Below are 72,089 nucleotides of genomic sequence, written 5' to 3' on the forward strand. Positions count from 1 at the left end.
TGTTAATGTTTCTACACTCCATTTCAGTGCTGCTCATGGGTCCTTCACCACTCTGCCGGACAGTGGGCGGCCCTGTGGCAGGATTCAATTGCACAGGGCTGGGTTGAGACCCAGTGCCTCAAGCTTAATGATGAGCTTGGAGGGTACTATGGTGTTGAATACTGAGCTGTATTCAATGAACAGCATTACAGGAGGAACAGAGGAACAGTATTCCTCTTGTCCATAGGGGATAGAGCAGTGTGATGGCGATTGAATTGTCTGTAGACCTATTGGGGCTGTCTGCAAATTGAAGTGGGTCTAGGGTGGCAGGTAAGGTGGAGGTGATATGATCCTTGACTAGTCTCTCAAAGCACTTCATGATGACTGAAGTTAGTGCTACAGGGCGATAATCATTTAGTTCAGTTACCTTTGTCTTCTTGGGTACAGGAACAATAATGGTGGCCATCTTGAAGCATGTGGGGACAGCAGACTGGGAAAGGGAGAGATTGAATATGTCCATAAACACACAAGCCAGCTGTTCTGCGCATGCTCTGAGGATGTGGTTATGGATGCCGTCTGGGCCTGCAGCATTGCGAGGGTTAATCACGTCAGCTGCAGTGAAGGAGAGTCTGCAGGTTTTGGTAGCAGGCCATGTCAGTGGCACTGTATTGTCCTCAAAGCGAGCAAAGAAGTTGATTAGTCTGTCTGGGAGCAAGACATCCTGGTCCTCGACGGGGCTGGTTTTCTTTTTGTAATCCGTGATTGACTGTAGACCCTGCCACATACCTCTTGTGTCTGAGCCGTTGAATTGCGACTACTTTGTCTCTATACTGACGCTTAGCTTGTTTGATTTCTCTTGTGAAGGGAATAGCTACACTGTTTGTATTTGGTCATGTTTCCGGTCACCTTGCCCTGGTTAAAAGCAGTGGTTCGCACTTTCAGTTTTGCCCAAATGCTGCCATCAATCCACGGTTTCTGGTTTGGGAATGTTTTAATAGTTGCTGTGGGTACGACATCGCCGATGCACTTGCTAATGAACTCACTCACCGAATCAGCGTATTCGTCAATGTTGTCCACGTGATCGAAGCAATCTTGAAGCAGATTGTTCGGACCAGCGTTGAACAGACCTCAGCGGGGGGGGGGCTTCCTGTTTTAGTTTCTGTCTATAGGCAGGGAGCAACAAAATGGAGTCGTGGTCAGCTTTTCCGAAAGGAGGATGGGGGAGGGCCTTATATGCGTCGCGGAAGTTAGAATAACAATGATCCAGGGTTTTACCAGCCCTGGTGGCACAATCGATATGCTGCTAGAATTTAGGGAGTCTTGTTTTTAGATTAGCCTTGTAAAAATCTCCAGCGACAATGAATGCAGCCTCAGGATATGTGGTTTCCAGTTTCCATAGTGTCAAATAAAGTTCATTCAGGGCCATCGATGTGTCTGCTTGGGGGGGGGAATATATGCGGCTGTGATTATAATCGAAGAGAATTCTCTTGGTAGATAATGAGGTCGACATTTGATTGTGAGGAATTCTAAATCAGGTGAACAGAAGGACTTGAGTTCCTATATGTTGTTATGATCACACCACGTCTCGTTAATTATAAAGCCCCCCCCCCCCCCCCTCTTCTTACCAGAAAGATGCTTGTTTCTGTCGGCGCGATGCTTGAAGAAACCAGCTGGTTGTACCGACTCCCACAGCGTGTCTCGAGTGAGCCATGTTTCCGTGAAGGACATTGGCGAGTGGTATGCTCCGTAGCGGTGCACGATGTTCCCGTCTCCGGAGCCTGTCCAGAAGATCGCTTCGTCTGCCTCTTTTACGGAGTCGTTGTTTTGGTTCGCCGGCTGGGATCCGATCCATTGTCCTGGGTGGTGAGCAAAACAGAGGATCCACTTCGGGAAAGTCTTATTCCTGGTCGTAATGATGGTGAGTTGACGTTGCTCTTAAATCCTTTAGTTCCTCCCGACTGTATGTAATTAAACCTAAGATTACCTGGGGTACCAATGTAAGATATAACACGTAAAAAAAACATACTGCATAATTTCCTAGGAACGCGAAGCGAGGCCGCCATCTCTGTCGGCACCGGATCATATGTCGTTAATCATGAAGCATATAACCCCGCCCTTCTTCTTCCCAGAGAGATGTTTATTTCTGTCTGCGCGACGCATAAAGAATCCCAGTGACTGTACCAACTCGGACAACAAATGCAGAGAGAGCCATGTTTCATTGAAACAGAGTATGTTACAATCACTGATGTTTCTCTGGAAAGCAACCCTTGCCCTAATTTCATCTACCTTGTTATCTAGAGACCGGAAATTGGCGAGTAATATACTTGAAAGAGGTGGGTGGTGTGCACACCTCCGAAGTCTGACCAGGAGGACGCTCGGTATACCTCTTCTGCGGCGTTGTTGTTTTCGGTAGGCCTCTGGAATCAGATCAAATGCCCTGGGTGGTGGTGTGAACAAAGGATCCGTTTCGGGAAAGTCGTATTACTGGGTGTAATGTTGGTAAGTTGACGTCGCTCTGATATCCAATAGTTCTTGACTGGCGGTATGTAATAACACTTAGGATTTTCTGTGCTAACAATGTAAGAAATAGTACATTAACCAGTTGCGACGAGCAAACCCGTATCCGGGAGCATAATCATAGCCTCAAATGCATTAGCATAACGCAACGGACATAAATACCCCTAGAAACTTTTCCTATTCATGAAAATCGCAAATGAAATTCAATAAATATATTCAAACACAAGCTTAGCCTTTTGTTAACAACACTGTCATCTCAGATTTTCAAAATATGCGTTACAGCCAACGCTAGACAATCATTTGTGTAAGTTTATCATGGCATAATGCTATGGTAGGCTCTGCTGGCAGCAGGCAACATTTTCACGAAAATAAGAAAAGCAACCAAATTAAATCATTTACCTTTGAAGAACTTTGGATGCTTTCACTCAATTAGCTACATAATTAGCTACATAATATCGACAGAAACACTGCAAACGTTGTTTAGGATCCATCCTAAAGGTGTTTTTAACAAATATATTTGATAATATATCCGTCGAGGCAGTTGGTTTCTCATAAGAAGCGATTGGAAAAATGGCTACCTCAGTATTTTACACAAGGTTTTCTGCGGGAGACACCATGTGACCACATGCCATATATGGTCCCTTACAGCCATTCTTCAAGGGAAATGCCTACAAATGCTGCAGACACCTTGGGGAAAACGTGGAAAACGTAAGCTGACTCCTAGCTCCTTCACAGCCATATAAGGAGTCATTGGCATGAGGCGGTTTCAAAAAATGCGGCACTTCCTGATTGGAATTTTATTTGGGGTTTTTCTGTAACATCAGTTCTGTGGCACTCACAGACAATATCTTTGCAGTTTTGTAAACGTCAAAGTGTTTTCTTTCCAAAGCTGTCAATTATATGCATAGTCGAGCATCTTTTCATGACAGAATAACTTGTTTAAAACGGGAACGTTTTTCATCCAAAAATTAAAATAGCCCCCTAAATCCAACTGGTTAAAAAACAAAATACTGCATAGTTTCCTAAGGACTAGAAGCGAGGCTACCCTCCCTGTCGGCACCATCTTGCCTACGTCGGCACCATCTTGCCTACGTCGGCACCATCTCGCCTACGTTTCCCAGCAGCCACCACTCCATAGGAACTGCCAAAAGTCAGGAAACAATCTCTTCTGTTCCTGAAGCGAGAGAGGCTGCGGCACCCCTACTTTTCACAATTTCACAGTATTATTCCAAATCATAGTGTGGAAATATATTTAAAATATAGAAAAAAATCAAGATTTTAACTGCACTGGGCTTCAAACTAATTAACATAATAAAATAATCCCTATTCAAATCTGTCTGTTTAAGCTAGAAATATACTTTTTTTGTTGTATAGCCTCAGTCCACCTCATCCGCCTGTCGGCCTTCCGTATCTGCGGTGGAAAGTGGCAGGGATACAGCACTATTTGTCAGACTAGGAGACATCCAAAAAAATCGAATTTGTCAAACGGTTTGGCCTACTAACTAACATACCTTTCTATGGAAAAATGAGAGTGCCACAAACGATGGTGTTTTCCGTTTTGGTCTACGACCCCGACAAGCCCCACCGGACTTTTCTGAAGTAGGTACCGTTGATGTGCCAACTTTTGTCCTTGTTGCCTGCCTTTCCTTCACTTTGCGGTCCAACTATTCCCAAACCATCTAAATTGGGTTGATGTCGGGTGATTGTGGAGGCCAGGACATCTGATGCAGCACCGTCATTCTCCTTCTTGGTCAAATAGCCCTTACACAGTCCTGTTGAAAAACAAATTATAGTCCCACTAAGCGCAAACTAGATGGGATGGCGTATCACTGCAGAATGCTGTGGTAGCCATGCTGGTTATGTCATGCCCCGATCTGTTTCACTTGTCCTTGTGATTGTCTCCACCCCCTCCAGGTGTCGCTTATTTTCCCAGGTGTATTTATCCCTGTGTTTCCTGTCTCTCTGTGCCAGTTCGTCTTGTCTTGTCAAGTCAACCAGCGTGTTTTTCCCGTGCTCCTGCTTTTTCCTATCTCTCTCTCTAGTCCTCCCCTGACTCTGTACCCACCCGTCTGCCTGCCTGCCACTCTGCCTGCCACTCTGTACCTTCTGGACTCTGACCTTGTTTTTAACTTTTTGCCTGTCCACGACCATTCTCTTGCCTGCCCCTTGGATACTAATAAATATCAGAGACTCGAACCATCTGCCTCCCGTGTCTGCATCTGAGTCTCGCTCTGTGCCCTTATAGGTTAAGTGTTGCTTGAATTCTAAATAAATCAGTGTCACCAGCAAAGCACCATCACTCCTCCTCCTCCATGCTTCACTGTGGGAACCAGACATGAAGAGGTCACCCGTTCACCTACTTTGTGTCTCACAAAGACAAGGCGGTTGGAACCAAAAATCTAAAAGTTGGACTCATCAGACCAAAAGGACCAATTTTCCCCCGGTCAAATTTCCATTGCTTGTGTTTCTTGGCCCAAGCAAGTCTGTTCTTATTATTGGTGTCCTTTAGTAGTGGTTATTTCTGCAGCAGAGGTAACTCTGTCTTCCTTTCCTGTGACGGTCCTCATGAGAGCCAGTTTCATCGTATCGCTTGATGGTTTTGCGACTGCACTTGAAGTTCTTAACATTTTCCGGATTGACTGACCATCATGTCTTAAATCAATGATGGACTTTCATTTCTCTTTGGTTATTAGAGCTGTTCTTGGTCTTTTACCAGCTAGGGCTAACTTCAGTATACCACCCCTAATCTTGTCAAAACACAACTGATTGGCTCAAACGCATTAAGAAGGAAAGAAATTCCACAAATGAACTTTTAACAAGGCACACCTGTTAATTGAAATCCATTCCAGGTAACTACCTCATGATGATGGTTGAGAGAATGCCAAGAGTGTGCAAAGCTGTCATCAAGGCAAATGGTGGCTACTTCGCAAAATATCAAATAAATATATATTGTATTCATTGGACAATAAATTAGATGATGTACGATCACAAATCTCCTACCAGGACAAAAAAAACAGGACATAAAAAACTGTAATATCTTGTGTTTCACCGAATTGTGGTTGAATGACGACATGGAAAACATTAAACTGGCGGGAAATACCCTGTACCAACTAGATAAAACGGCACACTTTGGTCAGACAAGGGAGGATGTCTGTGTATATTTGTAAACAACAGCTGGTGCATGAAATCTAAGGAAGTCTCTAGATTTTGCTTGCCTGAAGTAGAGTATCTCATGATAAGCTGCAGACCTAACTCTTTGCCAAGAGTTTTTATCTATTTTATTCGTGACTGTTTGTTTACCACCACAGACGGATGCTGGCACTAAGACCTTACTCGGTCAGCTGTATAAGGAAATAAGCAAATAGGAAACCACTCACCCAGAGGTGGCGCTCCTAGTGGCTGGGGACTTTAATGCAGGGGAAACTTAAATCAGTTTTACCTAATTTCTATCAGCATTTTAAATGCGCAACACTCCATTTGGCAAATCTGACCATAATTATATCCTCCTGATTCCTGCTTACATGAAAAAATTAAAACAGGAAGCACCAGTGACTCGGTCTATAAAAAAGTGGTCAGATGAAGGAGATGCTAAACTACAGGACTGTTTTGCTAGCACAGACTGGAATATGTTCCGAGATTCTTCCGATGGCATTGAGGAGTACACCACATCAGTCACTGGCTTTATCAATAAGTGTATCGAGGATGTCGTCCCCACACTGACTGTACATACATGCTAGAGGTCGACCGATTTATAATTTTTCAACACCGATACTGATTATTGGAGGACCAAAAAAAGCCGATACCGATTAATCTGTCAATTTTTTGTTATTTGTAATAATGACAATTACAACAACTGAATTAACACTTATTTTAACATATAATACATCAATAAAAATCAATTTAGCCTCAAATAAATAATGAAACATGTTCAATTTGGTTTAAATAATGCAAAAACTAAGTGGAGAAGAAAGTAAAAGTGCAATATGTGCCATATAAAAAAGCTAACATTTAGGTTCCTTGCTCAGAACATGAGAACATATGAAAACTGGTGGTTCCGTTTAACATGAGACTTCAATATTCCAAGGTAAGAGGTTTTAGGTTTTAGTTAGTATTTATAGGACTATTTATCTCTATACCATTTGTATTCCATATACCTTTGACTATTGGATGTTCTTATAGGCACTTTAGTATTGCCAGTGTAACAGTATAGCTTCCGTCCCTCTCCTCACTCCTACCTGGGCTCGAACGAGGAACACATCGACAACAGCCATCCTCGAAGCAGCGTTACCCATGCAGAGCAAGGGGAACAACTACTCCAAGTCTCAGAGCGAGTGATGTTTGAAACACTATTAGCGCGCACCCTGCTAACTAGCTAGCCATTTCACATCTGTTACACCAGCCTAATCTTGGGAGTTGATAGGATTGAAGTCATAACAGCTCAATACTTGAAGCACAGCGAAGAGCTGTTGGCAAAACGCATGAAAGTGCCAGACGTTTTTTATAATCAATCCTCAGGTTGTTTTTAAAATATATATAATCGATAATATATCAACCGCAAATGTCTTTCACAGTAGGAGAGGGAACAACAATAGCTGTCCAAATTCTGTTGCATGAGCAATACTCATGTGACCACTTGACGCAATGTTATCGTTCTGGCTCATTTTTCAAAATAAAAGCCTGAAACTATGTCTGAAGACTGACACCTTGAGGAAGCGATAGGAAAAGGAATCTGGTTGATATCCCCTTAAATGGAGCAATGGCAGGCTATGGAACATGGAGTTTTCAAAATAGAAACCACTTCCTGCTTTGATTTTCCTCAGGGTTTCGCCTGCAATATCAATTCTGTTATACTCACAGACAATATTTTGACAGTTTTGGAAACTTTAGAGTGTTTTCTATCCCAATCTGTCAATTATATGCATATTCTAGCATCTGGTCCTGAGAAATAGGCCGTTAACTTTGGGAACGTTATTTTTCCAAACGTTAAAATAGTCCCCCCTAGCTGCAAGAGGTGGAAACAGTCAAAGGGTGTGAATACTTTCTGAAGGAATTGTATGATACTGACTTGTAAGTCTCTGTGCTATGTCCCTGTAGGGGCACATGATTCAGTACCCTCTGTTCAGTGATGGTCACAGCACCGCCCCGCTTTCTGCAGTAGCCTGACAGTCAGCGGTGAGTGTGCAGGACAGGCCAGGCTAGGTGTTTGTGGTTGGAAAATGGTCTGACATATGAGGCTGTCTTTTACACAAAATCTTGTCTCTCCCCCACACCCGCCATTGTCGTGTCTGGAGAAGTTGGACTGGAGTGTGAACCCGCTGGGTGACGGACCCTGTCCTGCCTGCTGTCAGCCTGCCCCCTAATGACCAGCTTCTCCCTGCTGGCCTGCATCTTCAAACTCTGCTGCTTGTAGCTACACAGCCTCCTACGGGCCAGCGCCTTCGCAGGAATAAAGCAGCACCGCCTCTTACTGGCCAGCACACTGGCAGGTAAACAGGTTCATTGATACGCTTTTTACATTGATATGACACATATTATTAGCATTAGAATTAGAACATTTATATAAATGGTGAAAAGCATAGGAGACAGAATGGATACATTGCTATCCACATGGATACATTGCTATCTGTTTGTTAGGTGGTTCTTGAAATGTGACCTAAGAATCAGCCATATCATCGTCCTACAGGAACAGGGCACCTGAAGTCAGTGAATCTGTCCAATGACGCCCTGTGCTCTACGGGATTTGAGCTGGTCCTGAAAACTCTGTCTCTTCAATGTCTCACTCAACTCGATCTGTCTGCCATCCACTGTGGAACCGCTGACCACCCTCCTTCAAAACATCTGACGTTAGTACTCCTTTCCCAGATGAACACACACACACACACACACACATACAAATGCACAAATACAAATGCACACACACACACAAATTAAAATAAAATAATATTCTATTGTGTACTTTTACATGAATTAAACATTGTTTGTCTAAATAACTGCATAAACTTTCACAGTCTCATCAGTAAATATTTACTTAGTTGAGGAAATTTGTCCAGGAAGGGACATGATGAAGACTGTAAATACAATAAATAAATCAGTAAAATCATAAAGAAGCTTTCAACAGAATTTGTTGAAACAATTGGTTGGGTTTCTGGTAATGGAACTTTGTTTCTCAGTAAAGTGTTTGTTATCTGTGGTCTGCTAACCAGTAAACCTAAACTACGGGTCTGAGGCAGGCGCCTTGCAAGTTGTGAAAACATTTCACAGGTTGAAAAGGAAGTTTGTCATCCACTTCTCTGCTGCACAACTTTGCCTGGGCTTTCCTCGCAGCGTTACCCATGCATACTCCAAGTCTCTGTGTTTGAAACACTATTAGCTGCTAACTAGCTAGCCATTTCACATCTGTTACACCAGCCTAATCTTGGGAGTTGATAGGATTGAAGTCATAACAGCTCAATACTTGAAGCACAGCGAAGAGCTGTTGGCATGAAAGTGTTTTTTATAATCAATCCTCAGGTCCCCGCAAATGTCTTTCACAGTAGGAGAGGGAACAACTAGCTGTCAAATTCTGTTGCATGAGCAATACTCATGTGACCACTTGACGCAATGTTATCGTTCTGGTCCAAAATAAAAGCCTGAAACTATGTCTGAAGACTGACACCTTGAGGAAGCGATAGGAAAAGGAATCTGGTTGATATCCCCTTAAATGGAGCAATGGCAGGCTATGGAACATGGAGTTTTCAAAATAGAAACCACTTCCTGCTTTGATTTTCCTCAGGGTTTCGCCTGCAATATCAATTCTGTTATACTCACAGACAATATTTTGACAGTTTTGGAAACTTTAGAGTGTTTTCTATCCCAATCTGTCAATTATATGCATATTCTAGCATCTGGTCCTGAGAAATAGGCCGTTAACTTTGGGAACGTTATTTTTCCAAACGTTAAAATAGTCCCCCCTAGCTGCAAGAGGTGGAAACAGTCAAAGGGTGTGAATACTTTCTGAAGGAATTGTATGATACTGACTTGTAAGTCTCTGTGCTATGTCCCTGTAGGGGCACATGATTCAGTACCCTCTGTTCAGTGATGGTCACAGCACCGCCCCGCTTTCTGCAGTAGCCTGACAGTCAGCGGTGAGTGTGCAGGACAGGCCAGGCTAGGTGTTTGTGGTTGGAAAATGGTCTGACATATGAGGCTGTCTTTTACACAAAATCTTGTCTCTCCCCCACACCCGCCATTGTCGTGTCTGGAGAAGTTGGACTGGAGTGTGAACCCGCTGGGTGACGGACCCTGTCCTGCCTGCTGTCAGCCTGCCCCCTAATGACCAGCTTCTCCCTGCTGGCCTGCATCTTCAAACTCTGCTGCTTGTAGCTACACAGCCTCCTACGGGCCAGCGCCTTCGCAGGAATAAAGCAGCACCGCCTCTTACTGGCCAGCACACTGGCAGGTAAACAGGTTCATTGATACGCTTTTTACATTGATATGACACATATTATTAGCATTAGAATTAGAACATTTATATAAATGGTGAAAAGCATAGGAGACAGAATGGATACATTGCTATCCACATGGATACATTGCTATCTGTTTGTTAGGTGGTTCTTGAAATGTGACCTAAGAATCAGCCATATCATCGTCCTACAGGAACAGGGCACCTGAAGTCAGTGAATCTGTCCAATGACGCCCTGTGCTCTACGGGATTTGAGCTGGTCCTGAAAACTCTGTCTCTTCAATGTCTCACTCAACTCGATCTGTCTGCCATCCACTGTGGAACCGCTGACCACCCTCCTTCAAAACATCTGACGTTAGTACTCCTTTCCCAGATGAACACACACACACACACACACACATACAAATGCACAAATACAAATGCACACACACACACAAATTAAAATAAAATAATATTCTATTGTGTACTTTTACATGAATTAAACATTGTTTGTCTAAATAACTGCATAAACTTTCACAGTCTCATCAGTAAATATTTACTTAGTTGAGGAAATTTGTCCAGGAAGGGACATGATGAAGACTGTAAATACAATAAATAAATCAGTAAAATCATAAAGAAGCTTTCAACAGAATTTGTTGAAACAATTGGTTGGGTTTCTGGTAATGGAACTTTTGTTTCTCAGTAAAGTGTTTGTTATCTGTGGTCTGCTAACCAGTAAACCTAAACTACGGGTCTGAGGCAGGCGCCTTGCAAGTTGTGAAAACATTTCACAGGTTGAAAAGGAAGTTTGTCATCCACTTCTCTGCTGCACAACTTTGCCTTTGGTATTCAAGCTAAGAAGCATGTGCTGATATGGTAGGATACAATGGTTGTCTATTCAAGTGTGTACACCATTTGACATAATGGAGAGCTATGGCATGATGGTATTATTTCATTTTTACCTTATGGGGTATTGTGTGTAGGCAGGTGACAAAAAGCGCCTGTTTTCTGTGGTCTGCTAACCAGTAAACCTAAACCACGGGTCTGAGGCAGGCACCTCATGTTGAAAAGGTAGTATGGCATCCACTTATCTGCTGCACAACTTTGCCGTTGGTATTCAAGCTAAGAAGCATGTGCTGATATAGTAGTTAGGATACATTGGTTGTATATTAAAGTGTGTACACCATTTTACTTAATGGAGAGCTATGGCAAGATGATCTTCAATAGAGGAACAAATGTAGTGATGGTCCCCCTGTAAGTAGGATTCATGTCAACTAGTAATGTTTAAGCTGGAGGCCAAGCTGAGAACTCAACACTGACATATTGGGTGATAGACATAGTACCAACTGCCTGGTCAAGGGCATACCATTATATGTGGGATTTGATTGGTCCCTTGCTGAAAATGGGAAAGGAGTCACAGAGAACATGGTTCTGATTGGTTCTTTGTGTGTTCCACAGGAAGACTGCTCCCTGACCTACCTGAGTCTTGCAGGAAATCAACTGATGGACGGCAGAGTGGCCACCCTCGCCAGGTGTGTGTTTGTGGTTTCTCTCAATGTATATCACCCTTGTCCTTCTATATTTAGCTGCCTGGGTCTTTTCCAAGTGTCTGCCCTGTACACTACCTCTGGATCATGTGACCCGACTGTCCAGTACTGAGATCTGTAAGTTCAGTGTGTCCTGCTGTCCAGGTGTTGGCCTGTCTGTCTCTCCGTGGTGTATGTGGACCTGTCAGAGAAACAGGCAGGGACCTCAGTGGGACTCCACAGCCTCCTCTCCACCCAGCTACCTTTGACCTATCTGAACCTCCATGCAACCTCCCAACATTTGCTGATGGACTGAAGAAATGGTCAAGCTGAGAAATGATTAAATCGCTTTGATCTGTCATGTTCCCCCTAGTCTCTTCCCACAGCCACTGTATCTCTGACACAACACTGGGGGTGGAGCATCATGAGTCTTACCAGTGAAACAATGTTCACACCCAACTGGTTGTGAGTTTAAAATAAACACAGCTTCACACTTTGGTTTCCTGACAGGCCTTCTTCTCACTGTTTAATATTTCTACAAAGGAGGGTGTTGGGTGAGCTTCAAGATACTGTGGTAAAGTTCCTAGTCGCACATCAGTGTTATCACCTTAATGTATCACTATATCACTCAGAGATTGGGCCAAGCCAATTATGGTTAGGATAACTCATTTCATCACCATTTATTGTAATTTCCCATTTCTAAAAAGCAATTACTAAATGGTTTCTGTTAGTGCAACTTGTGGATGGTGCTACTTGTTAATTATTTAAGCATACCCATTGTGCTGCTAACCACACTATTACACTATTCAGGTTGGGGACATTTTTTTTAAACGATGCATGCGTTCATACTGAAATACTTTATAGAGAGTGCAGCATGAGCAAATCATTGGACACGTAGTCTCTTCCCACAGCTGCTGTGTCTAACCTTTTAGTTTGAGGCAAGCCAGACTAAGACATGCATGTGGTTATACTCAAGTCTAGCTAGAATCCTCTCAGATGCAGATAAATAAACATTACACTACATAAACTTATGTATGTTTAATTTGAGTCTTCCTAAAACTGCAACCCTTCCCAGTTGGCTTTACAGCCTTTTTGTATTTTATTTGACTAGTAGACCTGTATTCTTTTAGGAACTCAGTCATGGTCCTACAGTTGTATAAGGTAGTTGTTGTGAAATTGTTAGATTACTTGTTAGATATTACCGCACGGTCGGAACTAGAATCACAAGCATTTCGCTACACTCGTATTAACATCTGCTAACCATGTATATGTGACCAATAAGATTTGATTTGATTTGTTGAGAGTTAGAAAAGTGGAATTCACAAGGTGTATCTTTTGATGACAGGTTGCAGAGTGATCTCAGGCATTTATATTATGTTATATTAATATTATGCATTATGTAGATATATCTACTTCAGTGTGTCTTTGTGGGGGCGGTTAAACAGTGCATTCGGAAAGTATTCAGACTCCTTCACTTTCTCCACATTTTTACGTTACAGCCTTATTCTAAAATTGAATAAGTCGTTTTTTGTCCTCATCAATCTACACACAATACCCCATAATACCAAAGCAAAAACTGGTTTTAGGATTTTTTTTTGCAAATACATTAAAAAAAGTATAAAAATAAATATCAAATGTACATAAGTATTCAGCTTCTTTGGCAGCGATTACAGCCTTGAGTATGACGCTACAAGCTCGGCACACCTGTATTTGGGAGTTTCTCCTATTCTTCTCTGCAGATCCTCTCAAGCTCTTTTAGGTTGGATGTGGAGCATCGCTGCACAGCTTTTTTCAGGTCTCTCCAGAGATGTTCAATCGGGATCAAGTCTGGGGTCTGGCTGGGCCACTCAAGGACATTCAGAGACTTGTCCCGAAGCCACTCCTGCATTGTGTTGACTGTGTGCTTAGGGTTGTTGTCCTGTTGGAAAGTGAAACTTCACCCCATTCTGAGGTCCTGAGCACTCTGGAGCAGGTTTTCATCAAGGATCTCTGTACTTTGCTACATTCATCTCCCAGTCCCTGCCGCTGATAAACATCCCCACAGCATGATGCTGCCATCAGCATGCTTCACCGTAGGGATGGTGCCAGGTTTCCTCCAGATGTGACGCTTGACATTCAGGCCAAAGAATTCAATCTTGGTTTCATCAGACCAGAAAATCATGTTTCTCATGTTCTGAGAGTCCTTTAGGTACTTTTTGTCAAACTCCAAGCGGGCTGTTGTGTGCTTTTTACTGAGTAGTGGGTTCTGTCTGGATACTCAGGCCTGATTTGGCCTGATTTGTGAAGTTCTTGGTCACCTTGGTCACCTCACTGACCAATGCCCTTTATCCCCCAATTGCTCAGTTTGGCTGGGTGACCAGCTCTAGGAAGAGTCTTGGTGGTTCCAAACTTCTTCCATTTGGAATGATGGAGGCCACTGTGTTCTTGGGGACCTTACATGCTGCAGAAATGTTTTGGGACCCTTCCCCAGAACTGTGCCTCGACACAACCCTGTCTCGGGGCTCTACAGACAATTCCTTTGACCTCATGGCTTGATTTTTGCTCTGACATGTACTGTCAACTGTGGGACCTTATATAGACAGGTGTGTGCCTTTCTAAATCATGTCCAATCAATGTAATCTACCACAGGTGGACTCCAATCAAGTTGTAGAGACATCTCAAGGATGATCAATGGAATCCGGATGCACCTGAGCTCAATTTTGAGACTCATAGCAAAGGGTCTGAATAATTATGTATGGTATTTCTGTTTTTTATTTTTATTAAAACCATTTTTAAATTTTTTCGCATTGTCAATTTGTGCAGATTGATGGGAAAACAATTATTTAATCAATTTTAGGATAAGTCTGTAACTTTCACGCCCTGACCTTAGAGATCCTTTTTATGTCTCTGTTTTGGTTTGGTCAGGGCGTGAGTTGCGGTGGGCATTTTATGTTTTGTGTTCTATGTTTTCTATTTCTTTGTGTTTGGCCGGGTATGGTTCTCAATCAGGGACAGCTGTCTATCGTTGTCTCTCATTGGGAACCATACTTAGGTACCCTTTTCCCACATGTGTGTGTGTGTGTGAGGTTGTCTCTGTTTAGAGCACTTTGCTTGTGAGCTTCACGTTTTAAAAAAATGTAGTGTTTATTGTTTTGTTTGGCGTCATTTTGCTTAAAATAAAGAAAATGTACGCTCACCACGCTTGCACCTTGGTCCTCATCCTTCAACAGCCGTGAGAGAACCTCCCAACCACCAAAGGACCAAGCAGCGTGGTGTAATGGACTCCTGGACATGGGATGAGATCTTGGATGGGAAGGGACCCTGGAGGCACGCCATCCACAGGAGGAACTGGAGGCAGCTAAGGCTGAGTGGCAACATTACGAGGGAACACGGCTGGCAAGGAAGCCAGAGAGGCAGCCCCAACCAAAACATGTTTGGGGGGGCACATGGGGAGTGTGACAGAGTCAAGTTGGAGACCTGAGCCAACTCCCCGTGCTTACCGTGGCGGGCGTCGTACTGGTCAGGCACCGTGTTATGCAGTGGAGCGCACGGTGTCTCCTGTGTGCGTTCTTAGCCCGGTGCGCTACATCCCAGCTCCCCGCATCTGCCGGGCTAGGGTGAGGATCCAGCCAGGACGGATTGTGCCAGCCCTGCTCTCCAGACCTCCAGTGCGTCTCCTCGGGCCAGGATATCCTGCGCCGGCTCTAAGCAAGGTTTCCCCAGTTCACCAGTAGAACCCAATGCGGCCTGTTCCAGCTCCCCGCACGTGCCGGACTAGTCTCCCAGTCCCTGCCACTGATAAACATCCCCACAGCATGATGCTGCCATCAGCATGCTTCACCGTAGGGATGGTGCCAGGTTTCCTCCAGATGTGACGCTTGACATTCAGGCCAAAGAATTCAATCTTGGTTTCATCAGACCAGAAAAGGCCGCATTGCGTTCTACTGGTGAACTGGGGAAACCTTGCTTAGAGCCGGCGCAGGATATCCTGGCCCGAGGAGACTCACTGGAGGTCTGGAGAGCAGAAGTTTGCATCCTGTAGCTCCAACTCCAAAAAGTTCTGGGACACCGTGAAGTCCATGGAGAACAAGAGCACCTCCTCCCAGCTGCCCACTGCACTGAGGCCAGGTAACACGGTCACCACTGATAAATCCATGATTATCGAAAACTTCAATAAGCATTTCTCAACGGCTGGCCATGCCTTCCGCCTGACTACTTCAACCTCGGCCAACAGCTCCGCCCCCCCCCCGCAGCTCCTTGCCCAAGCCTCTCCAGGTTCTCCTTTAACCAAATCCAGATAGCAGATGTTCTGAAAGAGCTGCAAAACCTGGACCCGTACAAATCAGCTGGGCTTGACAATCTGGACCCTCTATTTCTGAAACTATCTGCCACCATTGTCGCAACCCCTATTACCAGCCTGTTCAACCTCTCTTTCATATCGTCTGAGATCCCCAAGGATTGGAAAGCTGCCGCAGTCATCCCCCTCTTCAAAGGGGAGACACCCTGGACCCAAACTGTTACAGACCTATATCCATCCTGCCCTGCCTATCTAAGGTCTTCGAAAGCCAAGTCAACAAACAGGTCACTGACCATCTCGAATCCCACCGCACCTTCTCCGCTGTGCAATCTGGTTTCCGAGCCGGTCATGGGTGCACCTCAGCCACACTCAAGGTACTCAACGATATCATAACCGCCATCGATAAAAGACAGTACTGTGCAGCCGTCTTCATCGACCTTGCCAAGGCTTTCGACTCTGTCAATCACCATATTCTTATCGGCAGACTCAGGAGCCTCGGTTTTTCGGATGACTGCCTTGCCTGGTTCACCAATTACTTTGCAGACAGAGTTCAGTGCGTCAAATCGGAGGGCATGCTGTCTGGTCCTCTGGCAGTCTCTATGGGGGTGCCACAGGGTTCAATTCTCGGGCCGACTCTTTTCTCTGTGTATATCAATGATGTTGCTCTTGCTGCGGGCGATTCCCTGATCCACCTCTACGCAGACGACACCATTCTATATACCTTCGGCCCGTCTTTGAACACTGTGCTATCTAACCTCCAAACAAGCTTCAATGCCATACAACACTCCTTCCGTGGCCTCCAACTGCTCTTAAACGCTAGTAAAACCAAATGCATGCTTTTCAACCGGTCGCTGCCTGCACCCGCATGCCCGACTAGCATCACCACCCTGGATGGTTCCGACCTAGAATATGTGGACGTCTATAAGTACCTAGGTGTCTGGCTAGACTGCAAACTCCTTCCAGACTCATATCAAACATCTCCAATCGAAAATCAAATCAAGAGTCGGCTTTCTATTCCGCAACAAAGCCTCCTTCACTCACGCCGCCAAGCTTACCCTAGTAAAACTGACTATCCTACCGATCCTCGACTTCGGCGATGCCATCTACAAAATGGCTTCCAACACTCTACTCAGCAAACTGGATGCAGTCTATCACAGTGCCATCCGTTTCGTCACTAAAGCACCTTATACCACCCACCACTGCGACTTGTATGCTCTAGTCGGCTGGCCCTCGCTACATATTCGTCGCCAGACCCACTGGCTCCAGGTCATCTACAAGTCCATGCTAGGTAAAGCTCCGCCTTATCTCAGCTCACTGGTCACGATGGCAACACCCATCCGTAGCACGCGCTCCAGCAGGTGTATCTCACTGATCATCCCTAAAGCCAACACCTCATTTGGCCGCCTTTCGTTCCAGTACTCTGCTGCCTGTGACTGGAACGAATTGCAAAAATCGCTGAAGTTGGAGACTTTTATCTCCCTCACCAACTTCAAACATCAGCTATCTGAGCAGCTAACCGATCGCTGCAGCTGTACATAGTCTATTGGTAAATAGCCCACCCTTTTTCACCTACCTCATCCCCATACTGTTTTTATTTATTTACTTTTCTGCTCTTTTGCACACCAATATCTCTACCTGTACATGACCATCTGATCATTCATCACTCCAGTGTTAATCTGCAAAATTGTAATTATTTGCCTACCTCCTCATGCCTTTTGCACACATTGTATATAGACTCCCCCTTTGGTTTCTACTGTGTTATTGACTTGTTAATTGTTTACTCCATGTGTAACTCTTTGTTGTCTGCTCACACTGCTATGCTTTATCTTGGCCAGGTCGCAGTTGCAAATGAGAACTTGTTCTCAACTAGCCTACCTGGTTAAATAAAGGTAAAATAAAAATAATAAAAATTAAAAAGAGTAGGCCTGGTGAGTCCTGTGCCAGGGTCTCCCTCCTGTCCGGGGCCGGCGGCGAGGGTGCCCAGTCCGGGGTCGAGGGGCGATGGTCCCCGCTCGAGAGGTGCTACCTAAGTGGGCCAAGCCTGAGGTGGACCGGGGTCCAAGTCCCGCACCAGAGCCGCCACCACGGATAGATGCTCACCCAGACCCTCCCCTATAGGTTTAGGTTTTGAATTTCAAATTCCTTATATTAAGCAAACCAGACTGCACAATTATTTTAAGATTTTTTTATATTGACGGATAGCCAGGGGCACAGTCCAACACTCAGACATAATTTACAAATGAAGCATTTGTGTTCAGTGAGTTTGCCAGATCAGATGCAGTAGGGATGACCAGAGATGTTCTCTTGATTGTGTGTGTGAATTGGACAATTTTCCTGTTAAAATGTAACGAGTACTTTTGGGTGTCAGGGAAAATGTATATCGAGTAAAAAGTACATTTATTTTCTTTCGGATGTAGTGAAGTAAAAGTTGCCAAAAATATAATTAAGAAAGTAAAGTACAGATACCCCCCCCCCAAAAAAAAAATTAAGTAGTACTTTACACCACTGCTTTGCAGTAATTCGACCATGAAGGCCTGATTTACGCAGTCTCCTCTGAACAGTTGATGTTAAAATGTGTCTGTTACTTGAACTCGGAAGCATTTATTTGGGATGTAATTTCTAAGGCTTGTAACTCTAATGAACTTATCCTCTGCAGCAGAGGTAACTCTGGGTCTTCCTTTCTTCTGGCGGTCCTCATGAGAGCCAGTTTCATTTAGAAGGCAAAAATCATATTTAATCTTCTCACAAATAGTTTCATATTAAATCATATATGTTCCACAAAATGTAGCTGTAAATCTGATAACTTAGAGTTACCGTTATTTGGTTATACCGTCCTTAACAAGATCACAAAACAACAACTGATTTGACATTATTGTTCTTTAAGTCCCTCCTGACCCTCATTATTTACGTGAGAAATATTTTTTAATGTCTAACCTTTTGATGTTACAGTACTGCAAAACCTCTCTCTGTTGTAACAAAGGGATTTTTAACTTCCATTTCTGCAGAGTGGGAGAGAGAGTTCCTGCGAGGTTTTCACTGCCTCCATAAAACTGGCCAACTCCCCCAGGAGAAGGGGGTTCTTGAAACCTTTGGTTAGCCAGAACCTTTGATCTCCATCCAGGAGGGCAAGTCATGACGAGACCTATTTAGTTACATTTCATTGGGCCTATTTAGTTGCTATCTATATGCCTTACATTTTACCTCACAAAAGAAGGTCAACATATTTACCTGCACAAACCAGAAGAAGACCAATACTGATGATAAGAGAGGTGGTCCTCATATTCTCCTCAGTCACAAGATACTGAATGTTTTGGGCCAGTGTTGTCGCAAAATACATTTTAGACATGGACCACTTACACCCTTGAAATCATTAGCACAACCCTTTATCGTTAGCAGTTATCACGACTAACATTATGTACTACAGCGTGACTTGTGTTTACATTTTTAGTGGTACTCTGAAAGTAGTGAATATACCTTTGTCAGTTGAGGGGGGAATTTGATCTGTATTGCGGAAGATCTGTGTTAAAATGCAGGGTGGGGGCAGCAGCGTAGCCTAGTGGTTAGAGCGTTGGACTAGTAACCTAAAGGTTGCAAGATCAAATCCCCAAGCTGACAAGGTATAAATCTGTCGTTCTGCCCCTGAACAAGGCAGTTAACCCACTGTTCCTAGGCCATCATTGAAATAAGAATTTGTTCTTAACTGACTTGCCTAGTTAAATAAAGGTAAAAATGAATGTCATTTCTCCTTTAAATTTAATTTGAGCTATAACTTGGATCTTCCACGATACAATCAAATTGAGCCCTAATTCACAGGATGATTTTTCCAATGTAAAATATCCAAAAGGGAGAGACCAAGCCCCTCATTTTAGAATGCATTGCAGGGAGATAGTATACATTAATAGCAAGGGTTTTATAGTGAAATGAAGGAGACTGTTTTGAATAACCTTCAGGATTTAATTCAATAAAAATTGCAGTTGTAATCAATCAATCAATCAATCAATCAAATATATTTATGAAGCCTGTTTTACACCACCCGATGTCACAAAGTGCTATACAGAAACCCAGCCAAAAAACCCAAACAGCAAGCAATGCAGATGTAGAAGCATGGTGGCTAGGAAAACTCTCTAGAAAGGCAGGAACCTGGGAAGAAACCTAGAGAGGAACCAGGCTCTGATGAGTGGCCAGTCCTCTTCTGTCGAGATGGAATGTCAGATATTAGCAATGTTAATAAATGACTTTAAAGACTGCCATTCCATCCAGACAGTTGTGTATGAAAATAATGTTAAGGTAAGCTATGACAGCGTGTTCTGAAAGAAACGTGTGCCCAGGGCAATCATGGGTAAATGGTATTTTATTTGCATAGCTTCAATTTCTTACAGGCATCCTTTGCGTCCTCATCATTGATAAGTTCGTCAATCAGTTTTTCTTTATATTTATTGACAAGCTTCTTGCAGATGGCTTTGAGTATCCCCATGCTGCCACAAATAGAGTCCAGTTTAGCAGATATGTTATCCTGCAAGTAAAAATATAGAGAGATAGATCACTTACAGAATGTTTTTTTATGTCATTGGTGACACAAATGAATTTGCTTATATAACATTGTGAGAATTGCAGAGATATAGCAGTATAAAGGGGTTTCTCAATCATTTCAATATGAACCTGACTAGGCTTTATTATGGCTATAAAATACTGTATATTGATGAGACTGTTGTGTTTACACTGTTAGCTTGACATTTTCAGAGTAAAAACTCAACGGACACTATGACAGCTCAAACCAAGTTTATTCTTCCCAGAGGGTCAATACAGTTGCATTAGACAAAGACATGTTTAAAATAGTTGTGGTATATGTACCCGACTTTGGGTGGAGTCTCCCTCCTTCTCGCTAAACATTTGCATCTTTATTGAATCTAAGATGGCGCTGCAGTTGGACGTGTGTATCTGTCTTTGTCTTATCCCGTGTCTTATCCCATGTAAATAGCCAGTCTTTTTCGTATATATCTTAATCTCACTTTCTATCTACAAACAAAATATACTTTCCTGCAACACGCCTCACCCAGTGTGGTACGGATCTGCTATTTTTATACCTCATAGCTAGAACTTCCATCAGGAGCTAGCCAGCTAACTAGCTACTAGTCTTTGTTAGCCACGGCTAGCGGTCCTCGCCTTTTTTCCCCGTCATCAGCCAGTCTTATCTCGGACAACACCTGCCAGTCTGCACAGCGCGATATCAACCCAGAGCATATCGGACTGCTTCTCTACATCATATCATCGGATTCCTGCCGCTCTGGATCATTACACCGGATCATTACTCCGGATCATTGCAGCTTGCTAGCTGCTAATGAGTGGCTACTGTTAGCTAACACCTCTGTCCCGAAGCAAGCACCAGCTAGCCTTGAGCTAGCCTCAAGCTAGGCCGTCATTGAAAATAAGAATTTGTTCTTAACTTACTTGCCTGGTTAAATTAAGGAAATAAAAAAATGATATATATATATATATACCAGCTAATGCTAGGGCTACAATACCTCCTTTGCTAATTTGCCTGAACCCTTTATTGTCAACATGGAGCCCCGTCAATCCATCACGACTGGACTGCCGACATGATCGCCCGATGTGTTCTCAACAAGCTATTATGTTACGATGTTGCCGAAAAACCATTTACTAGCGCCAGCATGCTAGTTTTTCTAAATGCTGTGTCCAGTGCTCACCTAGCATAGTAGTGACTACCGAACAGCACCTTGACTCACCTATTGCTGCTCTTTTGACCCTATGATCACTCGGGTACACAGCTGATGCCCCCGGGACTGTTTCAATAACACAGTACCTACTTTTGTTTCACTGTCGGCCCCAGCCTCGAACCAAGGTCCTGCATGTACCTAACTTACCCACTCTGCCCATTCATCTCCATGTACCCGTTGTTGCCTTAGCTCTCCTGATCAACACCTGTGATTTCTTTATGCCTCTCTCTAATGTCAATATTCCTTGTCTACTGCTGTCTTGGCTAGTTTTTACTGTTTTATTTCATTGTAGAGGCCTCGGTCCCGCTCAAAATGCCTTAGATAGCAATTTCGTCCCTCCCCACACACATGTGGAGACCTCACATGGTTTAACTTGTCCCTCCAGAGACGAAACCTCTCTCATCGTCACTCAACACCTAGGTTTACCTCCACTGTACTCGCATCCTACCATACTCTTGTCTGTACATTATGTCTTGAATCTATTCTACCATGCCCAGAAATCTGCTCCTTTTATTCTCTGTTCTCAACGCACTAGACAACCAGTTCTTATAGCCTGTAGCCATACCGGGGAGGCAGGGTAGCCTAGTGGTTAGAGTGTTGGACTAGTAACCGGAAGGTTGCATAGTTCAAATCCCTGAGCTGACAAGGTACAAATCTGCCCCTGAATAGGCAGTTAACCCACTGTTCCTAGGCCATAATTGAAAATAAGAATGTGTTCTTAACTGACTTGCCTAGTTAAATAAAGCTACACTTATCCTACTGTTCCTCTGGTGATGTAGAGGTTAATTCAGGCCCTGTAGCCCAAAGTTCAACTCCCATTCCCCAGGTGCTATCATTTGTTGACTTCTGTAACCGTAAAAGCCTTGGTTTCATGCATGTGAACATCAGCTGCCTCCTCCATAAATTTGTTTTATTCACTGCTTTAGCAGTGTCTGAATCCTGGCTTAGGAAGGCCACCAAAAATTCAGAAATGTCCATCCCCAACTACAAAAATGTTCGCCAAGATAGAACTTCCAAAGGGGGTGGAGTTAGCCTGCAGAGTTCTGTCATGCTATCCCGGTCTATGCCCAAACAGTTTGAGTTTCTACTTTTAAAAATCCACCTTTCCAGAAACAACTCTCTCACCGTTGCCGCTTGTTATAGACCACCTTCAGCCCCCAGCTGTGCCATGGACACCATATGGAATTGATTGCCACACATCTATCTTCAGAGCTCGTACTGTTAGGTGACCTAACTGAGACATGCTTAACACCCCGGCCGTCCTACAATATAAACTAGATGCCCTGAAACTCACACAAATTATCATGAAGCCTACCAGGTACAACCCTAAATCCGTAAACACGGGCACCCTCATAGATATCATCCTGACCAACATGCCCTCTAAATACACCTCTGCTGTCTTCAGCCAGGATCTCAGCGATCACTGCCTCATTGCCTGCGTCCGTAATGGATCCGCGGTCAAACGACCACCCCTCATCATTGTCAAACGCTACCTAAAACAATTTCATCAAGCAGGCCTTTCTAATCGACCTAGCCCAGGTATCCTGGAAGGATATTGACCTCATTCCGTCAGTAGTGGATGCCTGGTTATTCTTTAAAAGTGATTTCCTCGCCATCTTAAACAAGCATGCGCCATTAAAAAAATAGAACAAAGAACAGATATAGTAGCCCTTGGTTCACTCCAGACCTGGCTGGCCTTGACCAGCACAAAAACATCCTGTGGCGTACTGCAATAGCATCGAATAGCCCCCGTGATATGCAACTTTTTAGGGAAATAGGAACCAATAAACACAGGCAGTTAGGACAGCAAAGGCTAGCTTTTTCAAACAGAAATGTGCATCCTATAGCACAAACTCCAACAAGTTCTGGGACACTGTAAAGTCCATGCAGAATAAGAGCACCTCCTCTCAGCTGCCCACTGCACTGAGGCTAGGAAACACTGTCACCACCGATAAATCCATGATAATTGAGAATTTCAATAAGCATTTTTCTACGGCTGGCCATGCTTTCCACCTGGCTACCCCTACCCCGGTCAACAGCCCTGCACCCCCCACAGCAACTTGCCCAAGCCTCCCCCATTTGTCCTTCACCCAAATCCAGATAGCTGATGTTATGAAAGCTGACAAAATCTGGACCCCTACAAATCAGCCAGGCTAGACAATCTGTATTCTCTCTTTCTAAAATGATCCACTGTAATTGTTGCAACCCCTATTACTAGCCTGTTCAACCTCTCTTTCGTTTCGTCTGAGATCCCTAAATACTGAAAAGCTGCCGCGGTCATCCCTCTCTTCAAAGGCGGTGACACTCTAGACCCAAACTGTTAGAGACCTATATCTATCCTACCCTGCCTTTCTAAAGTCTTCGAAAGCCAAGTTAACAAACAGATTCCAGACAATTTCGAATCCCACCGTACCTTCTCCGCTATGCCATCTGGTTTCTGAGCTGGTCATGGGTGCACCTCAGCCACTCTCAAGGTCCTAAGCGATATCATAACCACCATCGATAAAACACAATACTGTGCAGCCGTATTCATCGGACTGGCCAAGGCTTTCTACTCTGTCAATCACCGCATTCTTATCGGCAGACTCAACAGCCTTGGTTTCTCAAATGACTGCCTTGCCTGGTTCACAAACTACTTCTCAGAGTTCAGTGTGTCAAATCGGAGAGCCTGTTGTCCGGACCTCTGGCAATCTATGGGGGTGCCACAGGGTTCAATTCTCGGGCTGACTCTTTTCTCTGTATACATCATTGATGTCGCTGCTGGTGATTCTCTGATCCACCTCAACACCATTCTGTATACTTCTGGCCATTCTTTTGACACTGTGTTAACAAACCTCCAGACGAGCTTCAATGCTATACAACACTCCTTCCATGGCCTCCAACTGCTCTTAAATGCAATTAAAACTAAATGCATGCTCTTCAACCGATTGCTGCCCTCACCAGCCCGCCCTTCTAGCGTCACTACTCTGGACGGTTCTGACTTAGAATATGTGGACAACTACAAATACCTAGGTGTCTGGTTCGACTGTAAACTCTCCTTCCAGACTCACATTAAGCATCTCCAATCCAAAATTAAATCTAGAATTGGCTTCCTATTTCGCAACAAAGCATCCTTCACTCATGCTGCCAAACATACCATCGTAAAACAAACTATCCTACCGATCCTTGACTTTGGCTATGTCCTTTACAAAATAGCCTCCGTGTCACGCCCTGGCCTTAGTATTCTGTGTTTTCTTTATTATGTTGGTTAGGCCAGGGTGTGACATGGGTGATTTATGTATCTTGTTTTGTCTAGGGGTTTTGTAGTCTATGGAGTTGTGTTCAGTTGAGTGTTCTAGGTAAGTCTATGGTTGCCTGGAGTGGTTCTCAATCAGAGGCAGGTGTTTATCGTTGTCTCTGATTGGGAACCATATTTAGGCAGTCATATTCTTTGGGTATTTTGTGGGTGATTGTTCCTGTCTCTGTGTTTTGCACCAGTTAGGACTGTTTTGGTTTTTCCACGTTTTCTAATTTTGTATAGTGTTCACGTTTTCATCTTTCATTAAAGATGTTTATAAATAACCACTCTGCATTTTGGTCCTCCTCTCCTTCACAGGAAGAAAACCGTTACACTCCGACACTCTACTCAGCAAATTGGATGTAGTCTATCACAGTGCATTCTGTTTTGTCACCAAAGCCCCATATACTACCCACCACTGCGACCTGTATGCTCTAGGTAAAGCCACGCCTTATCTCAGCTCACTGGTCACCATAGCAGCACCCACCCGTAGCACACGTTCCAGCAGGTATATTTCACTGGTTACCCCCAAAGCCATCTCCTCTTTTGGCCGCCTTTCCTTCCAGTTCTCTGCTGCCAATGACCGAAACTAATTGCAAAAATCACCGAAGCTGGAGACTTATATCTCCCTCACTAACTTTAAGCATCAGCTGTCAGAGCAGCTTACCGATCATTGTACCTTTACATAGCCCATCTGTAAATAGCCCACCCAACTAACTCATCCCCATATATTTGTTTTGTGCCTTTACACCCCAGTATTTCTACTTGCACATCTATCACTCCAGTGTTTAATTGCTAAACTGTAATTATTTTGCCACTAAAGCCTATTTATTGCCTTACCTCCCTAATCTTACTACATTTGCCCACACTGTATATAGACTTTTCTATTTTGTTATTGACTGTAAGTTTGTTTATCCCATGTGTAACTCTGTGTTATTTGTGTTGCACTACTTTGTTATATCTTGGCCAGGTAGCAGTTGTAAATGAGAACTTGTTCTCAACTGGCCTACCTGGTTAAATAAAGGTGAATATTTTTAGGCAGAAAACTAAGTGATACGGGCAATAAACTTTTTTTTCTCTTAACGTGACCAGACATACCTCGACCCCCTTCATCACTAATCCATGGCTATCTCCCCTCTCCCCTCACGTGATCGTTTTCCCTGCACTCAGCACATTCCAAGCTTAATTGCACACACCATATACCTTCCTCCTACAGATAACCATTAACTTCTGGTGTCGACCCTCTAAATCTAAGCACTCAATAGTTCAATAGGATACCTGAAAATTAACCCTATCCCAAGTTTAGACGTTAGCACCCAGAATCCATCAACACTACAACTAAAAAGTGTATTTGCATTATATTTATTAAAGAGTGTAAAGCTAACGTGAGTTTGTTCTGTGACTGTAAAATGGAAGGTGAGCAATCTGTCATCATTACCTTGTTATTATCACCATCCAGCTGGGCCTTGACCTTGTTGATGATGCGCTTACACGCAAAGCAGGTACCTGGAAGGACAGCTTTGATCTGAGGGAGAGGGAGACATTTTAGGTTACAAAAATTATCAGGTATTTACTTAAATATGACATGGCAAAATGGTATAGCCAAATAATGACATTAACCTAGATTAATGTTTCTTTCTTTCTTTGGGATTAATTAAAACAATCAACACTGGGCTTAGTCTGTTTCTGCTCTCTTCACATGTTTGGCATGACAATGGGTGACAAGGAGTTGGGATGGTAGCACAAACAGACTGGCACTGGTGCTACCATTTTTTTCATGCAACCTCATGCAAACCCCAATTTCTTTAGGCTTCCCAGCTAGCACATACCGTTCTGAGAACCACGTGTCTTAGAGCTTGGTGAGAGCGTTGTTGACCTATGGTTATTTTGCAAACAAACTTCCCGCAACTTTCTGGGAAAGTTGCTTCCCACAGACGTCAAATCGATGTCTATTCCACATTGGTTCAGCGTAATTTCATTTGAAATTACATGGATACATCGTTGATTCAAAATGTGTGTGCCCAGTGGGTTGGCTTTGGAACATTCTCAGCACATTTAAGGAACTTCACATGAAACAATTTTATAAAATTACTTTAATATAAGCTTTCCTAAAAATTCAAACATGGTTACATTTACATTTTGGTAATGTTCTCTGAACGTTCTCAACTGTTTTGACATCGGGAATGTTCTCAAATAGTTCAGTGAATGTTAAGAAACACCGTACTTCTGTGGGAATTTCATTACTGTAGCATAATGTTTCCTCATGGTTCTATTTAAAGTCATGTTCTCAAATTGTTCCACGACTGTTCAGAAGCAACGTTGTTCTGTGGGAATTTCTGTACTTAAGCATTAAGTTGTTTTCATGGTTCTATTCATTCATGTTCTCAAATCTTTCTGAGAAAGTTAAGAAAACCATGGACACAACTTGAACAAAGAATGCTATTTAAAAACATAGACATTCCGTTCTCAGCATGAACAAAACTCTATCCTGTTAACTTCTTGACGCACCCATCCCGTTAGCGGGATCATTTTCATCAACACCCGCTGAATTTCAGTGCGCCAAATTATAATTAAATGTCTAAATGTTCATGAAATCAATAATATAGCAATATAGCAAAACACAGCTTAGCGTGTTGTTAATCCACCTGGCGTGTCAGATTTTAATACAGCTTTTCTTCGAAAGCATAACAAGCGTTTATGTAAGAGCATCTCTCTCAGTAGACAAAATATTACTAACACCTAGTAGCCAAGTAGATTGGTCACGAAAGTTAGAAAAGCAATAGATTAAATCGCTTACCTTTGATGATCTTCGGATGTTTTCACTCACGAGACTCCCAGTTACACAATAAATGTTCCTTTTGTTCCATAAAGATTATTTTTATATCCAAAATACCTCTATTTGTTTGGCGCGTTATGTTCAGAAATCCACAGGCTTGAGCGGTCACGACATCGCAGACGAAAATTCCACATAGTATCCGTAATGTCCACAGAAACATGTCAGACGTTTTTTTATAAACAATCCTCAGGTTGAAGTCAACGTTTAACCTCTAGCGACGAGCAATCCCGTATCCGGGAGCGTAATCATAGCCTCAAGCTCATTACCATAACACAACGTTTCCTATTCATGAAAATCGCAAATGAAATGAAATAAATATATTCAAACACAAGCTTAGCCTTTTGTTAACAACACTGTCATCTCAGATTTTCAAAATATGCTTTTCAACCAAAGCTACACAAGCATTTGTGATAGCCTAGCATAGCATTAAGCCTAGCATTCAGCAGGCAACATTTTCACAAAAACAAGAAAAGCATTCAAATAAAATAATTTACCTTTGAAGAACTTTGGATGTTTTCAATGACGAGACTCTTAGTTAGATAGCAAATGTTCATTTTTTCCAAAAAGATTATTTGTGTAGAAGAAATAGCTCAGTTTTGTTCATCACGTTTGGCAAAAAAAAAGACCGGAAAATGCAGTCACTTACAACGCCAAACTTTTTTCCAAATTAGCTCCATAATATCGACAGAAACATGGCAAACATTGTTTAGAATCAATCCTCAAGGTGTTTTTCACATATCTATTCGATAATCTATCAGTGATGGCAGTTGGCTTCTCATCAGAAGCAAACGGAAAAATACTGCAGCAGGAGATTACGCAATAATTGCGACGGAGGACACCAAGCGACCACCTGGTAGATGTAGTCTCTTATGGTCAATCCTCCAATGATATGCCTACAAATACGTCACAATGCTGTCGACACCTTGGGGAAGCGACAGAAAGCCTAAGCTCATTCGTGGCCCATTCACAGCCATATAAGGAGTCATTGGCATGAGGCAGTTTTAAAAAATGCGGCACTTCCTGATTGGATTTTTATCTGGGTTTTTTCTGTAACATCAGTTCTGTGGCACTCACAGACAATATCGTTGCAGTTTTGGAAACGTCAGAATGTTTTCTTTCCAAAGCTGTCAATTATATGCATAGTCGAGCATCTTTTCGTGACAAAATATCTTGTTTAAAATGGGAACGTTTTTCATCCAAAAATTTAAATAGCGCCCCCTATATCCAAGAAGTTAAAAATACCTAAAGTTGTATTACAAAAGTAGTTTGAAATGTTTTGGCAAAGTTTACAGGTAACTTTTGAGATATTTTGTAGTGACGTTGCTCAAATTGGAAGCTGTTTTTTTCTGGATCAATCGTGCCAAAGAAATTGACATTTTGGATATATATGGACGGAATTAATCGAACAAAAGGACCATTTGTGATGTTTATGGGACATATTGGAGTGCCAACAAAAGAAGCATGTCAAAGGTAAGGAATTATTTAAATTTTATTTCTGCGTTTTGTGTTGCGCCTGCAGGGTTGAAATATGCTACTCTCTCTTTTACTGTTGTGCTATCATCAGATAATAGCATCTTATGCTTTTGCCGAAAAGCCTTTTTGAAATCTGACATGTTGGCTGGATTCACAACGAGTGTAGGTTTAATTTGGTATCTTACATGTGTGATTTAATGAAAGTTAGATTTTATATAATTTTATTTGAATTTGTCGCTCTGCATTTTACCTGGAAATTGGCGAAGTGGGACACAAGCGTCCCCCCTATCCCAGAGAGGTTAAATTAATCCAGGCGCATTGTCAGATTTCAATAAAGCTTTACGACGAAAATATAACATGCGATTAACCTCCGGGCAGCTCTAAAATTAATCACTTACCTTTGAAGATCTTCATATGGTTGCAGTCACAAGAGTCCCAGCTACACTATAATGTTTGTTTTGTTCGATAAAGTCCCTCTTTGTATCCCAAAAGCTCAGTTTTGTTGGTGCGTTTTGTTCATTAATCCACACGCTACAAGGCGGTCATGCAGACGAATTCATCCTAATAGTACCGGTAAAGTTCGTCGAAACATGTCAAACAATGTTTACAATTAATCCTCAGGTTGTCAATTGTCTAAATAATCGATAATATTTAAACCGGACAATAGCGTATTCAATAGAAAGGAAAGACAACGAAGGGCGTGTAATCGGTCACGAGCGCAAACCAGCTCTGAATTCTTCCTCAGTCCACTGACAAAAGGTCTCATTCTTCTTCATTTTTCAGACGACAAGCCTGAAACAAGGTCTAAAGACTGTTGACATCTAGTGGAAGCCATAGGAACTGCAATCTGGATCCTAACCCATTAGATACTGTATAGGCTTTCAATTGAAAATACCCACATCAAAAAAATCCCACATCCTGGATGGATTTTCCTCAGGTTTTCGCCTGCCATATCAGTTCTGTTATAATCATAGACATTAAACTTTAGAGTGTTTTCTATCCAAATCTACCAATTATATGCATGTCCTAGCTTCTGGGCCTGATTAACAGGCAGTTTACTTTGGGCACGCTTCTCATCCAGACGTCGAAATACTGCCCAAGCCATAAGAAGTGTGAAGTATGTTTTCTGGGGACAAATTCCCTGCCATCCAGGACCTCTATATCAGGAGGTGTCAGAGAAAGGCCCTAAAAATTGTGAAAGACTGCAGCCACCAGGGTCATAAACTATTCTATATGCTACCCCACGGCAAGCAGTACCGGAGTGCCAAGTCTTTGACAAAAAGGCATATAAACAGCTTCTACCCTCAGGCAATAAGACTGCTGAACAGTTAATCAAATGGCTACCCGCACAATTTAAATTTAACCCCTTTGTTATTTGTTTCTTGATCTAAATTGGCTTCCTTGCACTGGCTCTATGCACACTCACTAGACTCAATCTACACACTCACACATACTACACTGACACTCCAACACACTCATACGCTCACACACACACACCACATACATATTGACGACACTCACACATGGACACACTCCCACATACACTGCTGCTATTCTGTTTATTATATATCTTGATTGCCTAGACACTTTTACCCCTACCCACATGTACATACTAAATTTCCTCAACTGCCTCGTACCCCTGCACATTGACTTGGTACTGGTGCTCCTTGTAAATAGCCTCATTATTGTTTTTATTGAGTTACAATTTCTTTTTTTATTTAGCAAATATGTGTGTTCCTTTTTTAACTCTACACTGTTGAGACTGGGCATGTAAGTAAGCATTTCACTGTAAAGTTGTGTTGGCCGTGCCCACTAATTGACCACACCTGATCTTAATGAGTGCTTGTTTCCTTTGAAATGGCATGCTAGTTTCATTCTGGTGGCTCAGTGGACTAATTCTGTGTTACAATACAAAATATATGTGTTTGCATAATTAATGAATAAGGAATTTCCATGTGTCCTATCTGTGCTTGGAGTTCAAAGAAATAAGCTAGCAGTGTTATTAAAGTCTTATTGAAACATTTAGTGGAAGTTATTCAAAAACCTAAAAATAACCTATAATTTCCCTTCTCAAAGCATTAATATAACCTCCCAGAAAAGCATTAAAGGAACCAAAATAAAACGTTCTCAGAACCTCTCTGCAACATAAATGTTCCCAGAACAGACAAAATGTTCCTTTCTGTTCTCAGAATGTAAAACAAAAGTGTCCAGTTTTACTGGTCAGAAAAAATATATCTTCTTTCCCACAGCCAATGTTAAACCAAAAACATATGTTCCCACACCTTCCAAGGAACCAAATGTGCTAGCTGGGTATTGTGTTGGGCAGTGTTTCTCAACTAGAGTCCATGAGTATCCCCAACAGTACAAATTATTTGGTAGACCCGGACAAGCATACCAGATTCAACTTATTAACTAGTTATCAAACTGAATCAGGTGTTTTTGTCCGGGGCAGTACTCACTAATACAATACAATGAAAAGTCTCCAACACTACCTCGGCATGGTTGTCATCTCTGTCCATTAGGTAGGCCCCCCACATGTCCTCCTCCTCTTTCAGATTCCCCCCACCTTGAGACTTGAAGGACTGAGCAAAGGCTACAAAAAAAGATTCTATTAGCATTGTAATTTTATGACAAAAACGGTAACATCTTTACAATAGGTAAATGGTCAATCCATTTGGATTCAATCACTTTTTGACAGCACCCCTTTCGATTTGAATGATTCCGTTCATATATGACCATTGTAGGAGTGCTCAGAAAGTGACATTTTAGACCTGAATGCCAAGATATTAAAGAGATAAAGGTGTTCAATGTTTACATATTTTGCATAACCCACCATACTATGAGACATCCATGTCTTCATCACTGGGAAATATTCAATGGTTGAGATTAATAAAATTTAAAAGCTTACAAACGGGGTTGTCAAATATTTTATCATTTCTGGGGGAAAAAGGTTTAAAATAAATCAATGATCTAAAAACATGAACATTTCTATTTTTTTCATGTTGACAGATGTTGTAGTTTAGACCCTATTCTACATCATCATCTAAGTTGTGTTGTGCCCGCCATCGGTTGAGACACAACATGCTCTTGAAGACAGGGTGGATATCATGTTTTGGCTGATAAATGTACTAAAATGTGAATCTAATGGTTGGAGGTCCACACATCAGAGAATGTTGACTTGAATGGGAATATCTGTTGTTAAAGATTATACTGTCAATCCTCCATAGGAAACCTATTGAAATCATAAAAGATACCAGAATAGACATGACCATTTAAATTGACATTTGGCAGCGGGTGGGTCATCTTTGTGGGAGTAATTAGAAGTAAAATGTACTATTAATTTAAAATGTAAATGGTTTACCATCTAAGTTGCAGTGGTCTTGAAGGCATAGGTACCATCTATTAATTATTTTTTCTATGATTTGAAATGACACGCATGTTGTCTCAACCGATGGCGGAAACAACACAAAAAGCTCAGATTTGAAATAGGGTTTAAGCTTTAAATAATCGGAGTTGAATAGTTTTTAGATGCATTATTTTTTTAAATAAAATAAAACGTGAAGTAAGTGGATCAGCTTTAATATTGCAGATTGTTGCTTCCATCAATGTAATCGTCTGCATAATTTTCAATCCCCCATATATTTTTGGGGTAAATATATATATCTATATACAGTTAAAGTCTGAAGTTTACATAAACTTAGGTTGGAGTCAATCAAACTCGTTTTTCAACCACTCCATACATTTCATGTTAACAAACTATAGTTTAGGAAAGTCGGTTAGGACATCTACTTTGTGCATGACGCAATTAATTGTTCCACCAATTGTGTACAGACAGATTATTTCACTTATAATTCACTGTATCACAATTCCAGTGGGTCAGAAGTTTACATACACTAAGTTGAATGTGCCTTTTAAACAGCTTGGAAAATTCCAGAAAATTATATCATGGCTTCAGAAGCTTCTGATAGGCTAATTGACTTCATTTGAGTCAAATGGAGGTGTACCTGTGGATGTATTTCAAGGCCAACCTTCAAACTCAGTGCCTCTGCTTGACATCATTTGAAAATTAAAAGAAATTAGCCAAGACCTCAAAAAAGGAAATTGTAGACCTCCACAAGTTTGATTCATCCTTGGGAGCAATTACCAAATGCCTGAAGGTACCACATTCATCTGTACAACCAATAGTACGCAAGTATAAACACCATGGGACGACGCAGCCGCCACACCGCTCAGGAAGGAGACGCCTTTTGTCTCCTAGAGATGAACGTACTTTGGTGCGAAAAGTGCAAATCAATCCCAGAACAACAGCAAAGGACCTTGTGAAGATGCTGGAGGAAACAGTTACAAAAGCGTCTATTTCCACAGTAAAACGAGTCCTATATCGACATAACCTGAAAGGTGCCATAAAAAAGCCAGACTACGGTTTGCAACTGCAGATGGGGACAAAGACCGTACTTTTTGGAGAAATGTGCCCTGGTCTGATGAAATAAAAATAGAACTGTTTGGCCATAATGACCATCGTTATGTTTGGAGGAAAAAGGGGGATGCTTGCTGATGAACACCATCCCAACCGTGAAGCACAGGGGTGGCAGCATCATGTTGTGGGGGTGCTTTGCTGTAGGAGGGCCTGTTGCACTTATCAAAATAGATGGCATAATGAGGTAGGAAAATTATTTGGCTATATTGAAGCAACATTTCAAGACATCGGTCAGGAAGTTAAAGCTTGGTCACAAATGGGTCTTCCTAATGGACAATGACCCCAAGCATTCTTCCAAAGTTGTAGCAAAATGAAGTTGAGGACAACAAAGTCAAGATATTGGAGTGGCCATCACAAAGCCCTGACCTCAATCCCATAACATGTGTGGGCAGAACTGAAAAAGTGTGTGCGAGCAAGGAGGCCTAACAAACTGACTCGGTTACACCAGCTCTGTCAGGAGGAATGGGCTAAAATTCACCCACCTTATTGTGGGAAGATTGTGGAAGGATACCCAAAATGTTTGACCCAAGTTTAAAAAATGTCATTGTGAAAAACTGAGTTTAAATGTATTTGGCGGGAGTTTACATACACCTTAACCAAATCATTTTAAACTCAGTTTTTCACAATTCCTGACATTTAATCCAAGCAAAAATTCCCTGGATTTCTATTTGACATATATATTGTCAATTGTGCTGTGATGCTTCACAAAAGTACTGAAACTTTCTATTCTCATAGCTTCTACAGTTTGTAAATTAAAGATTTAAAAAATGATTATGATAAAATAATTATTATATTTTTGGTCGATTGACTATGACTTTTAAAATCACCCAGTATTGCTATCTGCAGCATTAGTACTAGGTAAATGTTGCTATTCTTCAATTCTTCAGCCATTCCTGGACCTGTGACCAAAAACAAGCTACATATGGACAGTACCATTATAAATTATATAATGCCTTTGCTTTCCTCGCAGCAATATCTACAGAGCTGGGAAGATTGTATCCCCCATGTATATAACATTCTATTGGTTGCAATAATTTTGTATAGACATTTTAATTGAACATTTTGAAGTTTTGAATCAGGCGTTGTTTTGCATTTCAGTTCATAAACCATGTGCCATTGAATCAGTACATCGAAAAATCTAGGTATAGGTTAATAAGCCACATTTGTTTATTGTCCAATAACATATTTAAAATAATACATCTACCTTGATGATGTGTTTGGACAATTAGCACGATTAGATCAAAATTACTGTTAATTAATATTACCACCCCTTTTGAATTTCTTTGCCCGTGGGAAAAATATATTCCCCCCCCCCAGTCCTTTTTCCACAAAACTTCATCTAAAATTGTTGAATGAGTTTCCTGTAAACAATAGATATTATATTCCTTCTCTTTAGCCAGGTAAATACTGATAGTCTTTTCTTATTATCTTTCTTATGATCTGCCATATAAACATTACAATTATAACTGGCTATACTTATTTCACCAATTACCATAATGAAACACACGTTTCTATTCTATTTATCATAATATAAGGTTTGTAAACGTACCATTAAAATATAACATGATAATTGAATGTCTAAAGCTGATGATATTTGCATTGCAACTGAGTAAACGTCCAATTGGTCCCCACTATTCCACCCACTAAAAGCCCTCCTCATCCCGAGTTGGGTTGTCATCCCAATGCCCGGCAGACCGCCAAAAGGCCCCCAGGATCCCATGGACCCGAGAGACTGGGACCCATCCTTCGAAAAGAGCACCCAGTGCCACCCACAAAACAGAAGCAGATCAACTGTCAAATGCATTTCCATCGCCCTTACCTCGATTTGTATTATATATAGCCATTAAAAAATATATACATTAAAAATCCTGTTTATCTTATTTTCCATAATTAGCCATTTATACTGTATATGTAGTAATGTAGACAGTTTATGCAAAGGATTTTTAACTCTCACCAGTCTCACCATTTACCAAAATTACATTATGGCAAGCGTTTATTATTTTAGCAAACAATTATTGTGATTCATCCTATATTGTCCCGAACATATTTTACTCCCTCGCAACAGTTATGGGATACACAGCCACACACACACACACACTCATACACACTCATACACACTCAACCCCTCCCCCACAACAACCATAGACTCAGATTCTGAACAGTTGCAAAAACCCAGAGCCCAACTCAAGAAAGGTCTAGATTTATGAATGCATATACAGTTGCAGCTGTATGAGAAGGTCTGCAAAACTGAGCAAAAAAATGGGCAGAAATGGGGAGATTTGATTAACCATTGTCATGTTAACAGTTTTCAAAATGACAATTCTTTATAAAAGAAAAATATTCAAGACATAATAAAATACTGTAGATTGATAACACTTGTAAGCATTTAAATTATATCAAACTCAACTGTTTATCTTTTCCAGTGATGAAGACATGGATGTCTCATGGTATGGTGGGGTATGAAAAATTATTCAACTTTGAGCACCTTTGTCTCCTGAATGTTAATCAGGTCCAAAATGTTACTTTCTGACCAGTTCTTCCATGGGCAAACATGTATTGAATTAAAATGGACTTACCCTAAAGCTGGATTTCAATATGACCCATATATTTACCTGCACAAACCAGCAGAAGACCGATATTGATGACCCTCATCTTCTTCTCAGTCAAAAGGTAGAAATGGATAATAAAGCAACTGTTGTAAGCCAGTGTAGTTAACTTGGTCCTGGTTGGAGAGCACAGAATGTCTGCTCTTTTCTACCCATTGCCTCTGGCTTGATTGGTTGCCGTTGCGGAGGGGAAGGAGCGTGGTTGGCAAGGTTAAGGGATTGGATCTGAGCCCGGGTGGGGGGGGGGCGGGGGGGGGGGGCAATATTGTCGTTTAAGGTATTTTATAAATGGGCATTGAAACACTATCATTTTTCAAAGCGAAGATCAGAAAGCTGACATCCTTTTTCACTAGCTGTACCACAAATACAGATAACTGCCCAAATAAAGGAAACACCAACAGAGTGTCTTAATAGGGTGTTGGGCATCCACGAGCCAGAACAGCTTCAATTCACCTTGGCATAGATTCTACAGGTTTCTGAAACATCACTGGAGGGATGCAACTCCTGTCCCTCATCTACTCAAGTGTTTCCATTATTTTGGCAGTTATATGTAAATGCTACATCCTGACTTGTGGCAACTCAGTGTGCGCCCTAAAACGTTCACAACCTAGAGCCAACACATTTTCTAAATGTGTACACAATTGACAAGCCCATTTACATTTTATATGATAGTAGTGCTCTCCTAACCATGCTAATGTATGACATTGAAATTAAGTGGAATGCTGCAGAGATTTGAATCTGATTTCACCTGACCACAACGCCTCTCCCTATCTGTTGTCTGCTGATAATGAGAGTGAACTTTAAAATGTATCAGCTATGTAGTAACAGGTTTAATGACCAAATAAATGCAGTAAAGCCAAATGGAAAAGGTTGCTGTTTGTGGGAGACTCGATTTAAATGTTTGTACACTGCCTTCGGAATGTATTCAGACTCATTTTTTACACATTTGGTACCTTAAAGCCTTATTCTAAAATGATTTTTTTTATCCTCAGCAATCTACACACAATACCCCATAATGACAAAGTGAAAACAAGTTTAGAAATTTTTACAAATGTATAAAATATTACAAACAGAAATAACTTATTTACATAAGTATTCAGACCTTTTGCTATTAGACTCGAAATTAAGCTCAGGTGCATCCGGTTTCGATTAATCATCCTTAATATGTTTCTACAACTTGAATGGAGTCCACCTGTGGTAAATTCACTTGATTGGACATGATTTGGAAAGGCACACACTTGTCTATACAAGAGCCCACAGTTGACAACGCATGTTAGAGCAAAAACGAAGCCATGGGGTCGAAGGAATTGTCCGTAGAACTCCGAGACAAGATTGTGTTGAGGCAAAGATCTGGGGAAGGGTACCAAACCATTTCTGCAGCATTAAAGGTCGCCAAAAACACAGTGGCCTCCATCATTCTTAAATGGAAGAAGTTTGGAACCACCAAGCAATCGGGGGAGAAGGGCCTTGGTCAGGGAGGTGACCAAGAACCCGATGGTCACTCTGACAGAGCTCCAGAGTTCCTCTTTGGAGATGGGAGGACCTTCTAGAAGGACAACCATCTCTGCAGCGCTCCACCAATCAGCCCTTCATGGTAGAGTGGCCAGACGGAAGCCACTCCTCAGTAAAAGGCACATGACAGCCCGCTTGACAAAAGTCACCTAAAGACTCTCCGACCTTGAGAAAGAAGATTCTCTGGTCTGATGAAACCAAGATTAAACTATTTGGTTTAAATGCCAATAGTCACGTCTGGAGGAAACCTGGCACCATCCGTACAGTGAAGCATGGTGGTTGCAGAATCATTCTGTGGGGATGTTTTTTAGCGGCAGGTACTGGGAGACTAGTCAGGATCGAGGAAAGATGAATGGAGCAAAGTACAGAGAGATCCTTGATGAAAACCTGCTCCAGAGCTCTCAATCAAATGTATTTCTAAAGCCCTTTTTACATCAGCAGATGTCACAAAGTGCTATACAGAAACCCAGCCTACAACCCCAAACAGAAAGCAATGGCAATGTAGAAGCACGGTGGCTCAAGACCTCAGACTGGGGTAAAGCTTCACCTTCCAACAGGACATTGACCCTAACACAGCCAAGACAACGCATGAGTGGCTTCGGGACAAGTCTCTGAATGTCCTTGTGTGGCCCAGCCAGAGCCCGGACTTAAACCTGATCGAACATCGCTGGAGAGACCTGAAAATAGCTGTGCAGCAACACTCCCCATCCAACCTGACAGAGCTTGAGAAGAACTGCAGAGAAAAATGGGAGAAACCAAATACAGGTGTGCCAAGCTTGTAGCGTTACTCACTGCCAAAGGTGCTTAAAAGAAGTTCTGAGTAAAGGGTCTGAATACTTATGTAAATGTGTTATGTCATGTTTTTTTAAATGATAAATTAGCAAAAAAAAATATGCTTTGTAATTATGGGGCATAGTGTGTAGATTGATGAGGAAAAAAACTATTAAATCCATTTTTAGAATAAGGCTGTAACCTAACAAAATGTGGGAAAAGTCCAGGGGTCTGAATACTTTACGACGGCACTGTATATCTGCTTCTGAGAGGATTATAGCTAGACTAGAGCATAATCACATGCTTGTCTTAGTCTGGCTTGCCTCAAACTGATAAGACACAGCAGCCGTGGAAAGAGACTATGTGACCACTGATATGTACTTGTTGCACTCTCTGTAAAGTATTTCAGTTTTCATGCATACTACAGTACAGATTTCAAACTGTGAAAAAGTTTGTGTACGTTTGTACCACTGTCCTCAACCGTAATAGTGTGGTTAGCAGCACTTCACACACATGGGTATGCTTAAATAGTTAACAAGGTCGCAGTAGCATCATCCACAAGTTGCACTCACAGAAACCAGTTAGTAATTGCTTTTTCTACATTTGAAATTACAATAACAGGTGATGAAATTAGTTATCCTAACCATAATCGCCTTGGCCCAATCTCTGGGTGATATATTGATGAACTGAGGTGACTAGGACCTTTCCCACAGTATCCTGAAGCCCACCCAACACCCTTCTTTGTGGAAATGTTAAACAGTGAGAAGAAGGCCATCAGTGGGTTAACAAACAGGAAACTACAGTGTGAAGCTGTGTGTCTTTACAAACTCACACCAAGTTGGGGGTGTAACATTGTTTCACTTGCAAGACTCCACCCCCAGAGTTGTGTGGGGATACAGTGGCTGTGGGAAGAGACTAGGGGGGAACATGACAGAACTAAGCGATTTAATAATTTCTCAGCTTGACCATTTCTTCAGTCAGTCAGCAAATGTTGGGAGATTGATGTAAAAAAGAACCATGGCAATAAGCAGTCCAAAAATAATGATAATTATGTTAAATGTATTTATGTTTTCCATTTAATACTAAAACATAGACACAATACAAATACAGACACAGTTCACATGTTTAAAGGCATCCACCCCCTTGTAACATGTATAGCTACATAATGCATACAACATATTGGTGCTGAGATCTCTCTGCAGCCTGTGTCACCAAAAGATGTCCCAAATATGAGGACTAAGGAGGGTAGATCATCTCAAGTGTATGTAACCGATGTGAAATGGCTAGCTAGCGGTGGTGCGCGCTAATAGTGTTTCAATTGGTGACCTCACTCACTCTGAGGCCTTGAAGTAGTTGTTCCCCTTGCTCTGCAAGGGCTGCGGCTTTTGTGGCACGATGCTTCGTGGGTGACTGTTGTTGATGTGTGCAGAGGGTCCCTGGTTCGAGCCCGGGTCGGGCGAGAGGACAGAAGCTATACTGTTACATGTACACACTGGAGACACCAGTCATTAGCGGTGTGAGAACTGAGTTCTCCTCACAGTTAGGGGGCAGTAGCGAGCAGGCATATATTGATAAAAGTCACTTTGTCCTTGAGAGAGATTTACACGGTTATCAAAATGTCACGCCAGGGTAAGCCTACACGAATCACAGCCCTTATTTGAAGTGTTTCTAAAATGAATGGTGGAAAAACGATTGGAACCTTTTCCCGTTTTGCCCGCTAGGTTTTACGAGTATTTTGAATCCTCCACTGTGGGGCTCTATTGCTGGAATAATTGTCTTGATCCAAGCCCATGCATGCTTCCTATTATTATGTATTCTAGTTTATTTGTTTACAGCAGATAGTTTATTTTGATTGTACAAATGTGTCAATATGTGTGTGTGGGGGAGGGGGGGCATTCTATAAATAATGGGTCCAATGTGTGACATTGGCGTCAACATTTCCAAATGGTTTGAAAAAAAAGTATACAGTTCCACATGTATACTTAGAAGAATAAAAGTGAATATATGCAAATTACCCATTACTCAACATGTAGGTCTACCCTCCTATAAGCCTAGGACTATACATCCTTTAAGCAGGGCTCAGCCAGACATTCGCAAGTCAAATACAAGGACTTTCAGGGACTTTTTCAGGCACTTAATTGTAGGACCTCAATGTTATAATATTGTATCCTTTATATAATTTTAAGCATAGGGCCTAATATAGAACCCCCCACCTAAACTAAAAGCATGCCAAAAGTGTCACAAGTAGGCCATTAGCACTTTAAGAGTAATGCATTTTTTAAGCTTTGATATTCAAATTATTATTACATAATAAAATATGAGAATAATGTGGACATTGCCTGACTAAATATATTGGATGCACGCATGGAGGTTCAGACACATAATGCCATGAATAGTGGTAACGTTAATCTCACCATTTGAATCTCACCATTGCTGTATTTATAACGAGAAAGTAAACTAAATTCAGATTTTAAAAAATGTAATGGAAGGATTTGTATGGAAAGACATTGAAGCCAACATTAGATGTTGTCGGCTAAGTAACCGCACCTGGTTTTATCGCAACAGAGTAGCGCAACACCCTTCAATTAAAGCAGTAGACTACGTGAATTTCTCAGCTCCACATTCAAGTTCAAGTAGGCTTCTTCAAGCCCCTTGTATTGTTTAAATTTGCAGATCTAACATGGAAAACAAAATCTATTCATCATTTCATTACAAAATGACATTGGGAATAAGCCCACTAAGGGTTATGTAAATTTGTTGTCATGACATCCAGAATAATGCATAGGAATAACGTTGGGTGTGCGCAATAATATATTCTACGCAATTGTGCACACTAGACTCGGTGTCCAACCCGAGGCACAAAAACATATGAAAACATTAAATCGTTATCGTTATGCTTTCTCTGTTAAATGTAACGAGACCCTACTGTAAATCTAGCAGACAACAACAGATGATCAACATCCATTCGCTAGGGATATTAGATCCAAGGTGGATCCAGACTCTTTACAGGAGTAATGAATGAGACATCAAAACATTCTGGACATTCCTGGCAAACACATTTTTTCCAGCACTGCAAGTAATCCGGGTAGCCATTTGATTAACCCTTCAGCAGTCTTATGGCTTGAGGGTAGAAACTGTTCAGGAGCCTTTGGTCCCAGACTTGGCTCTCCGGTACCACTTACCATTCGGTAGCAAAGTGAACAGTCTATGACTTGGGTGGCTGGAGTCTTTAACAATTTTTAGAGCCTTACTCTGACACTGCCTGGTATAGAGGTCCTGGATGGCAGGGAGCTCGGCCCAGTGATGTACTGGGCCATACGCACTACCCTCTGTAGTGCCTTTTGCGGTTGGGTGCCGAGTAGTTTCCATACCAAGCAGTGATGCAGCCATTCAAGAGGCTTTCAATGGGGCAGCTTTGGCACTTTTTGAGGATCTGAGGGCCCATGCCAAATATTTTCAGCCTCCTGAGGGGGAAGAGGCATTGTCGTGCCCTCTTCACATCTGTGTTGGTGTGTTTGGTCCGTGATAGGTAAATCATGGTCCAAATCACTTAGTAAGTAAATCATGTGCATTTTCATCAGTCGGGGTAGTTTACCTTTGAACAGTGTGTGTGAATGAACATACCAACCAATGCGCTCTGAGTGATAGGAATAGGTTTTACAGGCAATTAAAGCGTACTTCTAGATTGTTCCGATCACAAGTAAATCCATTTACGAGTATCAAGTGTGATAAAATGGATCCGATCACGAATAGGAGTATGACCAGATCGCCACAGCCCGAGTGTAATAATACACGTATTCTTACCAAACATTCCTCACTAACCAGAATGAATACATACAACAAAGATTCAACAATAAATGCCTTCTTGATGAAATCTGAGCTGAAAAAAACATTTCAGTCTATTCCGGTAAAATATCTAGAGCCTATGTGCACATTTGTAATCTTAATTGGCACATTTCAAACTGTCCTTTTGTGAGGCGCAGGCGGGAACCAGTTCTGTATGATGGGAGGTGGTGTGGACGATAAACCAGGTGGGTCCTCCATTGTCATTTAAAATCTCCAGTTAGGGAATATTTAGTCTTCCCAGTAGTTTACAACGGTGATGGACAGAGAGTTGTGGATACATTATGTCTCCACTGCTCAACAAGAATAGCCAATGCAGCTGCCAACACCTTAAACATGTTGACAGATTTACACCAAAATCACATGTGTTCATTACCACCGGAGCAAGACTGAAACACAAAGAAACAATAACACAACTTTGTCTCCCTTCTGCATTCAAGCAGCGCTTCGCAGCTGATTCAGACTGGGCAATAGGTGTTTATAGCCGCGGATATGTGCGCATTCTCGCAGGGTTGTGAAGAGGAGGTTTCAGCACGTGCTCAAGCTACGCTATGAACTTCCCTCTCACCCGTTTCAGCAAACAGGTAGTTAGTACCTGCGCTATATAAGCAATCCATAGATCAAGTTATCAAGGAATGGCCGATGTACCCTGTGTTGTGCTTACTACAGATGTATGGACCTCCAGGGCGACAGAGAGCTACTTAATTAACATACTTCTTCTACCCAGTGTAGGCCTACAACACAAGAAGACTAGAACAGTGCAAAATGGTGTATATAATGAATGTGGGTGGAATATATGAGGCTTGTATATCAGGGTTGGGGTCAATTCCATTTAATTCCAGTCAATTCAGAAAGTTAACCAAGTTCCAAATTCTCCACAGTGTAAAGCATTGAAGATAATTTAAATTTCAATGTACTTCCTGAATTGACTGGAATTAAAATGGAATTGACCCCAACCCTGCTGTATATTCAATGTGTCAGATTTAGTTTTACTGATGTGTATACCAAGTATATGTGGAGTCATCTCACTCACACACTGTGAGGCCTTTAATCAGCTTAATTTCCAGAAAATAATGCATCTCCCACAATATACTTCTGTTGCTGTAAGAACATTAACTATTCTACTGTGTAGTTAATGTTAATGCTCCCATGCCTTTCGACGCTCTGCAGGACAGTCAGTTATTTTATTCAGAGAACTCAGAGCCTCTGATCCCCACTGGAGGGCACTATCTATCCACCAACGGCCAGCCCAGAACCAGGAGCCCCCAGGAGATTGCAGTATCACCGCACTCCACACGGAGGCCCTCTAATGGCACAGCGCGGCCCCCACAACGCCACAGACACAGAGGACTCCATCCTCTTTGGATTGGAATGGATGAATATATTGGGATGAATATAATTGGTTTCAAATCAAACCAATTATAAATGACACAACACTTTCACACTAATATAATCTGTCAGTATGTACTAAGACACGAGCAGCAGGTCTGGAGGTGTTTTATTCCTTGTTGAAGTCATAAACAGTCAGTTGTCTATCTGGAGTACTTCTCCTGTCCTATTCGGTGTCCTGTGTGAATCTAAGTGTGCGTTCTCTAATTCTCTCCTTCTCTCTTTCTTTCTCTCTCTCGGAGGACCTGAGCCCTAGGACCATGCCCCAGGACTACCTGACATGATGACTCCTTGCTGTCCCCAGTCCACCTGGCCATGCTGCTGTTCCAGTTTCAACTGACCTGAGCCCTAGGACCATGCCCCAGGACTACCTGACATGATGACTCCTTGCTGTCCCCAGTCTACCTGGCCATGCTGCTGCTCCAGTTTCAACTTCCACCTGACTGTGCTGCTGCTCTAGTTTCAACTGTTCTGCCTTATTATTATTCGACCATGCTGGTCATTTATGAACATTGAACATCTTGACCATGTTCTGTTATAATCTCCACCCGGCACAGCCAGAAGAGGACTGGCCACCCCACATAGCCTGGTTCCTCTCTAGGTTTCTTCCTAGGTATTGGCCTTTCTAGGGAGTTTTTCCTAGCCACCGTGCTTCTACACCTGCATTGCTTGCTGTTTGGGGTTTTAGGCTGGGTTTCTGTACAGCACTTTGAGATATCAGCTGATGTACGAAGGGCTATATAAATAAATTTGATTTGATTTGATTTGTTGTGAGGCAGTTTTAGAAGTGAGGCACTGTACTTATTGACAAATAATCTATCTGTCTGCTCTGTCTCTGTCTCTCTGTTTGTCTTCCTCAGGATGAAAGCAGCTCCTCTGACCACAGTGACTTGGATATCTCTGTCAGCCCTCTGCCAGCTGTCTGCCCACGCCTACCTGCAGCCCCCAATCCACAGAATGTACCCACAGTCAGGAAACAAGCTCTTCTGTTCCAGAAACCAGATATGCTGTGGCACCCTCTGTCTTCGGCAAGGAGGAGTACAACAGTGCCAAGGCCCGTCTCACTCAACTAAGACTGAGATGGTTAGCAGAGGTGTGTAGCAGCTGCATTGATGACACACACATACACACAGCCGTCCCTGTAATTCCCTATAGAACCCATATGGAAGCTAACAACAAGAGCCCAAGAAGTTCCTCCCTTTAATTTCCTTCTTTCTTTCTCTTATCATTTTGCTGAGTGACTTAAGTCTCCGTTTTGCTTGCCATGTAGTGTCCTTGGGGAGTCTTGAATGTCACTTGAAAATTTGTCACTAATGTTTAATGTAACTATGAACTATAAGGGGCATTATTAGCCAGTGGAACCACAACCTTTGTTTTTTCTCTCTCGTTCTGCAGTGTCGTTGTCCTCCAGTAGGGGTTTCTCTCTGAGGAAGACTGACGACGACCCCCGACCTTCCATGCCGCCCCAGAACCACCACAGCACTCAGCAGGTCAGATAGATCAAATGAGAGCTGACCTGGGTTCAAATACTATTTAAAAATGTTCAATACTTTGAGCATTTGCTTTAGCCTGCCTGCAGTGCCAGGTGTGCAGGGTTGGGATAGTATGAAGCCGTTTTTATCTCTATATCAAATCATTTCTGGTTAACAATTAAGTACCTTACCTGTGATTGTTTTACATTAAAATGTTCAAAAAGAAACAAAAATAGCTTCTAGCAAAGAGCAATTTCTCAATCAATCATTTTTCTAGGACTGTCTGGGAGTGGTCTGAGGAGGGGAAAATGTAAAACTACCTGTTATTGGCCGTGACGTGTGGAACTCTCTTTCTTATTGGTCTATTAACTAATTTACCGCCTGATGACGTCACCATCCAGATCAAAACTACCACCAAGATAGCTTGAAATTTCAGGCAGTCTTTTAAACCAGCTCTTATATAATCATTATAATCATTTTCACAATTTCATAGTATTATTCCAACCACATAGTGTGGAAATATATATAAAACAGAGGAAAATAAAGATTTTGACTGCACTGGGTGTCAAACTAATTAACATAATAAAAATATAGTCAATAGTCAATACATGGTGGCTTAATTTAAGGATCTGACCCTTTTTTCAATTTTCACCTAAAATGTCATACCCAAATCTAACTGCCTTTAGCTCAGAACCTGAAGCAAGGATATGCATATTCTTGATACGATTTGAAAGGAAACTCTTCGGAATTTGTGGAAATGTGAAATGAATGTAAGAATATAACACATTAGATCCAGTAAAAGATAATATAAAACAAAATCATGCATTTTTTTGTACCATCTGTGAAATGCAAGAGAAAGGCCACAATGTATTATTCCAGCCACGGCACCATTTAAATGTTGGCCACTAGATGGCAGAAGTGTATGTGCCAAGTTTTAGAATGAACCACTGCATTTCTGTTTGAAATGTTGTATCAAAACTGCCCTAATGTGCCTAATTGGTTGATTAGTAACTTTTCAAGTTCATAACTGTGCACTCTCCTCAAATAACAGCATGGTATTCTTTGACTGTAATAGCTACCGTAAATTGGACAGTGCAGTTAGATTAATAAGAATTTAAGCTTTCTGCCAATATAAATATGTCTATATCCTGAGAAATGTTCTTCTTACTTACAAACTCATGCTAATCGCATTAGCCTACGTTATCTCAACCGTCCCGTGGGGGACACACCGATCCTATAGAGGTTAAATATCCAGACCTAGTGGAGGCTCAATGAAGCTTGTCGTCTTGAGTACTTTCTTATTTCATTCTCGTTGGCACCAAAAATTAAAAGCACATTGCTAGGGGACAGAATGCGGTCGGATATTCAAATAATAGGCATATGCAGTTGAAGTCAGAAGTTTACATACACTTAGGTTGGAGTCCTTAAACCTCACTATTCAACCACTCCACAAATGTCTTGTTAACAAACTATAGTTTTGGCAAGTCGGTTAGGACATCTACTTTGTGCATGACACAAGTCATTTTTCCACCAATTGTGTACAGACAGATTATTTCACTTATAATTCACTGTATCACAATTCCAGTGGGTCAGAAGTTTACATACACTAAGTTGACTGTGCCTTGAAACAGCTTGGGAAATTCCAGAAAATGATGTCATGGCTTTAGAAGCTTCTGAAAGGCAAATTGACATAATTTGAGTCAATTGGAGGTGTACCTGTGGATGTATTTCAAGGCCTACCTTCAAACTCAGTGCCTCTTTGCTTGACATCATGGGAAAATCTAAAGAAATCAGCCAAGACCTGAGAAAAAATTGTAGATCTCCACAAGTCTGGTTCATCCTTGGCAACAATTTCCAAACGCCTGAATGTACCACGTTCATCTGTACAAACAATAGTACACAAGAATAAACAGCATGGGACCACACAGCCGTCATACCGCTCGGGAAGGAGATGCGTTCTGTCTCCTAGAGATGAACGTACTTTGGTGCAAAAAGTGCAAATCAATCCCAGAACAACAGCAAAGGACCCTGTGAAGATGCTGGAGGAAACAGGTACAAAACTATCTATATCCACAGTAAAACAAGTCCTATATTGACATAACCTGAAAGGCCGCTCAGCAAGGAAGAAGCCACTGCGCCAAAACTAGACTATGGTTTGCAATTGTACATGGGGACAAAGTTTGTACTCTTTGGAGAAATGTCCTCTGGTCTGATGAAACAAAAATAGAACTGTTTGGCCATAATGACCATTGTTATGTTTGGAGGAAAAAGGGGGAGACTTGCATGCCGAAGAACACCATCCTAACCCAGAAGCACGGGGGTGGCAGCAACATGTTGTGGGGTGCTTTGCTGCAGGAGGGACTGGTGCACTTCACAAAATAGATGACATAATGAGGATGGAAAATGATGTGGATATATTGAAGCAACAGCTCAAGACCTCAGTCAGGAAGTTAAAGCTTGGTCACAAATTGGTCTTCCAAATGAACAATGACCCCAAACATAAGTCCTGAGTTGTGGCAAAATGGCTTAAGGACAACAAAGTCAAGGTATTGGAGTGGCCATCACAAAGCCCTGACCTCAATCCTATAGAAAATGTGTGGGCAGAACTGAGAAAGCGTGTGCGAGCAAGGAGGCCTACAAACCTGACTCAGTTACACCAGCTGTGTCAGGAGGAATGGACCAAAATTCACCCAACTTATTGTGGGTAGCTTGTGGAAGGCTACCCAAAATGTTTGACCTAAGTTAAACAATTTATAGGCAATTCTACCAAATACTAATTGAGTGTATGTAAACTTCTGACCCATTGGGTATGTGATGAAAGAAATAAAAGCTGAAATAAATCATTCTCACTATTATTCTGACATTTCACATTCTTAAAATAAAGTGGTGATCCTAACTGACCTAAGACAGGGACTTTTTACTTGGATTAAATGTCAGGAATTGTGAAAAACTGAGTTTAAATCTAGTCGGCTAAGGTGTATGTCAACTTCTGACTTCATCTGTATATTACTCTGACATAATTTCCACGAAGGTGAGGATATATTGGAAGTTTTGAATATAACATACAGTACCAGTCATGGTAAATAATAGTGACGATATCAAAACTATGAAATAACACATCTTAAAACAATTCCATATGTTAGCTTGGACTTTTAGGGGTTCTAAGTTTCTGTTTAGTTTGCCATGTAATGTCCCTGTGTCTTGAATGGCATTTGACTAATGTACTAACTGATGGAGAATGATCAATACAAAGTTCTGTCCTCCTATTATTTTTGGTTGAAGTTTGGTTTAACAGTATAAAGCAACCAGAATGGAGAAAGCATATTAAAACCACTTAGAATATATTTGTTACCATCCTATGGTAATGCAATACCCATAATGCATATTTAGAACATTTATTATTTACAAAAAAATCTAACTGTCAAAATTGAATAAAGTACCATGATATTATAATTTTGTCCATATCACCCAGCTTTACAGAGAGAGCAGCAGGTCATAGAGCCCCACGGTAGCCGACGCGATGACCCCCGACCTTCCACACCACCCCAGACCCACCACAGGACTCAGCAGGTCAGATAGATCGACTGAGAGCCGACCTGGGTTCAAATACTATTTCAAATCTTTCAAATACGTTGAGCATTTGCTTTAGTCAGCCTGGAGTGCCAGGTGGGCGGGATTTGTACTTTTGGTGCCATGAGCCATTTTGTATTTTGCATCAATGGATATGTGGTGTATGTGAACGACTGGGGAGTTACTGGTTTCGAACATAGAAATATAATTACTAGACTGGTTCCCCCATCACAGGTCATTGACTTGAATGGGGGTTTCTGTTCTAGTAGCTCTGTTTCTATGGTTTCTAAAATGCATTCCTCTGCCTCTCAACTTGAGGTCCCACACCAGATAGTGGCTGCGCCAATGCCTATGTCAATGCCTGCAATCAGAATGCGGGTCAGGGTTCAGGATAACGTGTGTCTGATCCCAGTACCATATACAGTGGGGAGAACAAGTATTTGATACACTGCCGATTTTGCAGGTTTTTACAAAGCATGTAAAAATCCAGAAAATCACATTGTATGATTTTTAAGTAATTCATTTGCATTTTATTGCATGACATAAGTATTTGATACATCAGAAAAGCAGAACTTACCCTGCCGTAGCCTAGTGGTTAGAGCGTTGGACTAGTAACCGGAAGGTTACAAGGTTACAAGTTCAAACCCCAGAGCTGACAAGGTACAAATCTGTCGTTCTGCCCCTGCCCCTGAACAGGCAGTTAACCCACTCTTCCTAGGCCGTCATTGAAAATAAGAATTTGTTCTTAACTGACTTTCCTAGTTAAATAAAGGTTTAAATATATATATATATTAGCAGCAGGGAGGCGAGTGTAGAGAGTATAGAGATATTGTTATCCACCTCGGCACCAACGATGTTAGGATGAAACAGTCAGAGATCACCAAGCGCAACATAGCTTCTGCGTGTAAATCAGCTAGAAAGATGTGTCGGCATCGAGTAATTGTCTCTGGCCCCCTCCCAGTTAGGGAGAGTGATGAGCTCTACAGCAGAGTCTCACAACTCAATCGCTGGTTGAAAACTGTTTTCTGCCCCTCCACAAAAGATAGAATTTGTAGATAATTGGCCCTCTTTCTGGGACTCACCCACAAACAGGACCAAGCCTGACCTGCTGAGGAGTGACGGACTCCATCCTAGCTGGAGGGGTGCTCTCATCTTATCTACCAACATAGACAGGGCTCTAACTCCTCTAGCTCCACAATGAAATAGGGTGCAGGCCAGGCAGCAGGCTGTTAGCCAGCCTGCCAGCATAGTGGAGTCTGCCACTAGCACAGTCAGTGTAGTCAGCTCAGCTATCACCATTGAGACCGTGTCTGTGCCTCGACCTAGGTTGGGCAAAACTAAACATGGCAGTGTTCGCCTTAGCAATCTCACTAGGATAAAGACCACCTCCATTCCTGTCATTATTGAAAGAGATCATGATACCTCACATCTCAAAATAGGGCTACTTAATGTTAGATCCCTTACTTCAAAGGCAATTATAGTCAATGAACTAATCACTGATCATAATCTTGATGTGATTGGCCTGACTGAAACATGGCTTAAGCCTGATGAATTTACTGTGTTAAATGAGGCCTCACCTCCTGGCTACACTAGTTACCATATCCCCCGTGCATCCCGCAAAGGCATAGGTGTTGCTAACATTTACGATAGCAAATTTCAATTTACAAAAAAAAATGACGTTTTCGTCTTTTGAGCTTCTAGTCATGAAATCTATGCAGCCTACTCAAATCACTTTTTATAGCTACTGTTTACAGGCCTCCTGGGCCATATACACCGTTCCTCACTGAGTTCCCTGAATTCCTATCGGACCTTGTAGTCATAGCAGATAATATTCTAATCTTTGACTTTAATATTCACATGGAAAAGTCCACAGACCCACTCCAAAAGGCTTTCGGAGCCATCATCGACTCAGTGGGTTTTGTCCAACATGTCTCTGGACCCACTCACTGTCACAGTCATACGCTGGACCTAGTTTTGTCCCATGGATCTTAATGTTTTTCCTCATAATCCTGGACTATCGGACCACCATTTTATTACGTTTGCAATTGCAACAAATAATCTGCTCAGACCCCAACCAAGGAACATCAAAAGTCGTGCTATAAATTCACAGACAACACAAAGATTCCTTGATGTCCTTCCAGATTCCCTCTGTCTACCCAAGGATGCCAGAGGACAAAAATCAGTTAACCACCTAACTGAGGAACTCAATTTAACCTTGCGCAATACCCTAGATGCAGTTGCACCCCTAAAAACTAAAAACATTTCTCATAAGAAACTAGCTCCCTGGTACACAGAAAATACCCGAGCTCTGAAGCAAGCTTCCAGAAAATTGGAACGGAAAGGGCGCCACACCAAACTGGAAGTCTTCCGACTAGCTTGGAAAGACAGTACCGTGCAGTACCGAAGAGCCCTTACTGCTGCTCAATCATCCTATTTTCTAACTTAATTGAGAACAATCCGAAATTCCTTTTTGATACTGTCGCAAAGCTAACTAAAAAGCAGCATTCCCCAAGAGAGGATGACTTTCACTTTAGCAGTGATAAATTCATGAACTTCTTTGAGGAAAAGATTATGATTATTAGAAAGCAAATTACGGACTCCTCTTTAAACCTGCGTATTCCTTCAAAGCTCAGTTGTCTTGAGTCTGCACAACTCTCCCAGGACCTAGGATCAAGAGAGACGCTCAAGTGTTTTAGTACTATATCTCTTGACACAATGATGAAAATAATCATGGCCTCTAAACCTTCAAGCTGCATACTGGACCCTATTCCAGCTAAACTACTGAAAGAGCTGCTTCCTGTGCTTGGCCCTCCTATGTTGAACATAATAAACGGCTCTCTATCCACCGGATGTGTACCAAACTCACTAAAAGTGGCAGTAATAAAGCCTCTCTTGAAAAAGCCCAACCTTGACCCAGAAAATATAAAAAACTATCGGCCTATATCGAATCTTCCATTCCTCTCAAAAAATTTTGAAAAGGCTGTTGCGCAGCAACTTACTGCCTTCCTGAAGACAAACAATGTATACGAAATGCTTCAGTCTGGTTTTAGACCCCATCATAGCACTGAGACGGCACTTGTGAAGGTGGTAAATGACATTTGAATGGCATTGGACCGAGGCTCTGCATCTGTCCTCGTGCTCCTAGACCTTAGTGCTGCTTTTGATACCATCGATCACGACATTCTTTTGGAGAGATTGGAAACCCAAATTGGTCTACATGGACAAGTTCTGGCCTGGTTTAGATCTTATCTGTCGGAAAGATATCAGTTTGTCTCTGTGAATGGTTTGTCCTCTGACAAATCAACTGTAAATTTCGGTGTTCCTCAAGGTTCCGTTTTAGGACCACTATTGTTTTCACTATATATTTTACCTCTTGGGGATGTTATTCGAAAACATAATGTTAACTTTCACTGCTATGCGGATGACACACAGCTGTACATTTCAATGAAACATGGTGAAGCCCCAAAATTGCCCTTGCCAGAAGCATGTGTTTCAGACATAAGGAAGTGGATGGCTGAAAACGTTCTACTTTTAAACTCAGACAAAACTGAGATGCTTGTTCTAGGTCCCAAGAAACAAAGAGATCTTCTGTTGAATCTGACAATTAATCTTAATGGTTGTACAGTCGTCTCAAATAAAACTGTAAAGGACCTCGGCGTTACTCTGGACCCTGATCTCTCTTTTGAAGAACATATCAAGACCATTTTAAGGACAGCTTTTTTCCATCTACGTAACATTGCAAAAATCAGAAACTTTCTGTCCAAAAATGATGCAGAAAAATGAATCCATGCTTTTGTCACTTCTAGGTTAGACTACTGCAATGCTCTACTTTCCGGCTACCCGGATAAAGCACTAAATAATCTTCAGTTGGTGCTAAATACGGCTGCTAGAATCCTGATTAGAACCAAAAAAAATTATCATATTACTCCAGTGCTAGCCTCTCTACACTGGCTTCCTGTCAAAGCAAGGGCTGATTTCAAGGTTTCACTGCTAACCTACAAAGCATTACATGGGCTTGCTCCTACCTATCTCTCTGATTTGGTCCTGTCATACAAGACGCAGGCCTCCTAATTGTCCCTAGAATTTCTAAGCAAACAGCTTGAGGCAGGGCTTTCTCCTATAGAGCTCCATTTTTATGGAACGGTCTGCCTACCCTTGTCAGAGACGCAAACTCGGTCTCAACCTTTAAGTCTTTACTGAAGACTCATCTCTTCAGTGGGTCATATGATTGAGTGTAGTCTGGCCCAGGAGTGGGAAGGTGAACAGAAAGGCTCTGGAGCAACGAACCGCCCTTGCTGTCTCTGCCTGGCCAGTTCCCCTCTTTCCACTGGGATGCTCTGCCTCTAACCCTATTACAGGGGCTGAGTCACTGGCTTACTGGGGCTCTCTCATGCCGTCCCTGGAAGGGGTGCGTCACCTGAGTGGGTTGATTCACTGATGTGGTCATCCTGTCTGGGTTGGCGCTCCCCCTTGGGTTGTGCCATGGCAGAGATCTTTGTGGGCTATACTCAGCCTTGTCTCAGGATGGTAAGTTGGTGGTTGAAGATATCCCTCTAGTGGTGTGGGGGCTGTGCTTTGGCAAAGTGGGTGGGGTTATATCCTTCCTGTTTGGCCCTGTCCAGGGGTGTCCTCGGATGGGGCCACAGTGTCTCCTGACCCCTCCTGTCTCAGCCTCCAGTATTTATGCTGCAGTAGTTTATGTGTCGGGGGGCTAGGGTCAGTTTGTTATATCTGGAGTACTTCTCCTGTCCTATTCTGTGTCCTGTGTGAATCTAAGTCTGCGTTCTCTAATTCTCTCCTTCTCTCTTTCTTTCTCTCTCTCGGAGGACCTGAGCCCTAGGACCATGCCCCAGGACTACCTGACATGATGACTCCTTGCTGTCCCCAGTCCACCTGGCCGTGCTGCTGCTCCAGTTTCAACTGTTCTGCCTTATTATTATTCGACCATGCTGGTCATTTATGAACATTTGAACATCTTGGCCATGTTCTGTTAAAATCTCCACCCGGCACAGCCAGAAGAGGACTGGCCACCCCACATAGCCTGGTTCCTCTCTAGGTTTCTTCCTAGGTTTTGGCCTTTCTAGGGAGTTTTTCCTTGCCACCGTGCTTCTACACCTGCATTGCTTGCTGTTTGGGGTTTTAGGCTGGGTTTCTGTACAGCACTTTGAGATATCAGCTGATGTACGAAGGGCTATATAAATACATTTGATTTGATTTTATTTGATTTTGGCCCACTCCTCAAACAGGCCTTCTCCAGATCCTTCAGGTTTCGGGGCTGTCACTGGGCAATACGGACCTTCAGCTCCCTCCAAAGATTTTCTATTGGGTTCAGGTCTGGAGACTGGCTAGGCCATTCCAGGACCTTGAGATGCTTCTTCCGGAGCCACTCCTTAGTTGCCCTGGCTGTGTGTTTCGGGTCGTTGTCATGCTGGAAGACCCAGCCACGACCCATCTTCAATGCTCTTACTGAGGGAAGGAGGTTGTTGGCCAAGATCTCGCGATACATGGCCCCATTCATCCTCCCCTCAATACGGTGCAGTCGTCCTGTCCCCTTTGCAGAAAACCATCCCCAAAGAATGATGTTTCCACCTCCATGCTTCACGGTTGTGATGGTGTTCTTGGGGTTGTACTCATCCTTCTTCTTCCTCCAAACATGGAATTTAGATCAAAAGGCTCTATTTTTGTCTCATCAGACCACATGACCGTCTCCCATTCCTCCTCTGGATCATCCAGATGGTCATTGGCAAACTTCAGATGGGCCTGGACATGCGCTGGCTTGAGCAGGGGGACCTTGCGTGCCCTGCAGGATTTTAATCCATGACGGCGTAGTGTGTTACTAATGGTTTTCTTTGAGACTGTGGTCCCAGCTCTCTTCAGGTCATTGACCAGGTCCTGCCGTGTAGTTCTGGGCTGATCCCTCACCTTCCTCATGATCATTGATGCCCCACGAGGGGAGATCTTGTATGGAGCCCCAGACCGAGGGTGATTGACCGTCATCTTGAACTTCTTCCATTTTCTAATAATTGCGCCAACAGTTGTTGCCTTCTCACCTGTAGCTCATCCCAGCCTTGTGCAGGTCTACAATTTAACCCTGATGTCCTTACACAGCTCTCTGGTCTTGGCCATTGTGGAGAGGTTGGAGTCTGTTTGATTGAGTGTGTGGACAGGTGTCTTTTATACAGGTAATGAGTTCAAACAGGTGCAGTTAATACAGGTAATGAGTGGAGAACAGGAGGGATTCTTAAAGAAAAATTCACATGTCTGTGAGAGCCGGAATTCTTACTGGTTGGTAGGTGATCAAATACTTATGTCATGCATTAAAATGAAAATGAATTACTTAAAAATCATACAATGTGATTTTCTTGACTGTTGAAGTGTACCTATGATAAAAATTACAGACCTCTACATGCTTTGTGTTGCTCCCGACGCCACTTGGGTAAACTGCAGCATCCACCGAGAAGTTCTTGCTGCTAAGGGAAAGCCTGACAGCTTGAAATAAGTAGGAAAACCTGCAAAATCGGCAGTGTAGCAAATACTTGTTCTCCCCACTGTAGGTTAGTGCATTTGTGTCTTCTTGCATGTATGTGTGAAAGAGAGTGAATGTTTAAAGTGAAATGTCAGCCACATGAGGGCCCTTTTGGCCTTGCTTGAGATTCAACTCTGGCTTCTATAATAAGGGTGTGTGTGTTCGTGTGTGAGCAGGCGGCCCAGCGTTACTACCAGGCCTATGGCCTCCTGCCTCGCATTTCACTGCAGAAAGAGGGCGCTGTGAAACACCATTACACCTGGCGACCGTGGCAGCTTGCACTGTGCCCGGTCCGCACACAGGAGTCGCTAGTGCTCGATGGAACAAGGACAAACCCTCCCCTTACCCGGACGACGCTGGGCCAATTGTGCGCCGCCCCATGGGTCTCCTGGTCACGGCCGGCTGTATCAGAGCCTTTACACAAACCCAGAATCTCGAGTGGCACAGCTATCACTGTGATGCCTTAGACCACTGCGCCACTCAGGAGGCCCCCTAGGGGCAACTTCTACCTTAAGTGAAACTGGTGATGGTAATTATGATGGGGGTGATGATGTTCACTGCAGGTCCTGGCTGAGGTGTGTTCGTGGGACCTCGCCCCTGTTCCTGAGCAACACAAGAAGGTCTGTCACAGCCTGGCAGTGGGTGAGTATGTGGACACACACATACCTACTGACCACAGCTGCTCCCGCCCTGCTATATTTCCTGCCACAGAGATGTCTAAACAACACATTGATCACAGAGTTTTGGATAAAAAATATTTTTAGGAACTATTTCTTGCTTAAGAAGGCGGCGAATGCCTTGGAAGGGAATCCTCAAACTGTTTCCAGGTTACTTAATATAGGTAATGTGTATTTACTTAGTGAGTTTGTATAAACTTGTCATTTTTCCAGTAGTTGGTATTATTTGTTGGTGAAGTACTCTCTTGAAAGCAAAGCTATGAAAGTCAGGCCTTTGTGTTTTTGCGTCCCTGAATGTTGTTTCAGAAGCATCTGCACCCACCAATACAAACTCTATGAGAAACACAGACATTCAGAAAGTATTCATACCTCTTGACTTATTCCACATAATGTTTTGTTTCAGCCTGAATTCAAAATGGATTAAAGATATAAAAAATCTGATCGGTCTACACACAGTGCCCCGTAATGACAAAGTGAAGACATGTTTTTAGAGATTTTTGCTCATTTATTGAAAATGAAATACCAAAATATTTAATTTACAAAAGTATTCACAACCCTAAGTCAATACATCACCTTTGGCGGCGATTATGTCTGTGAGTCTTTCTGGGTAAGTCTCCAAGAGCACACCTGGATTGTGCAATATTTGCCCATTATTCTTTAAAAAAAGTATTGCCATAGATTTTCAAGCAGATTTAAGTCAAAACTGTAACTCAGCCACTCAAGAACATTTACTGTCTCTTGTTAAGCAACTCCATTTGACCTGTGGTATTAGGTTATTGAAAGGTCAATTTATCTCCCAGTGTCTGGTGGAAAGCAGACTGAACCAGGTTTTCCTCTAGGATTTTGCCTGTGCCTAGCTCCATTCCATTTCTGTTTTTATCCTGAAAACTGTTACAAAGCATACCCCCAAAATAATGCAGCCAACACTGCTTGAAAATATGGTGAGTGGCACTCAGTATTGTGTTGTATTTGAATTGCCCAGTAATGTGTTGTATTTGTATTCAGGACAAAAACTTAATTGCTTTGCCACATTTTTTACAATATGACTTTAGTGCCTTTAGGATGCATGATTCCTTCTTTTCACTCTGTAAATTAGTATTGTGGAGTAACTACAATGTTGTTGATCCATCCTCAGTTTTTTCCTATCATAGCCATTAAACTCTGCAACTGTTTTAAAGTCACCATTGGCCTCATGATGAATTCCCTGAGCGGTTTCCTTCCTCTCTGGGAACTGAGTTAGGAAGGACAACCTGTGTCTTTGTAGTGACTGGTTGCATTGATACACCATCCAAAGCGTAATTAATAACTTCACCATGCTCAAAAGGATATTCAATGTCTGCTTTTTGAATGTTTACCCATCTACAAATAGGTGCCCTTCTTTGCGAGGCACTAGAAAATCAAATCAAATCGAATCAAATTTATTTATATAGCCCTTCGTACATCAGCTGATATCTCAAAGTGCTGTACAGAAACCCAGCCTAAAACCCCAAACAGCAAGCAATGCAGGTGTAGAAGCACGGTGGCTAGGAAAAACTCCCTAGAAAGGCCAATACCTAGGAAGAAACCTAGAGAGGAACCAGGCTATGTGGGGTGGCCAGTCCTCTTCTGGCTGTGCCGGGTGGAGATTATAACAGAACATGGCCAAGATGTTCAAATGTTCATAAATGACCAGCATGGTCGAATAATAATAAGGCAGAACAGTTGAAACTGGAGCAGCAGCACAGTCAGGTGGAAGTTGAAACTGGAGCAGCAGCATGGCCAGGTGGACTGGGGACAGCAAGGAGTCATCATGTCAGGTAGTCCTGGGGCATGGTCCTAGGGCTCAGGTCCTCCGAGAGAGAGAAAGAAAGAGAGAAGGAGAGAATTAGAGAACGCACACTTAGATTCACACAGGACACCGAATAGGACAGGAGAAGTACTCCAGATATAACAAACTGACCCCAGCCCCCCGACACATAAACTACTGCAGCATAAATACTGGAGGCTGAGACAGGAGGGGTCAGGAGACACTGTGGCCCCATCCGAGGACACCCCCGGACAGGGCCAAACAGGAAGGATATAACCCCACCCACTTTGCCAAAGCACAGCCCCCACACCACTAGAGGGATATCTTCAACCACCAACTTACCATCCTGAGACAAGGCTGAGTATAGCCCACAAAGATCTCCGCCACGGCACAACCCAAGGGGGGGGGGCGCCAACCCAGACAGGATGACCACAACAGTGAATCAACCCACTCAGGTGACGCACCCCCTCCAGGGACGGCATGAGAGAGCCCCAGCAAGCCAGTGACTCAGCCCCCGTAATAGGGTTAGAGGCAGAGAATCCCAGTGGAAAGAGGGGAACCGGCCAGGCAGAGACAGCAAGGGCGGTTCGTTGCTAGAAAACATCCCTTTTCTTTGTGGTTGAATTTGTGTTTGAAATTCACTGCTTGACTGAGGGACCTTACGTATAATTGTATGTGTGGGGTACAGAGAGGAGGTTGTCATTCAAAAATCCTGTTAAACACTATTATTTCACACAGAGTTAGTCCATGCAACTTATTATGTGACTTGTTAAGCACATTTTTACTGGACTAACTTATCTAGGCCATAGCAAAGGGATTAAATACTCATTGACTCAAGACATTTCAGATTTTCATTTTTACATTATGGGGTATTGTGTGTAGGCCAGTGATCAAAAAATACAAATTTAATACATTTTAAACTCTTTTTTAACACAATAAAATGTGGATAAAGTCAAAGGGTGTGAATACTTTCTGAAGGTATTGTATGATACTGACTTGTAAGTCTCTGTGCTATGTCCCTGTATGGGCTTGTAGGGGCACATGATTCAGTACGCTCTGTTCAGTGATGGTCACAGCACCGCCCCGCTTTCTGCAGTAGCTTGACAGGCAGCGGTGAGTGTGCAGGACAGGCCAGGCTAGGTGTTTTTAGTTGTAAAATGGTCTAACTCTGACATTTGAGGCCGTCTTTTATACAAAATCTTGTCTCTCCACTCTCCCCCGCCCATGCCCTCGTAGTGTCTGGAGGAGTTGGACTCGAGTGTGAACCTGTTGGGTGATGGACCCTGTTCGGCCTGCTGTCAGCCTGCCCACTACTGGGCAGCCTCTCCCTGCCGGCCTGCAGCCTCACAGCCTGCTACCAGTAGCCATACAGCCTCATACTGGCCAGCGCCTTTGCAGATAAACAGCAACACTGCATCGTACTGGCCAGTACCCTGGCAGGTAAACAGGCTCATTGATAACCTTTTTAAACTGATATACAAATATTATTAGCATTAGATCATTTATATAAATGGTGAAAAGCACAGGAGCCAGAATGGAACCTTGGGGGACACCTGTTTTCAACTCCACATGGATACATTGCTATCTGTTGATGAGGTGGTTCTTGAAATGTGACCTAAGAATCAAAATCATGTCATTGTCCTACAGGAACAGGGCACCTGAAGTCAGTGAATCTGTCCCATAACGCCCTGTGCTCTATGGGCTTTGAGCTGGTCCTGAAGACTCTGCCTCTCCAATGTCTCACTCAACTCGATGTCTGCCATCCGCTGTGGAACCACTGACCACCCTCCTTCAAAACATCTCAAACACACACACACAAATGCACACACCGACACACACACACACACAAATTCAAATAAAGTTATTCTATTGTGTACTTTCACATTAATTAAGCATTGTTTGTCTAAAGAAATGCATAAACTATCACATGATCTACAGTAAGTATTTACTTAGTAGAGGAAATTTGTCCAGGAAGGTACACGATAAAGACTGCAAATCTAAGAAATGGATCAGTAAATTATGAGGAGCTTTTAATAGAATTTGTTGAAACAATTGGTTGCGTTTCTGGTCTGAGGCAGGCGCCTTGCAAGTTGAGTAAACATTTCACAGTTTGAAAAGGAAGTTTGTCATCCGCTTATCTGCTGCACAACTTTGCCTTTGGTATTCAAGCTAAGAAACGTATTGATATGGTAATTAGGATACAATGGTTGTATCTTAATTGTATATTTGACTTCATGGGGAGCTATGGCAAGATGATATTTAGAGGAGCAAATGTAGTTGTCACACCCTGATCTGTTTCACCTGTCTTTGTGATTGTCTCCATTATCCCCTGTGTATTTTATACCTGTGTTCTCTGTTGGTCTGTTGCCAGTTCGTCTTGTTTGTCAAGTCAACCAATGTTTTTTTGTCTCATGTCCTGCTTTTCCCAGTTTCTTTTTCTCGCCCTCCTGGTTTTGACCCTTGCTTGTCCTGTCTCTGAGCCCTCCTGCCTGACCACTCCACTTGACCCTGCCTGCCGTCCTATACGTTTGCCCCACCTCTGGATTATTGACCTCTGCCTACCCTGACCCTGAGCCTGCCTGCCTGCCGTCCAGTACCGTTGCTCCACCTCTAGTTACTGACCCCTGCCTGCCTTTGACCTGTCTATTGCCGGCCCCTGTTGGATTATTAAACCATTGTTAATTCGGCGTTGTCTGCATCTGGGTCTTACCTTCATACCTGATAGTAGTGATGGCTCCTCTGTAAGTAAGATTCATGTCAACTAGTAATGTTTAAACTGAGAACTCAACACTGACATATTGGGTGATAGTACTATGTCTAACTGCCTGGTTAAGGGCATACCATGAGATCTGGGATTGACTGGTCCCTTGCTGAAAATGGAAAAGGAGTCACAGAGAACATGGTTCTCGTTGGTTCCTTTGTGTGTTCCACAGGATGACTGCTCCCTGACCCACCTGAATCTGGCGGGAAATGGACTGATGGACAGCAGCCTTTCCATCCTCGCCAGGTGTGTGTGGTTTCTCTCAATGTACACTACTGTTCAAAAGTTTGGGGTCACTTAGAAAAGTCCTTGTTTTTTAAAGAAAAGCAAATTTTTGGTCCATTAAAATAACATCAAATTGATCAGAAATACAGTGTAAATGACTGTTGTAGCTGGAAACGGGCTGATAAAAAAAAAAGAAAAAAAAATGGTATATATACATAGTTGAATAGAGGCCCATTATCAGCAACCATCACTCCTGTGTTCCAATGGCATGTTGTGTCAGCTAATCCAAGTTTATCATTTTAAAAGGCTAATTGATCATTAGAAAACCCTCTTGCAATTAGGTTAGCAATTCTGAAAACTGTTGTCTGATTAAAGAAGGAATAAAACTGGCCTTCTTTAGACTAGTTGAGTACCTGGAGCATCAGCATTTGTGGGTTTGATTACAGGCTCAAAATGTCCAGAAACAAATAACTTTTTTCTGAAACTCATCAGTCTATTCTTGTTCTGAGAAATGAAGACTATTCCATGCGTGAAATTGCCAAGAAACTGAAGATCTCGTACAACGCTGTGTACTACTCCCTTCACAGAACAGTGCAAACTGGCTCTAACCAGAATAGAAAGAAGAGTGGGAGGCCCCAGTGCACAACTGAGCAAGAGAACAAGTACATTTGTGTCTAGTTTGAGAAACAGACGCCTCACAAGTCCTCAACTGGCAGCTTCATTAAATAGTACCCGCAAAACACCAGTCTCAATGTCAACAATGAATAGGCGACTCCGGGATGTTGGCCTTCTAGGCAGAGTTCCTCTGTCCAGTGTCTGTGTTCTTTTGCCCATCTTAATCTTCTATTTTCATTGGCCAGTCTGAGATATGGCTTTTTCTTTGCAACTCTGCCTAGAAGGCCAATGTCCCGGAGTCGCCTCTTTACTGTTGACTTTGTATTTAGCTAGTTGAGCTGCCTGGGTTTTTTCCAAGTGTCTGCCCTGTACATTACCTCTAGTTCATGTGACCTGACTGTCCAGTACTGAGATCTGTATGTTCTGTGTGTCCTGTTGTCCAGGTGTCTGCCTCTCTGTCCCTCCATGGTGTCTGTGGACCTGCCATGGAACCCATCGGTGACCTCAGCGGGACTCCACAGCATCCTCTCCAACCGGCGACCTTTGACCTATCTCAACCTCCAAGGTACAGTAGGCCTATAGTAGTCTGTTGGTTCTCAGTCTGATTCTGTCTCTTTCTTAGTCCAATTTTTTTTTACCCCTCTCTCTCTTTATTCAGGTTGTCAGGTAGCCGGACCCTGGGACAGCTCTAGTTTGGACAACTTGTCAGACCAGGTCCAGGACCTGTGGCTGTGCTCCCAGGTGCTCAACAAACTGGACTGCAAGGCGCTGCAGCAGATCTGGGGCCAGAGGAGGCCCGGGTGCTGCTTCCTCTCCAGGGATGCCAAGTGCCTGCTCACTACTGCCCCTTCACTGTGAGGAAGACTCCTTGAGTTTTCACACCTTTAAAGACTGGTGTCGCTTCGATTCCAATGTGTACTTGAGATGATTTACACTCCTTGGTCCTCATATTTGAGGCATCTTTTGGTGACACAGGCTGCAGAGGGATCTCGGCACCAATATTTTGAATGCATTATGTAGGTATAATTATTACAGGGTGTGTGTGGGAACTCTTTCAAGACTGTTGGAAAAGTTTTCCTCAAGAAGCTGGTTGAGAGAATGTCAAGAGTGAAAAGCTGTCATCAAGGCAAAGGGTAGCTAGCTACCTTGAAGAACCTCAAATATACCATTTGTTTAACACTGTTTTGGTTACTACGTGATTCCATATGTGTTATTTCATAGTTTTGATGTCTTCACTATTATTCTACAATGTAGAAAATAGTTTTTAAAAAATAAGAAAAACCATTGAATGAGTAGGTGTGTCCAAACGTTTGACTGGTACTGTACGTGTAAATTGAGTCTGTATTTGTATTTATTCTAAGTTTTGTGAGTATTCAATGGAAAACACAAATATTAAGTGAACATAATCATCATTATTTAACTCCATTTGCCATGGTGCTTTTTTCCATGCAACCCCCCAACAGTTGCTGACTGACTGAAGAAATGGTCAAGCTGAGAAATTATTAAATTGCTGCATTCTGTCAAGTTCCCCCTAGTCTCTTCCCACAGCCGCTGTATCTCCAACACCAACACTGGAGCGTCATGAGTCTTGCAAATGAAACCGTTTTCACACCCAACTTGGTGTGAGTTTCTAAAGACACACAGCTTCACACTGTGGTTTCATTCCTTTTTAGTTAACCCACTGACTGGCCTTCTTCTCACTGTTTAATGTTTCTACAGAGGAAGGTTTTGGGTGAGCGTCAAGATACTGTGGGAAAGTGCCTAGTCACACATCAGTGTTGTCACCTCAGTGTATCACTATATCACTCAGAGATTGGGCCAAAGCGATTATGGTTAGGATAACTAATTTCATCACCTGTTATTGTAATTTCCAATTTCTAAAAAGCAATTACTAAATGGTTTGTGTTAGTTCAACTTGTGGATGGTGTTACTGCCACCTTGATAACTATTTAAGCATACCCATGTGTGTAAAGGGATGCTAACCACTCTTATGGTTGGGACATTTTTGAAAACATGCACAAACCTTTTCACAGTTTGAAAGATGTAGTATGCATGCATACTGAAATACTTTCTAGAAAGTGCAGCAAGTACATATTAGTGGTCACGGAGTCTCTTCCCGCAGCTGCTGTGTCTTACCTATTAGTTTGAGGGAAACCAGACTATGACATGCATGTGGTTATGCTCTAGTCTAGCTAGAATCCTCTCAGAAGCAGATATATAAAAATTACACTATATAAACCTATGTTTTTTTATTTGAGTCTCCCAAAAATTGCAACCCTTCCCATTTGGCTTTACAGCATTTTATTTAACCAGTAGACCTGTATTTTTTTTAGGAACTCAGTCGTGACTTATTGTTGAGAGTTATTCAAGTAGAATACACAAGGTGTATCTTTTGATGACAGGCTGCAGAGGGATCTCAGGCATTTATATTATGTTATATTAATATTATGCATTATGTAGATACAGTGGGCAAAAAAGTATTTAGTCAGCCACCAATTGTGCAAGTTCTCCCACTTAAAAAGATGAGAGAGGCCTGTAATTTTCATCATAGGTACACTTCAACTATGACAGACAAAATGAGAAGGAAAAAAATCCTGAAAATCACATTGTAGGATTTTTAATGAATTTATTTGCATATTATGGTGGAAAATAAGTATTTGGTCAATAACAAATGTTCATCTCAATACTTTGTTATATACCCTTTGTTGGCAATGACAGAGGTCAAATGTTTTCTGTAAGTCTTCACAAGGTTTTCACACACTGTTGCTGGTATCTTGCCCCATTCCTCCATGCAGATCTCCTCTAGAGCAGTGATGTTTTGTGGCTCTTGCTGGGCAACACGGACTTTCAACTCCCTCCAAATATTTTCCATGGGGTTGAGATCTGGAGACTGGCTAGGCCACTCCAGGACCTTGAAATGCTTCTTACGAAGCCACTCCTTCGTTGCCCGGGCGGTGTGTTTGGGATCATTGTCATGCTGAAAGACCCAGCCACGTTTCATCTTCAATGCCGTTGCTGATGGAAGGAGGTTTTCACTCAAAATCTCATGATACATGGCCCCATTCATTCTTTCCTTTACACGGATCAGTCGTCCTGGTCCCTTTGCAGAAAACAGCCCCAAAGCATGATGTTTCCACCCCCATGCTTCACAGTAGGTATGGTGTTCTTTGGATGCAACTCAGCATTCTTTGTCCTCCAAACACGACGAGTTGAGTTTTTACCAAAAAGTTATATTTTGGTTTCATCTGATCATATGACATTCTCCCAATCTTCTTCTGGATCATCCAAATGCTCCTGGACATGTACTGGCTTAAGCAGGGGGACACGTCTGACACTGCAGGATTTGAGTCCCTGGCGGCGTAGTGTGTTACTGATGGTAGGCTTTGTTACTTTGGTCCCAGCTCTCTGCAGGTCATTCATTTTTGCTCACCGTTCTTGTGATCATTTTGACCCCACGGGGTGAGATCTTGCGTGGAGCCCCAGATCGAGGGAGATTATCAGTGGTCTTGTATGTCTTCCATTTCCTAATAATTGCTCCCACAGTTGATTTCTTCAAACCAAGCTGCTTACCTATTGCAGATTCAGTCTTCCCAGCCTGGTGCAGGTCTACAATTTTGTTTCTGGTGTCCTTTGACAACTCTTTGGTCTTGGCCATAGTGGAGTTTGGAGTGTGACTGTTTGAGGTTGTGGACAGGTGTCTTTTATACTGATAACAAGTTCAAACAGGTGCCATTAATACAGGTAACGAGTGGAGGACAGAGGAGCCTCTTAAAGAAGAAGTTACAGGTCTGTGAGAGGCAGAAATCTTGCTTGTTTGTAGGTGACCAAATACTTATTTTCCACCATAATTTGCAAATAAATTCATAGAAAATCCTACAATGTGATTTTCTGGATTTTTTTTCTCATTTTGTCTGTCATAGTTGAAGTGTACCTATGATGAAAATTACAGGCCTCTCTCATCTTTTTAAGTGGGAGAACTTGCACAATTGGTGGCTGACTAAATACTTTTTTGCCCCACTGTAAGCACTGAAGTCAACGTCGGTTGCTTCACTCGCCTGTCATCTTTAGTTGGCAGTTTTTGCTCGTTTTTTAATACTAGTTGTTCCTGCCGACGCCCAGCACCTGGATCTAAATGCACCGCTGTGCACAGGGTTTCTCTTTCTTTTTTGTCTCCAACTCTCCCTTGGTATGGTTGTCATCTCTGTCTATGATGTAGTCCCCCCACGTGTCGTCCTACTCTTTCAGATACCCCCAACCTTGAAGATTAAAGGATTGAGCAAAGGCTGGCCAAAAAAACAACAATCTAATTAGCGTTTGACATTTTTTTCACATACAGTTAATGTTACATCAGCTAATTCCATTAGACCTATTTAGTTACATTACATTAGGCCTATTTAGTTACACTTCATTAGGCCTATTTAGTTACCAAGTATATGCCTTACATTTTACCTCAAAAAGACTGGGCACATATTTACCTGCACAAACCAGCAGAAGACTAATACTGATTATGGGAGAACTGGACCTCAGTCACAAGATACTGAATGTTTTAGGCCAGCGTTGTTGCAAAATACATGTTATGCATATACTACTAACACCCTTGAAATCATTAGTAGTTACCACAACCCTTTCTCGTTAGCAGTTACCGCTACTAATGTTATGTACTACAGTGTTACTTGTGGTTACATTTATAGTGATATTCTGATAGCACTGAATATACCATTTGTCAGTTGAGGGCTGGATTCAATCCGTATCGCGGAAGTATTGAGGAAGATCCATGTTAAAATGTGAAGGTCATTTTGATTGAGCCGACATATGCATAGTTTATTGATAAATGCAGTCTCCACGGACGCGGGAACATTGCCTTTAAATTTCAATCGAGCTATAACTTGAATCTTCGACAATACGAATTGATCCCTATTTCACAGGTTGATTTTTCCAATGTAAAGTGTCCAAAAGGGAGACCCTTTTTCTCGACTGCATTCCAGTGAGATAGTATACATAAATAGCAAGGGTTTTATTGTGAAACTCAGGAGACCGTTTTGAATAAGTTTCAGTATTTAATTCAATGAAATTGCAGTAGCAATGCAAGTAACTTTAAAGACTGCCATTCCATCCAGACAGTTGTGTATGAAAATAATGTAAAGCTAAGCTATGACAGCGTGTTCATCTGAAAAAAAACAGACAGAACATGTATGCTCAGACCTGTGCCCAGGGCAGTCATGGGTAAATGGTATCTCATTTGCATAGCTTCAATTTTTTACAGGTATTCCCTGCATCCACATCACTGGCAAGTGCATCAATCAGTTGTTCTTTGTATTTATTGACCAGTTTGTTGCAGACACCTTTCAGCTTCCACAAGCTGCGACAAATAGAGTCCAGTATAGCAGTGATGTTATCCTGCAAGCAAAAATATAGAGCTATATCACAAACAGAATGCATTAGTTTGTGTCATTGGTGACACAAATTAACTTGCTTACATAACATTGTGAGAATTGCAGAGAAATACAGTTGAAGTCGGAAGATTACATACACCTTAGCCTACATTTTAACTCAGTTTTTCATAATTCCTGACATTTAATCCTAGTTAATTCCCTGTCTTAGGTCAGTTAGGATCAACACTTTATTTTAAGAATGTGAAATGTCAGAATAATAGTAGAGAGAATTATTTATTTCAGCTTTTATTTCTTTCATCACATTCCCAGTGGGTCAGAAGTTTACATACACTCAATTAGTATTTGGTAGAATTGCCTATAAATTGTTTAACTTAGGTCAAACATTTCGGGTAGCCTTCCACAATCTACCCACAATAAGTTGGGTGAATTTTGGCCCATTCCTCCTGACACAGCTGGTGTAACTGAGTCAGGTTTGTAGGCCTCCTTACTCGCACACGCTTTTTCAGTTCTGCCCACACATGCTTTTTCCGTTCTGCCCACACATTTTCTATAGGATTGAGGTCTGGGCTTTGTGATGGCCACTCCAATACCTTGACTTTGTTGTCCTTAAGCCATTTTGCCACAACTCAGGACTTATGCTTGGGGTCATTGTTCATTTGGAAGACCAATTTGTGACCAAGCTTTAACTGACTGAGGTCTTGAGATGTTGCTTCAATATATCCACATAATTTTCTATCCTCATTAAGTCATCTATTTTGTGAAGTGCACCAGTCCCTCCTGCAGCAAAACACCCCCACAACATGATGCTGCCACCCCCGTGCTTCACGGTTGGGATGGTGTTCTTCGGCATGCAAGTCTCTCCCTTTTTTCTCCAAACATAACAATGGTCATTATGGCCAAACAGTTATATTTTTGTTTCATCAGAGAGAGGACATTTCTCCAAAAAGTACAATCGTTGTCCCCATGTGCAGTTGCAAACCGTAGTCTGGCTTTTTTATGGCGGTTTTGGAGCAGTGGCTTCTTCCTTGCTGAGCGGCCTTTCAGGTTATGTCAATATAGGACTTGTTTTACTGTGGCTATAAATACTTTTGTACCCGTTTACTCTAGCATCTTCACAAGGTCCTTTGCTGTTGTTCTGGGATTGATTTGCACTTTTTGCACCAAAGTAAGTTTATCTCTAGGAGACAGAATGCATCTCCTTCCTGAGCGGTACGATGGCTGCATGGTCCCATGGTGTTTATACTTGCATACTATTGTTTGTACAGATGAACGTTGTACCTTCAGGCATTTGGAAATTGCTCCCAAGGAGGAACCAGACTTGTGGAGGTCTACAATATTTTTCTGAGGTCTTGGCTGATTTCCCCATGATGTCAAGCAAAGAGACTCTGAGTTTGAAAGTAGGCCTTGAAATACATCCACAGGTACACCTTCAATTGACTCAAATGATGTCAATTAGCCTATCAGAAGCTTCTAAAGCCATGACATCATTTTCCAGACTTTTCCAAGCTGTTACATGGCACAGTTAACTTAGTGTATGTACATTTCTGACCCACTGAAATTGTTATACAGTGAATTATAAGTGAAATAATCTGTCTGTAAACAATTGTTGGAAAAATTACTTGTGTCATGCACAAAGTAGATGTCCTAACCGACATGCCAAAACTATAGTTTGTTAACAAAACATTTGTGGAGTGGTTGAAAAGCAAGTTTTAATGACTCCAACCTAAGTGCATGTCAACTTCCGACTTCAACTGTTGCTGTATAAAGTGGTTTCTCAATCATTTCAATATGAAGCTGACTAGGCTTTATTATTACTATAATGTACTGCACAGTGATGAGATTGGTGTGTTAAAACTACAAAGTTAATATTTGTATGATATTTATTAGAGAGTGTAAAACCTAACGTGAGATTATTCTGTGATTGTAAAAGGGAAGGTGAGCAATCTGTCATCATTACCTTGCTCTTATCACCATTCAGCTTGGTCTTGATCTTTTTGATTATGCGCTTACACACAAAGCAGGTACCTGGAAGGACAGCTTTGATCTGAGGGAGAGGGAGACATTTTAGGCAACAAAAATGACCAGGTATTTACTTAAATATGACATGGCAAAATTGTATCACCAATAATGACATAAAACTTGATGTACGTTTCTTTCTTTCTTTGGGATTAATTAAAACAAGCATCACAAGGCCTAGTCTGTTTCTTCTCTCTTGGCATGACAATGGGTTACAAGGATTTGGGATTTTTTTCATCTTCATGTTACCACATGCAAACCAAAATTTCTTTAGGCTACCCATCTAGCACATACCATTCTGAAAACCATATATTTCATAGAGCTTGGTGAGAGTGTTATTGGCCTGTGGTTATTTTGCAAACAACCTTCCCACAACTTTCTGGGAAAGGTGCAGGACATTTGTTTCCCACAGACGTCAAATTGATTTCTATTCCACGTTGTTTCAACGTAATTTCATTGAAATGACATGACTACAACATTGATTCAATCAGTGTGTGCCCAGTGGTTTGGCTTTGGAACATTCGCAGTACAACCTCTTGAGTGTAGGGGGCAGTATTTTGATGTTTGGATGAAAAACGTACCCAAATTAAACTGCCTATTTCTCAAGCCCAGAATCTAGAATATGCATATACTTGTCAGATTAGGATAGAAAACACTCTAAAGTTTCCAAAACTGTCAAAAATGTTGTCTGTGAGTATAACAGAACTGATATTGCAGGCAAAAACCTGAGGAAAATCCAACCTGGAAGTGGCTTCTATTTTGAATGTTATGCTATGTTCCATAGCCAGCCTTCGCTCCATTTAAATGAATATCCACCAGATTCCCTTTCCTATGGCTTCCCCATGGTGTGAACAGTCTTTAGACATAGTTTCAGGCTTTTATTTTGAAAAATGAGCGAGAAAGATCACATCGCGTCATTGTATGGCTGGGTGCCAGCAGCGTTATGTATGTGTAACAGCTTGGAGCAGCCATTTTCTCTCTCTCTCCTATTGAAGAAGCTACAGTCCCGGTTGATATATTATCGATTATATATTTTAAAAACAACCTGAGGATTGATTATAAAAAAACGTCTGAAATGTTTCTACGAACATTACGCATACTATTTTGATTTTTTTGTCTGCGATGTCGTGACTGCTCGAGCCTGTGGATTTCTGAACATAACGCGCCAAACAAATGGAGGTATTTTGGATATAAAATAATCTTTATGGAACAAAATGAACATTTATTGTGTAACTGGGAGTCTCGTGAGTGCAAACATTCAAAGATCATCAAAGGTAAGCGATTTAATGTATTGCTTTTCTGACTTTCGTGACTAATCTACTTGGCTGCTAGGTGTTTGTAATATTTTGTCTACTGAGAGAGATGTTCTTACATAAACGCTTGGTATGCTTTTGCCGAAAAGCTTTATTGAAATCTGACACACCAGGTGGATTAACAACAAGCTAAGCTGTGCTTTGCTATATTGCACTTGTGATATCATGAAAATTTTTACAAAAAAATAATTTGAATTTGGCGCCCTGCAATTCAGCGGTGGTTGATGAAAATGATCCCGCTAACGGGATGGGTGCATCAAGAAGATTTTAAGGAACTTCTCAAAAAAACTATTTTCTTGGCATTTCATTACTTTTTCATACGTTTTCCTAAAAGTTCAAACATGGTTACATTTACATTTTGGTAATGTTCTAGGAACGTTCTCCAACTGGTTTGACATCATGAATGTTCTCAAATAGTTCAAAGAAAGTTAAGAAACGGTTCTTCTGTGGCAATTTCAGTTCTTCAGCATAACATTTCCTAAAGTTGTTTTCATGGGTCTATTTAGTCATGTTCTTAAATCTTTCAGAGAATGTTTAGAAAACCATTTTAAAAAATCAACTGTCCTAACATTCAGAGAACGTTCTAAGAATGTTATTTAAAAACATACTGCCATGCTCAGCATGAACAAAACTCTCTCTATCCTCTGTCTTGTTATGCATGTTCACTGAGGCCAAACTCCCTGCCATCCAGGACCTCTTTACCAGGCGGTGTCAGAGGAAGGCCCTAAAAATTGTGAAAGACTGCAGCAATCCAAGTCATAAACTATTCATTATGCTACCCCACGGCAAGCAGTACCGGAGTGCCAAGTCTTTGTCCAAAAGGCACCTAAACAGCTTCTACCCTCAGGCAATAAGACTGCTGAACAGTTAATCAAATGGCTACAAGGACAATTTAAATTGAACCCCTTTGTTATTTTGTTATTTATCCAAATTGACTCCCTTGCACTGGCTCTATGCACACTCACTAGACTCAATCTACACACTCACACATACTACACTGACACTCCAACACACTCATACGCTCACACACACACACACACACACACATGCATATTGACGACACTCACACATAGACACACTCCCACATACACTGCTGCTACTCTGTTCATTAAATATCCTGATTGCCTAGTCACTTTTACCCCTACCCACATGCACATACTATATTACCTCAACTACCCCGTACCCCTGCACATTGACTTGGTTCTGGTACTTAGTACCTTGTAACTAGCCTCGTTATTGTTTTTGTTGAGTTACAATTTCCTTTTGTATTCAGCAAATATCTGTTACTTTTGAACTCTGCACTGTTGGGAATGGGTTTGTAAGTAAACATTTCACTGTAAAGTATTCGGCACATGTGACGAACAGGATTAGATTTTTTTCAGGTGCCCACCAATTGGCCACACCTGATCTTATTGGGTGCTTGTTTCCTTTGAAATGGAGTCTATTTTAATAGATGCACATTTTCAGCTTTGAATGTTTAAACAAAACATGGCATGCTAGATCCATCCTGGTGGCTCAATGGACTAACTCCATGGAAAGAGATGCCGTGTTACAATAAAAAAAATACATGTTTTTGCATAATTAATGAATAAGGAATTTCCATGTGTCCTATCTGTGCTTGGAGTTCAAAGAAATAAGCTAGCAGTGTTATTAAAAGTCTTATTGAAACATTTAGTGGAAGTTATTCAAAAACCTCAAAATAACCTATAATTTCCCTTCTCAAAGCATTAATATAACCTCCCAGAAAAACATTAAAGGAACCAGAATACAGCGTTCTTAGAACCTCCCTGCAACTTAAAAATAAACATTCACAGAACAGACAATGTTCTGTTTTACTGGTCAGGAAAAATATGGCTTCTTTCCCACATCCAATGTTAAACCAAAAACATACGTTCCCACACCTTCCAAGGAACCAAATGTGCTAGCTGGGTATTGTGTAGGGCAGTGTTTCACAACTACAGTCCTTGAGCATCCCCAATAGTACAAATTATTTTGTAGACCTGGACAAGCATACCCGATTCAACTTAACTAGTCTTCAAGCCCTCAATGAGTTGAATCAGGTGTTTTTGTCCGGGGCTACAAATAAAATGTTTGCTGT

At 42.0% G+C, this 72,089-nt stretch overlaps 3 protein-coding genes and 1 long non-coding RNA gene across 6 annotated transcripts in view; 2 read left to right on the forward strand and 2 right to left on the reverse strand.

Moving 5' to 3' along the window:
* Window positions 1-10,386: 10,386 nt before the first annotated feature.
* On the forward strand, window positions 10,387-11,940 carry LOC116374709 (uncharacterized). The gene is made up of 4 exons (XR_004210668.1): window positions 10,387-10,792; window positions 10,900-10,987; window positions 11,375-11,448; window positions 11,608-11,940. It is a non-coding gene; the product is annotated as an uncharacterized LOC116374709 (long non-coding RNA).
* Window positions 11,941-19,651: 7,711 nt separating this feature from the next.
* On the reverse strand, window positions 19,652-36,609 carry LOC109894659 (saposin-C-like). The gene is made up of 4 exons (XM_020488294.2): window positions 36,129-36,609; window positions 31,532-31,632; window positions 26,169-26,255; window positions 19,652-20,231 (listed from the first exon to the last, which is right to left on the reverse strand). The coding sequence occupies exons 1-4, from the start codon at window positions 36,166-36,168 to the stop codon at window positions 20,070-20,072; spliced, it is 390 nt and encodes a 129-aa protein (XP_020343883.1). The 5' UTR covers window positions 36,169-36,609; the 3' UTR covers window positions 19,652-20,069.
* Window positions 36,610-44,413: 7,804 nt separating this feature from the next.
* On the forward strand, window positions 44,414-63,475 carry LOC109894660 (tonsoku-like protein). 3 transcript variants are annotated; one of them, XR_004210669.1, is made up of 8 exons: window positions 44,414-44,730; window positions 45,033-45,127; window positions 48,582-48,679; window positions 55,769-55,847; window positions 58,905-59,108; window positions 59,316-60,675; window positions 61,713-61,834; window positions 61,928-63,475. XR_004210669.1 is itself a non-coding variant. In XM_031829169.1 (6 exons), exons 3-6 carry the CDS (start codon window positions 48,630-48,632, stop codon window positions 59,328-59,330), a joined length of 348 nt encoding a protein of 115 aa, XP_031685029.1. In that variant the 5' UTR covers window positions 44,414-44,730; window positions 45,033-45,127; window positions 48,582-48,629; the 3' UTR covers window positions 59,331-60,196. The 3 variants fall into 3 exon arrangements, 2 of the variants coding, with proteins under 2 accessions (XP_031685029.1, XP_020343886.1); XM_031829169.1 differs by lacking the exons at window positions 61,713-61,834; window positions 61,928-63,475 and having other exon boundaries at window positions 59,316-60,196; XM_020488297.2 differs by lacking the exons at window positions 44,414-44,730; window positions 45,033-45,127; window positions 48,582-48,679; window positions 55,769-55,847; window positions 58,905-59,108 and having other exon boundaries at window positions 60,310-60,675; window positions 61,928-62,385.
* Window positions 63,476-66,313: 2,838 nt separating this feature from the next.
* Window positions 66,314-72,089, reverse strand: part of LOC109894661 (antimicrobial peptide NK-lysin) — a 7,925-nt gene continuing 2,149 nt past the window's right edge. Inside the window, exons 3-4 of the mRNA XM_020488298.2 lie at window positions 68,620-68,706; window positions 66,314-66,666 (exon numbers count right to left, since the gene is read on the reverse strand). Of these exons, the coding sequence (XP_020343887.1) occupies window positions 66,505-66,666; window positions 68,620-68,706 (249 nt within the window). The 3' untranslated portion in view covers window positions 66,314-66,504. The remainder of the gene's footprint in view (window positions 66,667-68,619; window positions 68,707-72,089) is intronic.

This window comes from Oncorhynchus kisutch, linkage group LG7 (assembly GCF_002021735.2).
Source record: "Oncorhynchus kisutch isolate 150728-3 linkage group LG7, Okis_V2, whole genome shotgun sequence".
Lineage (NCBI taxonomy): Eukaryota > Metazoa > Chordata > Actinopteri > Salmoniformes > Salmonidae > Oncorhynchus > Oncorhynchus kisutch.

Coding starts and splice junctions, on each gene's coding strand:
- LOC109894659 (XM_020488294.2), bottom strand. CDS start 36,168: ATGAGGGTCATCAATATCGGTCTTCTGCTGGTTTGTGCAG. Junction 26,256..31,531: donor GAGATGACAACCATGCCGAG/GTAGTGTTGGAG, acceptor CCTCTCCCTCAG/ATCAAAGCTGTCCTTCCAGG. Junction 20,232..26,168: donor TGGATGGTGATAATAACAAG/GTAATGATGACA, acceptor TTTTACTTGCAG/GATAACATATCTGCTAAACT.
- LOC109894660 (XM_020488297.2), top strand. CDS start 60,545: ATGGAAAAGGAGTCACAGAGAACATGGTTCTCGTTGGTTCCTTTGTGT. Junction 60,676..61,712: donor AGCCTTTCCATCCTCGCCAG/GTGTGTGTGGTT, acceptor CCTGTTGTCCAG/GTGTCTGCCTCTCTGTCCCT. Junction 61,835..61,927: donor GACCTATCTCAACCTCCAAG/GTACAGTAGGCC, acceptor CTCTTTATTCAG/GTTGTCAGGTAGCCGGACCC.